This window comes from Haliotis rufescens, unplaced genomic scaffold (assembly GCF_023055435.1).
Source record: "Haliotis rufescens isolate VD_foot unplaced genomic scaffold, xgHalRufe1.0.p SCAF_6, whole genome shotgun sequence".
In the NCBI taxonomy this organism is placed as follows: domain Eukaryota; kingdom Metazoa; phylum Mollusca; class Gastropoda; order Lepetellida; family Haliotidae; genus Haliotis; species Haliotis rufescens.
In genome coordinates, this window is record NW_025964334.1 from 47,914,269 (window position 1) to 47,986,357 (window position 72,089).

Genomic DNA, 72,089 nt, shown 5'->3' on the forward strand with positions numbered 1-72,089 from the left:
CCAGAAACGCAATACGGATATTTCTCGCCATAAAAGCAAAAACAGCGGACAAAGAGGTGAAAAATGAAGAGGTTTAATGTGTTATAGAGCTTGTCGTAAAAAGGCGACTATGCTTGTCGAAAGGTGCTGTTCCTTGGCAATGATTTATGCAACCGAGTAGCGGGTTAAATGGGGTCCAGGCCAAAGAGGCTTCAATGTAGTTTGCCATGTTTAGGAGGGAGTTATACCCTTTATACCCAGTCGACTGGGAGACTGAATGAGTTTCGGTCGAACGAGATTTCAGTGTAATATTCCATATCCACGTGTTATAACGTCTTTTCTGCCTCAGATAATGAACGTGTTGTCTTGCAGCACCACATATGACACCTCTCGGTAACTTTCCCTTCTAAATCATATTTTGTTTTCCAATAAACCACGGAATTAACAAAGGTAGCACAGGTATCCGCTTCCGATATATTGTTAACAATTAAATACCCATGTTTCTAATCGATAAATATTAAACCAATTATATACCCATGTTTCTAATCGATAAATATTAAACCATTTGTCATTTAACAAGGTACATTTGCTTCGTTCATGTTCAATTGAAGAGGAAGTAAGCTCTGATAAATTAGCAGTCTCACCATTGGTCAGGTGAAGTATCGTTTTATGGGTCAGCGAGCGAGTATTGTTTTATGCCGTTTGGGCAATTATCCCAGCAATATTCAACATTACATGGTGAAATTTACATGTAACCTAGCTCTGCATCAATACACTGTTTATGTCCTAATTCAACCTTGACAACAGTAATTGCAAACACAGTTAATGATGCGGTATTTGTCAAGTGCAATGTTTTGAGTGGGTTGTCGATCTCAATTAAGGAAATACCGATAATATCCTTTTAGCAAAGTATGGTTATGTATTTGCTCAAAAACGTGAAATACACTCTCTCTCAGTTGATTTTTATAGTGTTTTCTGCCCAACATGTATTGCGACACATACTTTGGATATTGTGGTAACTGCAACTCGACATTTTGCAAGCTATGAGTGTACATGTGATCATTTCGACAATGTTAAAAAAAGACGTACTTTTCTATGAATATTACCTTTCGCAATATATGTCAAATCAGCTGTTTCAATTAGAGGTAGTAAATGTGATTGAAACCGCATATTGACAAATCAGAAGCGAATAATTTCTAGATTATTGGCAGAACAAATAAATGTCATATCATCGTAATCAAGACAGTGTGCATTCAGGATCTTACGTTTATACATCCATGGAAGGCAAAAAGAAATATCGTAGTCAATTCTTAAAAATTCACACAAGACACCTTAAACTATATTTTATCATAATGTCAACGCGCATGTTTATATAATTAGAATAATTAGCTCTTGGGGGAATAAAGGACAAAATCGGCTTCGCTTCCCGGGACGTTTTATGCACAACATATAAACAATAAACAGCAAATACACAATGAGCGGAATACCTGCTCTGACAACACAAACACAGCGATGAGCGGGCCTTCCAGCTCAGGCATACATGAGGTGAGTGGAGCTCCAGCTCAACCTCAGGACGTTTCCTACGAGCGGCACATCCTGCTCGAGGTTATCCTTACACCAAAGCTCGGAATACCAAGCTGACTAACATTGTATTGATAACACATATATAGTAATGGACAGACAAAGAGACAATGACGTTGCTCTGGACATGGGACATATGGGCGTGATGAACCGACACAGCTCAGGGGATAATTAACGGGGAGTGATATGGTAGCCCATGTTGGTTGACAGTCAATACAAAGAAATGTTGGTGAGGATTAACAACGGAGATGAGGTTCTTATAAATATTGCAATTCAGTTATGGAGACATATACATGTTATGACTACAGGGTAATTTACCTTCGGAATCAAATGTTCTTTCGACAATGGTTGTCCCAAATTAGTTGCTATGACAATAACACTAATGTCATTAACCGTGTACCCTTTTAAAATGTAATACTGAATACTTACTGCAGTAGTACCGTGAATGAGTCTCATCAACCAGGGTGTCTGAGTTATAGATCTGCTTGTCGATCAGTTTACAGGCACGGGTCTCGGTGTTGTAGAAGAAGGAAGTACAACCATTGGTTGTCCTACACAATGATGCACAATGTCTTTCTGACCACGCTGACGAACATCCAAATGTGGTGTGTTCCTGAGCTGTCTTCCCGTCAAGATCCCATCGTCGCATGTATCGTTCATGCTGTATATAATCTTCCTCGCAAATACTGTTTCTGAAAAGTGTGAACACGAGTAACCACAAGAACATCATCTTCTCAGCCGCTGCGCATAATATGGAAATCAGTGGCTGGGCGAATTGGCGCATTGATCTGCTTCGATGTAAGTGAAGAGCTTAGCAACTATAAATAGAGTGAAATCCATCACCAACTACATGAACATTTGAACTGCACAATTAACATAATACGAGACTCGTATATCTTCCCTTGATATATTCTGCAACTGCCAGGATCAATCAGTATGTTAGAATTTCTGATTTTTAAGATTGGTAGATAATTACATGTAAACAATCTCGCAAAAAACATACGGTTTCGACTCTTTTCAGATAAATGAAAGACTGACGATAATTCTATTATAAAGAAGAGGTTGACATCCCAAAACTGGAGTCACATAAAGTTATGTTCACTTCCTGGTAAAACCGAAAGAAGGATGACCCAAAGTTTCAGACAAAAACTTTCAGAAAAAATCCCTGAAGTTAAAGGTTATTGTATTAAGAATAAAATCCATTGCATTACTGACTAACTGACTTTGTACTTATCTTGTATTTTACGAATGACAAATTCTCGATACCATTCATCTCAAATGGCTAGGTCCTGCTTACTTAACGACTTGGCTTTATGACCGTAAAAAATTCATTATTAGCTAACTGCAGTCTGCAAAGCATACATTGTACATTTTATATGCCAGAAGAATAAGGAATTAATTTAAATAATGTCTCACTTCTGGGGATGTGATTGTTTTAGGGTAGTTAGTTTGTAAAGATTCAAGACAATGTAAATACCCATTTATAGTATCGTTTACCATTGTCTGATATATTATTATATGCCTTAACTTGGTACTGGATCGGTATGACGTAGTTGTCTCTTTACTTTATTATCAAGTCGATATCGGGAAATGCAATGCGAAAGTATCGCGGAATCGCACCTCAATGCATCCCAGCATGTTGTAACTTGCTATATGGCAGTGTAGTTTGTTGTTCCACGGTGATTGTAAAACGTATTACATTGTTTCTGTTGAGATTCAGTAGATGTTCATTGTATTGTATTTGGACAAAGATCAGTTGTCGGGAATGTGTAACGTTTTAATGTGAGCAGTGGTAATAAGGTAATTATACTTAGATGCTCGAATTATATGTAAACTTCTGGAATAACATGGATGGATGTCCATCGTTATAGAAACGTGTGATATTCTGTGTTGTTCTCGTGACACTGGACTGGTCAAACACTGTGTAGAAAGTGCGGTAAGCTGATTAGACTATATAAGTGAAGCAGGCGCGTCCCTGTCTCATCTCACATTTCATCTGACATTACACCAAGACCAACTTTCGTGTGTCGATCACTTTTCACCCTGGTGTTCAGCCAAGGCCTATTTCAGAAGCTTGACCACTGTTGCGATGAGGGGATTATTATTCTTGTCATTGTCATTTCCACTTTTCTCACATGTTATAGTGCCATTGAATATTGCACTACCTCTCTACTGCCATTGTAATTGCTGTGCAGTAATTTGTATTGATTTTGCAAACCTAGTTAATTTAGTAATTCAGTTGTTGAGTGTATACCACTTGTTGGCTTTTTGTTGGTTTCTCACTAAATTCGGGGCGGTCGGGTAGCCTAGTGGTTAAAGCGTTCGCTCGTCACGCCGAAGACCCGGGTTCGATTCCCGACATGGGTACAATGTGTGAAGCCCATTTCTGGTGTCCCCCGCCGTGATAGTGCTGGACTATTGCTAAAAGCGGCGTAAAACCATAACACTCACTCAGTCTTAATGCCATCTGGCCCTGCAGCTTCACCCTGCTTCAGATCTTTTTCGAATGATTCGATCTCTTCCTGTGTAATATCATCATTAAGTGAGTGAGTGAGTCTTTTTCAAGAATGTTTTTTCTATCTCCACTAGTGCGTTATGTGCTGCATTTGTCAAAGCATCAACAGCTAAATCAACATTCAAAGACAATAAATGAATAAACTCATCCATGTGAAGTGCAGACAATGACTCAGAAACATTATGTTTAAAGGCATCACATATTTCATTTCTCCCTGTTTATCAAGGAATAAATATTTAAATACATTTCATTAACATTATCGACCTGTCTTTCACATCCATGGACGGTAAGTATGATAGGAAAGTAAACTGATTCACAGCGAGTATGTATGCTAAAGTCGGAAATGGTGTCAAATAAACTAGTTGTGCATAGTACATAATCAAACAAACTAGCGCCACCCTCCTGAAACAATCAAATGATCCGTCCTTATCCCCAGCAAATCGTCCATTGGCAATATGGACAGCAAACGTACCAGATCCCTCCCGTATTCCTTACACGCATCATCTCTGGTACTGTGGGGGACACCCAACAACGTCCATATCCATACGCAAGTCGGAATACAATTTTTTTTATTAATAACAGTGGATGGAACATACACCCCTGTCGGACTCTGCTGGAAGTCTGAAATGCATCGGTTTGAACATTTCCGATACGAACAAACATTTGATATATATTTACTTTGAACATTGTGCCATGTATTCCTTTCTGTCAAAGTAAGTTTTGGTTTGGTTTGGTTTGTTGTTTTACGCCGCACTCAGCAATATTCCAGCTATATGACGGCGGTTGTAACATAATCGGGTCTGGACCAGGCAATCCAGTGATTGATATCATGAGCATCGATCCACGCAATTGGGATCGATGACCTGCATCAACCAAGACAGCGAGCCTAACCACCCAATCCCGTTGGTCGCCTTTTACGACAAGTATAGTCGCCATTTATGGCAAGCATTGGTTGCTGAAGACCTATTCGACCCCGAAATCTTCACGGGTCAGGTCTTCAGAAGGTATAATAATTTAGTCATATCAACAGATTCAAAAGCTTTCCGGAATTCATTAATGCAGCACAAAAACCATGAATTAACTTTCGAAGATATTTTTGCGCTAAAGACTTTAATTTCAAACAAAGATATTATCGCTAGTCGAATGATTGTGTCTGTAACTAGCTTGGGCTTCTGTTATAACTTCGTTACTTCCAACCAGTTACATTTAACAGTGAAATGACACTGTATTTTTAGGAGCAGACGTGTCCCCCTCTTAAAAAAAACGGCAATATAATGCCAACATTCCATGAATTGGGGGAAATTCCAGTATCCAAAATAGAATTAAACAATAGATGTATATGTGATGGAAAATGCAAAGCATTCTTATAAAACTCCGCTGGCAACACAGCTAGTACTGGGGCTGTACCCGGTTCTCATGATTTCCCTGTCTCACTTCATCTTCCGATATAAAATCCGAAAGCATATCCGCATTATTGCAATACACAGGATTAGACTCATATTAAAAAAAGACAACCTGTGGGTCAATACATGTGTTAGCAGCAATGAATAATCGTGCTTTCTTCTCACGTTATGCTGACGCACCGTGATATAAACGGATAACTATTCAAAGCGGCGGTAAACACAAATCACTCACTCACTCTACAGCAATATATAACTTGCCGGCTCAGACATTCACATCCCGAACCATTCGTGACCATTCGTGACCATTCGTGACCATTCGTTTCATCCCGGCACAAGCCGCTGTATGGTAAACAGTATTTCGATAAAAAAACAACTAAATAAAATAGAATTCTTAGAATAACTTTTTCATGCTGCTGGCGTTCGGAAAGACAAGAAGTGCGTCTTGACATTGGCTGTTTGGTGTTGGCTCTGAACTTTCGTCCCTCGGAATTGGGACTCCCACTGGCGTATTTCGAACACGTCACGGGAAGACGGAGAGCGATGTTAGTGTTGTAAAGCCGTCTGGATGATTAAAATCATACTCACCAAATTCACACACACCAATGAAGTTATTTTTAGATGTCACAAATGCATTCGTAACTATTCATCATAATTGTGACATTCAAATATATTTTTTAACTATTTCAATTTTTATTTCTTGAGAGATTTTAAGTCGTACCTGTGCTATCTCTTTCTCATAAGCAGGGGGCACGGATGACCCAGTCGTCTGAGGCGCCACAATTCGCCAGGAATCTATAATCGAGGGTTCGAATCTCGGTGCGTCGTGATTATGTTTCTGGGTTTGTCAGCTCCTTAACCGTATTCGTGGGCATCACTGAAGTGATAAAGGTGTGAGACCTGCATCACTTCGGGATTTTCTCCCATATTAAGCTAACACGCCGTGATATAACTGTAATATGGTTCAATTCGGCGTTAAAACACAAATGAATCACTCGTTAAAAGAATATATTTTTTTGGATATCAAAATGCAGCTAAAGGATTAAAAAATGTGTCAGAGTTCCGCCTAAGTGCAGTAGCGTGGTGGGATGGTGTGGTAGCACACTGGTCATAACACCAATATTTATCACACAAAACACGGTGGTAGACTCATGCCTGTTCGATGTGCGCCAGTCGTGATGTGCAGGAAGTTGTTTTGATGTTTTTTCTTACATTCAGCCATTTTGATTACAAGTGGACCAGCCACCTTGCGATAAATATACGACGTGTTAGCTCAGCCGAAGTAGGACATTCCACGAAGGGTTTCACGAACTGAGTCGACACTAAACAGTGCTGCATAAACGGTAACTACAATTTATACTCCTATTGTAACGAGTCCCCTTTCTTAATGTTATTACGATGCGTATGTTTCAAACGTTTCTGAAATAAAACCGTCACGGTTCATGAGATTTTCACTTTGCTATGAACTCCTGAGCTGATTAAGCAGTGACGCAGATCATCAAAGAAACCCAGCGACCATGTAGACTCCAGGATATGTGAACACTGTTTGATCGTTACCTCTATATTTGTATGGTTTCTTTTATAAAGAAGCTTTGCTCAAATGGGTGAAATGGAAGGAAATAGAAACTTTAAATCATATTTGTTGTGAAATAGTTATACTCGATCAGGGTCACGGGTGGCCCAGTCGCCTTAGGCGCCGCGATTCGCTGTGCAGAGTTGAGTCCCTTGGGCACGCCAAAAAAAACTATGATTGTGGGTTCGAATCCCGGTTCGCCCCCATTATGTTTCTATGTTATGTTTCTATGTTATGTTTACGTAAAAAGGCTATGCTCGATTGTACCTCCAAAGTCGCTAAATTAGATTTTCAACATTGATTTTTTTGTCGAAACATGACATCAAATGAATCGCTTATTATGTCGCTAAATGCAGACACCAAATGCTGGAACAGCTGTAATACTGACCACATGGAGGAAAGGAGGACTATTGAAATGCTTTAGACATCCTCCTGTCACTCTGGATCTTTATGCATAGATCTAAACAGACGATAAAGCTGGAGGGAATTGAGACGATAAGGCTGAAGAGAATTGAGAATTCTCAGTCAGTCCTCAATGATCAGTCTTGAAAGCATGTGCCCTTAAACTTACATAACTCTGTTTCTCATTGTGTGAAGCCCATTTCTGGTGTCCCCCGCTGTGATATTGCTGGGATATTGCTGGAATAAAAAAAATTAAATGTCTCGTTGTCGCATTGTCGCCTCATCACAAATGTGTATAAAAGGCGTAAAGTTCAGTTACTGTTACAATTAGGAAGCGGTAACCAAGTTATATCTGTTGTAGAAGTTCAAACTGATACATGTACATGTACGTCTTGAATTGAACACAAGTCCGTCCGCGAGTCCATAACGTTTTATTGTGAGCTCTTGTCTGTAAGTGCTTAGTGTTTAACGCTCAGATTCAAACACGTAGTACCTCATCTACAATCTACATGCCTCTAGTGCAGTGGTCGTCCGGAAGATTTTACGGCATTGCCTAAAAGTCGGGCCGGGCCGGGCCAAGACGGGCCAAAGTGTTACTGGCTAATTACTTCATTATCGGCGATCATACCTACATATAATTGATGCAACATACACACATGACATTAATTAACAATCACCAAACAAAAAAGTGCACCATAAATAAGTAATTCGGAGTAAATCGCTTGAAAACCAGAAAGGGGATCGTGTGTAAGCGTCGCTGATCTTGGTAACATGTAAAAGAGCAATCGTTAAACGAAATAAGATTTGAAACGTATCAAATACTTCTAGCTATCGTGATACAACGTTCCATCTGTGCGCATAGTGTTTATATTTATAGGAACGTTCTATATATAAGTAAATACCACTTTGTAATGTAACTGATCGTCGTATTTAAAGCAGACACGTTGGTTAAAGTAGACCTCTTCTCCCTATACTCGCAACCGTCACACAGGTGTTCGGTCCGACTTGGCCCTGGCTGTCAAAATCAACTTTAAACTCACATATGTATCATCAAATGGATTCACATCTATAAACTAGTATAATATCTACCTAAATACCACTTTATAGTGTCTCAGATCGCTGTACTTAAAGAAAACAAGGGGCTCAAAGTGAAGCCCTTTTCCCACTACATTCTCAACATAGTCTCTATCAGAAGTGTTTGGCTTGTGTTGGGTCCGACTTGGCACGGGCTGTCAAAATCAACTTAAACCTCACAGACGTATCTTCAAATGTGTTTACATCTATAGATTAGTGTTATATCTACCAATATACCACTTTATAATGTCACGGTACATCGTATTTAAAGAAAACAAGGTGCTCAAAGTCAAGCATTTTCACTGTATTTTCTTAAGAAAATCTATGTCAGAAGTGTTCGGTCCGAATTGGCCCGGGCTGTCAAAATCAACTTAAACCTTACAGATCTATCTTTAAATGTGTTTACACCTATAGACTAGTATTATATCTACCTAAATACCACTTTATAGTGTCTCAGATCGATGTACTTAAAGAAAACAAGGGGCTCAAAGTGAAGCCCTTTTCCCTTTACATTCTCAACATATTCTCTATCAGAAGTGTTTGGCTTGTGTTGGGTCCGACTTGGCCCGTGCGATCAAAATCAACTTAAACTTCACAGATGTATCATCAAGTGAAGCATTTTTACTGTATTTTCTTAAGAAATTCTGTGTCAGAAGTGTTCGCGTATTTTTGTGCTTAAGTCACTTGGACATTGTTTAGCTTCATAAACTGTTCATAAGAACCATGTCAGACAGCTTTGACATCATTGATGACTTAGTCTTATGAGATGTGTAAACCTTAGGGAAAATGAGCTCAAGTAATTACAGAAACAGAGGGTCTAAAATTGCCACAGTGTTGGGCCCGAAAGTCTATTTAGGATTTAAATTGTGATTAAGGAAGTAGAGGGTACAGAGAGAACGATAACAAATCTTAACAAAACCTACCTGCCAAACAAGTGCTAGTTCGTTCGTATCCGTAATCCGTCACAAACTGTGATGAACGCATAGTGTGTTCGATGAAGGAAATACAGCCCTTCGGATCTTTGTTTACTGAATACACCTTGATTTATGTTCAGTGATATAATTTATTAAGATATTGAAGCTACATGGCCGCCCATAGTTTCGAGGAAATGTCCTGGCTACACTTCAAGGTTTCGTGCTCAACTAATATATATGAATGTATATGATGTCTCATCTTGATGTACTTTAATAATGCAATTCGACAAAGAAGATGGACAGATGCCTCGACAGCATTTTTGGCAGTCAACTACAAGTACAGGTAAACATGGCTTTTAATGCTCATGTTTGTCAGGTTGTCCTTACCTCGCCGTCACATCTGTACACAAAGCAAGTGCATATTCTAAACTAGGCTACATTTGCATTTCTTTAGCCGTTTACAGATGCCTCCACAACATTTTTCACACATGAATGACTTCAACCTTGGCTCTCAACTAGTACAGGTAAACATGGCTATTAATGCTCATGTGTGTCAGGTTGCCCCAACCTCGCCGTCACATCTGTACACAAAACAAGTGCATAGTCTAAACTAGGCTACAAATGCATTTCTTCAGCCGTTTCAATAATGCAGCGCGCTGTCACAGCATGCTGTGTTAGTCTGTACAGCACAATGTATTTTATTAGTAATTGGTAGATCCTTCATATTTTTGCCATTCATTTCACATATACCTCAGTAGAATTGAGGTAGGGGAAGGACTTCTGGTCAGTTATCACGGTATTCAGATATCCAGAAACTCGTTTATCCGGACAACATTTTAGAAAATTGTCCGGATAAGCGAGGTTCGACTGTATAGCGCGTGATACATGACAAAACAGATGTGTTAGGACCTGATTTGCACTTGCTGAAGGGATACCAATGGACCCTGATCATAATACATTGGTTGATTATTATTATTATTATTATTATTATTATTATTATTATTATTATTATTATTATTATTAAACATATTGTATTGCCCCAAAAGACCAAGGGATTGGGCACAATTGCAGCACTTATTACCACCTTCTCCCTATATACAGTTATACATAATATTGCCTAATGAAAATTAACAATTTACAGTTGAAGCATCACATTGTGGAAACATAGTGCGCAATATAAATTTATATACAGTGCTGATATGAAGGATATGTACAATGTGCTGGAAAGTGAAGACAGTGTGCATCTCATACATATGCTAATATTATATATGTTAGTGTTGTATATAGATTTAACAATATTAATGATTTACAGTTTGGAAACAATAATATGCTAGCTACTGAATCTGTTAGTCGTTTCTATAAATTTGTGTACAGACAAGCATATTTTGGTATTCAGGAAAACATCTAAGCTTGGATCACAAAAAGAATACAAATTTGTATACGAGTTTTTTGTCCTCCAAGATTATCGATAGCTGTCAGTAATGTCTCCCTAATATCATCATATAAGGTACATTCGAAAAAGAAATGGAATGAATTTTCACAAGGAGCTCCGCATTTACAGGAAATAGTATCAGATAATTAACACGAAACAGGTTGGAATTTAGTGTGCTACAATTGTGTCTCAATCTAGTGTGCAATATGTTTGTAGATCTCTCACCGCAATTATAGTGCATAGGTGGTGATGTAGGCTGCTCAGATGCGACAGCTTGAAAATAAGATATTGACGGACTATCCCTGATTCCTGATGATAGATTATTCCATTGGCCTAATGTATCTATAATATAAGACCTTTTAAACGTAGATGTCCGTGCAAATGGAACTACAAAATCATGGCGGTTTCTGAGATTATAACTGACCTTCTGTGACACAGCTGGTGGTATAAGATCAGTTATATATCAAGGACATGGCTTATTTATTATTGTATACATAGTTTGTTGACGTTTCTTCTATACGCTTATATATATGTATCCACGTCACACACACCTAGAACAAGTACACTTATTTGAATATTACTAATATTACATGAATGTTACTGAGCAGTCAGTTAGAGTTTATATCTTTGCGCTTAATCAGCAACATTAAGCCTTTCACGTATATTACAACTTTGTAAGTTAACTTTCCTTTCCAGAAATACCATAGCCTGGTGACAGAGATGAACTTCTACCCCAAGCGATGTGTCATTGACTAAAATCTGCTTTGTTAATTTGATTTCAAGTGATAGCCTTCACCTGGAAGGAATTAATATTTGTATTATTTCAATTTTTCTTTTCATATATATCCCTCTGAATTTTGGGTTTTGAAATAGCATGTCGCAGAAATAACTCCTGTTGGACCCTTAGACTTGCAAGAATACTCTAATCATTGGCCGAAACATGCCCCATTTGTGCTTCTTGCTTTGTCAGACCAAACCCATACTGTTGAATTTCTCAAAAGCTTTAAAAGGGTTAGAGCTATTTTTTTAAGTATAAATGGGTTGATTGGTGAATACCACAGAAGTAGCAAATGGAGTTATGTCCGATGGAATTCTCTGTTTTGACTTGTGCTAATGCTTTCCGTGTTTTTCGGGTTTAACAACTAACTTGCCTTTGCGTGTGTTTGTTCCACCGTTGGTGCAGGATACGCTCACATCTATGCAAACACCTGTTATCCTCACTGTTTGATAGTAGTTTATACTCGTAAGCATGTATAAGTTGTATGTCACCTTAATATATCACTTGTGCTATCCCTCTTTTGGGGGTGTACTACAAACATAAATCAAAGTTTCTTTTCAGCTATCATGAATATCATAAAATACTTAGCAAGTCTATGCTTATCATTCCCTCTACTCCTACCAAAGGCTCTAATTGTGGCTAACTGTTACATATTCTTCACGAATACTGTAAATCATGAAACGTGTAACCAAACTAATGCGAGTTTAGACCGCTGGCTTGACTAACATCTAGTTTCTGAAATGAACATATATTTTACAAAAATAAAAACAATTGTTTGATTATATTGATAAAATATATAACTGCAGTAATCTAGTATTGCCAAATATGATTGACTTGCATCGGCTGTATTGGATATATTTGTTTCAGGAACTGTATGACAGGCCTAAAATGCGTCACGAAAGTAATGCGATTAACTTTGCTTTTACCTGTAAAAGCTAACCAGCAAACGAAAATACGGCGCCGTTGTTTACAATGAAGGCATGTCTAAACAAACATCCTTTTTTATATACTTAAGTAGAAGTATCACGATGGACAGTGCATACAACTGTTTGGCAAACAATATCAAGCAATATTTTAGATTCAGAATCAACATACCATGACATAACAGAAACATATATATTAAATTGTATATATTCATATTTGCCGCTATTCACGATAAATTTATTTTACCGTCACTGTTCAAAACTACTCTGAACTACTTGTATGTATAGATCATCTCATTTGTAAACAGTAGGCGGACGTATTATATATCTAACAGTTACAAAAGTCTGCTGAAATCTTCTATTTCTTTATTATGTAAAACACTCCAAATATAGTTGTCATAATGAACATAGTTTTAAAGTATATTTGTCACATGCAATAATACTGTCTGGTATTATTAGTAATATTTTCAATATCAACCACATATTGTGAGAATCCAGTAAAAAGGAACTGAGTAAAGCAGTGGTAAAATCTATCAATATATACAAATTTGTATATTTTTGGATATACCATATATACAAAATTGTATATTTTTGGACATACCATATATACAAATTGTATATTTTGTATATATTGGAATTTTCCCTTGTGATACTTTCACTGGCCACTGACAAAGATTAGCAGTATTAGAATAAGAAACTAAATTAAATCCAGTATGACGTGATGATGTGTAAGCATACAGAAAACTAAGAGAGCCCAACTTACTTCAGTTTCTGTACCGTACTAGCGTTTACCTCCTTTTGCATCCTGCGTATCATTCAACCTGTCGGATCGACTTGTCCCGGGTGGTTAATAATCTTAAACATCACGACTGTAAAACAAAGTTGCTTACTTACTTACTTACTTTGGAGATTTAACGTGCGCTTTCCGACTGATGCGTATTTCGCACACGGGCCCGGCCAGGCCATTTAATGTGTTTCCGAAAGGTGCGAAAGTGGTGTGTGCAACCCAAGAGGGGGCTTTAGGGGCTGCTTATATGAAAAAAGTTGCTAGATATATAGAGAACTTTAATTTATGGCGTCTTTTAACCATCACGACAATAATACTGAGTGGTCCAAATCAGGTTCAACAGAAGTGTGTTTTCGCATAACAAGCTGCTCGGAGATGCAGCACGTATTCTCGCGGTATGGCAGATTACAACTGCCTCAGATAATACTGTATTCCTAAACACACTCATAGATAATAGAAGCATTAAGCAGGGTTGAGGGAGAGGTTTATCCTGAAATGCAAAGTGTCTCACCTTACCTTCTCCATGTGTTACCCTGTGAGTATGATCCTTGAAAAAGACCATGACGGATTAGGTAAAAGCAAGGGATTTTCCGACCAACCTCAATCTAAATAAGGTTCCTACTCTAGATGAAATACTAAACCCTCAAAATAAACTAGAAAACTTCAAGGCCCTAGGCGTATTCCTAATCAAAACAGACCTAATTAAGCGCATCTAAAAACTAATTAATCTTCCAATCCAAAATCCAATAAACATACAAACACCCACCTCACCCGGCTCCCTTAGTTCCCTCCTCCACCCACCTCGGCATTTATTCCAAATTTCAAAATTTCAAAAAATCAATATAAGCAGTCCCTAAAAGCCCCCTCTTGGGATGCACACACCACTTTCACCCTTCTCGGAATACACTAAATTGTCCGGCCAGGCCCGTGTGCGAAATACGCTGCAGTCGGAGAGCGCACGTTAAATCTTCTATATCAGTCAGTCAGTCAGACCAAGCACATACCATGAAAAAAGGCTTCACTTTAAAGAGTAAAATGAAAACGCCGATAAAGCAGCAAAACCATCCCTCAAAATCCCAGAAATAAGCTTAAACTTACCCATCTCAAAATCAGAAATTAAAAGTGTAAACAAGCAAAATATCACAAAAAATGGCATAACCTATATCTAAACTCAAATAGCCAAATCAAAAAAGTGCTCAGCAAACCACTAACCAAACCAAAAATTCTCCATCCATAAAAAAAAATCGACAGAGTAATCACTAAACGGCAAACAGGACACGCCAACCTAAATAACCACCTTAATTTTTTTTTTAAAACACTAAAGGTAACTGCCCACACTGCAAACACTAGAAACCCCAGAACACGTTATTTTCACGTTACAGTAGAAAAATTCACTTTGAGACCCTTGTTTTCTTTCAATACGATGTACCGTGACATTATAAAGTGGTATATAGGTAGATATAACACTAATCTATAGATGCGAATCCATTTGATGATACATCTGTGAGGTTTAAGTTAATTTTGAGAGCCCGGGCCAAGTCGGACCGAACACTTCTGACATAGATTTTCTTAAGAAAATGCAGTAGAAATGCTTCACTTTGAGCCCATTGTTTTCTTTCAATACGATGTACCGTGTCATTATAAAGTGGTATATAGGTAGATATAACACTAATCTATAGATGTAAATCCATTTGAAGATACATATGTGTGTTTAAAGTTGATATTGACCGCCCGGGCCAAGTAGGACACAACACAAGCCAAACACTTCTGATAGAGACTATGTTGAGAATGTAGAGGGAAAAGGGCTTCACTTTTGAGCGCCGTGTTTGCTACTGCAATATGAGACACTAAAGTGTTATATAGGTAGATATGACATTATAATTAGTCTATAGATGTAAAGTATGAGTTGTATTTTTAGAAGCGCTTTGACAGTTATTAACACGTGTCGTGTCAGTCCTATGACATTCGCGAATATCCACTTGCAGAAAACATCCTGTGTTGGTTTAACATCAATTAGTAAAGGTTAATTAGGTATGCCAAACACGTTAATTAATGAAAGAAGAGTAGTCAAAACACTGTCATTTCGAATTCCTGCCCAGGACATCACACCCCTGCGCGCTAAGGTCGGTGAGAAACCTTCTCATCAAAGTAAAGACACAGTCAAGACACTGACTTTTCGGTATGAACTCTCGGTATGTAGCTATAATTATCAGTTCATTACATTGCTGAAGATACATTTTGATTCAAACACAATTAAATGAGCAAAACTATCCGTTTCTGGACATTTGAGATCTGCCTAGATATGCACGTTTCGTTTTATTATTCTGCAATCCATTTTAAGTATTACCCGCTGGCTCGGCCCGGCCCGACTTTTCTTGGCCCGACTTTTAGGCAGTCCCAGATTTTACACTTGACACCGTGTGAGACAACTGACGAGTGCTCGCCTGATCCGTGACCTCGTAACAAAATGGCATTCCATTAACAGACTCAGTGCTGGTCCTTATGCAGAGAGGGCTGGGGATAGCTTATCTTGGAGACATATAACGGAGATCATATTACCAAGCAAAAACATATGTGTAACAAAGTATGTAGTATCAACTCACTCACTCTGTTTCCAATATTCAGCAGAAATATATATTAACCAGCTGTGAGGAGAGATATCAGATTTTTATAAGCATTCAAATAGAGATGATAAAGGACCATGCTATACTAGATGATATAACCAAAATCCAGGAGCTCCGACCGGGGGCAAACTGGCCTTGTTATTGTGTGGTATGAGCTGTGACGTAGACCCAAGAGAATAAAGTAAAAAATGAGACCAACTAAAGTCTACAATGATTTGGAAAGTCTCGATTTCCACAGCTCTAGTCTGAAATTGAGAATTGTTCTCTGCTTCTTTATGATTTTTTAATTTTTTATTTTGTAGACATGTATATACCAACCAGGAAAGAAATTGATGGAATATTAATATCACATGTCACCACTGATCCAGTTAAATCCATCTCACTATAATATATCAGTATTTGATATTACGAAGGGAATGATCATGTACATTGTAGTAATGTACATACTAGTCAACTTGATTAAAATTTGTATTATAGTGCAGCGCGGCATCAACGATTACTATATGATATCCTCACTTGTCGTACAATGGAGGACAATTCGACATTCTTATTCGAGCTATATATAGCTTCAATAGGGACAGTACCGGTGTCAGTAAAATTTTCGTAGTTAAAAATATGTATTCTACAAAATATAATCTAAAGGAGATAAGAACAATGTTTTTATTAATGCTTACTTTCATGGATAGAATTGAGGCAATCTAGGCTTGTCAAATCGTTCTAGACTTGAGCTGGACTGATTTTAAATTTATTCTCTATGGTCTGGAAGACATACAAGGGCGTCAGTATCGCGTGGAGAACTGACGTGTAGGGAGAATCCCGCTGGGTCAGTGAAGTCGGATATGATGTGGAGTTTCGGGTTTGGGCTGTTTGCAGAATAGAACAAGGGCCCACGAACAAGGGCACAATGTAGAGATTAAAGCATTACCACCTCACACAAGTCTGTTTATATAAGATATGTTATTGTGATTTGAAATCTGTTTTTGAACAATTGCGAGTTATTGTATATTCTGTATTCTTTCGTCATGGTAGAATATAAATTTTCTATGTTGTTTTTTTTGGACTATCCACAAACAATGAGAGCATGAGAAACATCTATCTGGAGATATACAATACTACTACTGAAGGGCATATAGGAAAAATGGGACTAATCGACTAATATTTCTTTTTTAAACACTGCCCGTTACAGGCATTCTAATCATTATATTATACTTTATATAGTTTAAAAGTTTAGAAATATTGCATTTCAAATAATGGCAAATTGTGTATCTTCCTCCATTTTGAATACATTATAGTTTCTGCAATAAAACCTTAACATCAGATAGTGATATAAATGAATATGAACCGTACTGTGATAAATGATTTATTAATTTCGTATTATGAATTAAATAAACTGAAATATGATAGTACAAACACATTATTTTGATCTGATCGTGTGAGTAGGTAACCAGAGATCGAGGCAACTCAATAACGTAACCATTTGTGAAAAATCTAATATTCAAAGTGTAGGGGTTTAAACATGTGCATTGAATGACAGACAAGAAAGCAACGCAATGATTAAACTATGGATCAAAATATTTTGTAAATGAAACTAAATATAAAGAAAATAAAAGTTTAATTTCTCATTCTTGGAAGGTGTTTCATAATAGTTTTGGTTTGATTGTTTGTTGTTAAATGCCGCACTCAGCAATATACCAGCTATATGACGGCGGTTTGTAAATAATCCAGTCTGGGCCAGACAATCCAGTTACTGACATCAAGAGCATCTATCTACGCAACTGGGATAGATGATCTGCATCAACCAAGTCAGCGAGCCTGCCAACCCGATTATGTTAGTCGCCTTCGAACAAACATGGGTTGTTGAAGGCCTTTTCTAACCCGCATCTTCACGGTATTTTTTTAATAATAAGGTATCAAGAAATTCTGTATATGTCCATAATAAGTGTGTAAAAGTAGATGGATAATATGTTCTTACACGGCAATTAGATGGATTAGACTGCAAATGGTTCAATGATGAGTTCTGTTACAAGTCCATATTTCAGGACATGTATTTGGTATTCATGATAACTCAAACACTACACAATGGCGAGAAAACGGTACTAGCATCACAGATACCAATAATACATTTTTGAACATGAGATACATATAATTAATAAATGTAAAGTTAAAACATGTATCTAAATAGTAAATTAGAAGGATTATAAATATACACTTCAGACATTTTACGTTTCTTTTTTCGTTTGGAGAGAGAAGTAGTGACAGTAGTGACTGGTATCTGATGGATGAAAACAGCTGTCGAGTCGCTGTCTCAGATGGCTCAAATTTCATAGCTCTGAAGATCACGGCGGCGATACAGAGCGTGAATTAGTTTGTCTCACAGTCCCTGGACCAGATTAGTTTCCCTTCCGCCCAGGCCTCACTGTGATGCTTTAGCCCCTAATGAAACAAGCCTAGATGTTAAACAGGTTCAGGCTGAAATTACAATCCCACCGGGTCTCCTTTTAAATTTTAATACAGTATCTCGTTTTAATCGAAATACTATATTTTCAGAGACTAAGCGTTAGTCTACCGTGAAGTACAACTATCAAAAAGATCCTATGCATTTCTATGTCTTCAGACAGACTCTTCATGTTCCTATCGATGTATATGAAAAAGCCAAATTAATTAAATATTACAGCACTGGTGGATAGGTTATATGTGCATGTCAGCGTCGATCCTACAATATCCTTTTGAGCAAAATACATATATACTGATGGATAAACGTAGTAATACTACGCAAATATACGTCCAGATGTATACATCAGTTTCATCTCGTGATCTTTATTCCTTTATTTCTACAGGAGATCATGGGTTGTAACATCACACCAAGTCCCCAACCCCATGTCTGCATGTATCAATACTCATACCTGCCACATCCTCAACCACTGTACTTACTTACACAATCATCTAACTACATTTTCGCCAACCCTCGTTTCACAACGCTTGCACGCACGCACGCACGCACACACGCACGCACACACGCACGCACGCACGCACACACCGCATCTATCTTTCCCAACCATATTCCTACATCCATCTCATTGTGTCAACGTCAGTCATCATGGATCCATGCGCATGCTTATATACATTATCCATCCTCCCTCCCTTCCCCAAAATCCATCGATATACAACTATATCCGCCCTCTGGTGTCGGTATTCGTGCTTACATACATACACCCTCCTACCATTACCCTACATCCATCGCACTATAACTATAACTATAACCGCCTTCATGCATCCGCACTCATGTTCGCATTGCATTGCATGCATCGAATTACACGTTTGAAATATCGTAAATATTTTACAATATGTACATATTAAATATCAGCAACCGAGATCATTATAACACAATAGATTTCAGCCGTCAAAAGAGCACAGAAAGGGCAGCCTGGAATTTTACAACAGCATCAGAATGCACTAAGAAGTTTAACTGGTCAGGAGGAGAGAGTTGCGGAAAATTACGATAAACTACAGTTACAGGCGAGTATCTAAAGTGTGAATATAGATCACAGCTTGCTATAATGTGTACTTCATCCCTGCAGATTTAGCAATTTCTTTAGCTATAAAAGTTATGTCTAAATGCTCATGTAGACAAAGACCCAAATCTTCATAGGCACGACCATATTATATTCTACGCAAATATCTCCACATATAAAAACAAAGCTAGATTGAGTCTTTGAAGGGCATTAAGAAGTGATACACATAAGGAAGAAAATGTATGGATGTCGACGTCTTTATTATGAGGAACACAACGTTTCGGAGTATATACTTATTCCCTCATTAGATGAATTAATGCTATTGGTAGAGAACATATATATGTACCTGTAAGAACAACAAAAGTAAAAAGATAGCAAAGGAGGAAACGAAAGAAGGGAAGCCGACGGATAATTGGCGCTAATTACCCCGGCCTTCCGTTTGCCCATTGTCCATTGCCCATTACCAATCATTCATAAGTTGAGTTTTGGCTTTAATTTGTCCATTGATAATCAACCATCCACGTCTATTATCTCAACCCTAAAAAGTACGAGAATTTGTACTTTACTGAGAAAGTGTTATCGAAATATAACAATTGTTATAGTTGACCACTTTCTTAATCTTTGTGTGTTCAAAGCTTTCGGCCGTGGGAGCCGTACCCTTTTTCACTTGTCAGAGGGGTACGCAAAGTAATTGATCTGGACTAACAGTTGTCCGACTTTTATTTTTGGTGGAAGCCTCGGTGGCTGGGCTAGATCGCTGACTTTGTGTGCTGGCGACTGGGTGCCTCACTCACAGTGTGGGTCCAAATCCCTGACGGGACTCAACCCAAAACAGTACGAGAATCTGTACTTTACTAAGTAGGTGTTATCTCAATTATAACATTTGTTGTCAAGAAAGCACAATATTCGGCGTATTTGGATGGGTAATAATATCACAGTCATTTACCGATATGGATGACGACTTGGAGGAGTTTCGTAACGCACATCTACTCAATTCAGGGATTGGTAACTCAAAATGTATGTGTATGTGTACGTGCGTGCGTGTGTGTGTGTCCGTGTCCGTGTCCGTGCCAGTGTGTGTCCGTGTCTGTGTGTGTCTGTGTGAATGTGGGCCTGTTCGACCTTGAGCGGGATGGTAGTTTCAGTTGGATAAGCATGTTGCATGTAACTATGATCTTCTTAGGATAGAGAATGCTCCTCTTTAATTTCAGTGGAGCTACTTGTTTCTTTCAAAACTATTCAGTTTTAGAGACTAAGCATTAGTCTCAATAGATATCACCAGTTTGTAATTTGAAACTAATCTGTTTACAGCAACAGGACACTCCTTAAGTATCATGAACAAATCAGAAAGTGGAATCCCGTCAGTTAGGCGAACAAATCTTAAAACTATTAATAAACATTAAAATAAGCAATATCGGAAATATATATATATGCATATAATATCTGGCAATATGCATCAAGTTCACCTTCTACAAAAATAAGTTTTAAAAGCCGGTTGATATTCATTTGCGTATTTGACGATTATATAACTTGCGAAAGTATAAATCCTTTTCCTATACTCAGACTTTCCTGAGCCTTGCGCTTTCCTAATTATTTTGACTAAAATTATTACCGTTATCATTGTATAAGTTAATGGGAAAAGCGCGCTGATACATTACGTGCCATAAATTTAAGCGACATTGTACGATTCCGAACTTCCACCAGACTGTGTTTATGAATTATTGTCAAATAGTGGTGACATTAAATCCAGGGAACAATAAGCGAAATCGCGCATGCACAGAACGGAAAATTTGAACAAGGCATTCAACAATCCGCATGGGCAGAAATATTGATTTCAGTACTTCCGCTAAGCGCTTCGAGTATAGCGTCAAACTCGGGCCTGGATTCTAACACGAGAGAACTGACCAATGAAATCTGAGAAGTAGAAATACCGACAGACGCTGTTGCTTGATTGACAATGTCAATCAAAAAGGGAAGAGCTTGATGATGTCGTTCTCTCCAAGTAAATTCCGATGTCAAATAACGACGTTATTTGGACGGAAAAACGATGGTTTGAAAGCCTCCAAATAACTTTGTTTTTCCGTCCAATGACCTTATACGGAAAAAACGACGTTTTCGTGTTTGCAGTGTAACGAGTCTATGCATGGTCCAATCAAAATCGCGCAACGAAATCGAAATCCGGTTCGTAAACTGTCGTGCAGATTGCAGGATTAGCAAAGCATTTGCACCGCCAACTCGTTCTCAACAGAAATTTTACAAACCTTTTCATGCTTTTAATCAAGGTGTTCACGTGACTTGTTTGCACTTCGCAATGTAAGTCCCGTTTTATCACAATATAGACCTTGATTATCGATCAGATCGTCTTGACTGGGCGCGCCATTTTGTTTGAAACAAATGCAAGTGATGGAATCTAATTGGTCCACAGGAGAGGCTAATTAGGGACATAACTTGTAATAACCACTGGTGGCGCTACGATTGAGCCCAGGACTTCCAGCCTAGTTCGGCAAGGGTGGAAACTGGACTTTAAAGTCAGTTAACTCTCTTGCCTCGGGAAGATGCTTAAATATGGAAAGTGTTTTCTCGCCTATTGACATCAACCAAGTCGATTTGACCGCTAGTCTACCTTTTGTCCCAGAGACATATCACTGGCTTGGTACAAATGTTAGACGAATAAAATAGAAACTGTTTCGGCCAAGACAGTGGAACTGCTTCCCCAAGCCACCTACCCCAACCAATCCAACCCCTGTAGCTGAAAAATATCTGATCTCCAGACAAAATCCAAGGCCCTCCCCAGATTATCAAATGGTTGGTCCCCGATTATCAACACTGAATTCGAATTGATGCCTTGAAATATTTTTAGCCAGAGTTACTTCCTTTAGTACATGTGTTTGTGCATACATAGTTACAGTCCTTGATCCGTGTTGTTTTACTTTATGCATAGTGTCTCCAGTGGGGACACATTTTCTCAGAACCTACAAAGTTACATGAATGGAATTTTGCAAGCTCATCTAAGAGATACTTATCAAGACAGTTCGAAAATTAGTGCCACAGAAGGGCCCTTTTGTGTGTATTAATTTCACATTTGATTTTTTTTTTCTGATGACGTAAAGCGACCCTAGCGCCTTATAGGATCATTTTACGTCTTTTTCCTACAGTTTACCTTAACTTCCATATTATTTACAGCTATATGAACAAACAAAATTCTAATGTGCCCAAAGGCGGGGGGTAGTGATAACGCTCTTTTCTTGTTCAAATATGGACCTGCCTCCTACCAATTGGGATCACAACTTTAAAATCATTATGGATGTTGTCAAAGAAAATCCCAAAATGAGGCAACAGAGAAGAAGAACCTGTTAAATGTCTTTAAAATTGGGTTTGGTCAGAGCGTGATGTTGTAATTGGTAGAATGCACAAACTGACAAAGCGTCAGCAGTATTGGAATAAATCAGTTCTGTCCCAGCTGTCATCCAAGTCTAGGTGTCCTACAAGAAAAGTTTGCAGTTGTTCCCAGAGTTTAGGCTACCCATGATGTGATCCGATTGATTTCCCAGTGGGCTACACGAAATTAGTACACCGTCTCGGAGCGGGCTACATGGAAAATAGTTGCCTACTCCTTAACCAATCAGAAGCTTATATTTTAATGTAAGGCAACATAATATCCATTATGAAAGAAGCAAAACACAATATGGTTTCGTTTCCCCATGTGAATGATACATGTAGGAGAAACCATCGTAGCAGGAACTGTATTAAAATGCATGTAATGAAATTTACAAGTGCAGCTTATACAAAGAGTGAGTGATTTTTATATAGTTTTACCAAGGTTCCGCCCGTCCGTCCGTCCGTCTGTCGCGTGTCCGTCCGAAAACTTTGTCCGCGCGATTTCTCTTAAACTATTCAGTGGATTCATCTCAAACTTAGTACATATTATCTGTGTAATATGGAGGGGTGCAGTCAAAAGAAAAAAAATGTATTCCATTTTTTTATGAATTTTTCAAACCCTAACCCTATCCTAGCTATTTAATTTGAAACTACTGACACACTAGGCGGGTCGGGGGTATTAGTGAGTTTAGTAGTGGATACTTGCTACCACGGGAGATGTACGCTGTATGTTTTAATATCTCTTGTGCTGAGATATCTTTCAACATTTTGCTTGCCCTTTTTCCTGATCAGCAACTTGAGAAGTACAAATGTTCACATCTAACCCAAGAGATTCTAGTTTAGGCTCCATTTGACAATGTCAATAAATAACCGTCTAAATATCAAACTATTTTGCTGTGGCAAATATCAGTTAGTGTAAGTTGAGAATGGATCATGTTCACTAATGATCAATTAACATTCTATCCAAGAAAAGCCCGACTTAACGCTTTAATTCATGACAGTATACAACTGTTACCACCAGAGATGTATTAAATATCTGTTGAAATTGTTATCAATGTCTAATTACAGATATCCAAATAAAAATGACAGCAAGTTAATTGTTCCCCCTGAAAACACACGGGCACGAATGGTACAAGTCACAACAGGGAATTGCATCGGACATCATTCTTGTCACTGTTGCGTCAAAGTTCTAAATGCCCACCCCATGTCTACCATAAAACGTTTTGAGAGCTTTACTGAGGACTTGTAACCTTGGTTACATTTCTGGGCAGTTTGTGAAGCCCTTTGAAATCATGGTAGAAAGGTTGTGAAATGTAAACACAAAAGGCAGGAGCTGCTGGAATATCGCTCGAAATGAAGGGAAAATGAATTGGAAAGTTGAAGTTATCCCTCTTGTCATACAGTCCTGTGTTTTGTCACTCTGAATCTTTATGCATGAATCTTAAAATGAAAGAGATGAGGCGTTCTCACTAGTCTCCTTTTTCTAGTTCAGCAGGGTTAATCAGTGAAGTAAATGAGTAGAAGGGAATTGGTTGTTTGATGGTTATTGAAGTATAACTGACTCCGAGCCGACCAGTCCTTTTTTTAGCCTCTTAATGCCGAGCGCCAGACAGGGTAACAACAAGTACTATCTTTTAACGTCTTATAGTATGACGCGGCCGGGGATCGAACCCCGGACCTTCCGCTCTCCGGGCGGACGCTCTACCACTAGACCACGGAGGTTATTGAACGATATCAGACCATCTATATACCTGAAGCAATGTTATCTTCAGATCAGTGCAATCGTGTAACGTGGGTTTTAAATGTCAAAAGATTATTGTTCTCTTAAGGTTATGACTTTGTATGCATCAAACAAAAAGTAGGGGAAAATATTTTACTTTTTAAATGACTTTGTACAAGAGATTATAATCAACAAAAGTGATATTCAAAAGTTGTGAAAGAGGTAAACTATGTCTTATCAAGAATATAAATCACTTCTAGCAGTTGTGTAATATTTATACACTTTCACGGTTCGTGAATACAGGCGACTTTTATGTTAATTAAGAATTGGTGAACTGACACTTATGATACATGTTGGAAGACGACCTGGTGCTGCTCGTTGTAATCGACTCCGTAAATTGTGTATTAAGGAATAATTGAAGATAATGAGTACCACTTTATATTGGTTTGCCCATGTTTGACTGCCTTAAGATCAAAATATATTTTATGAACTATACAAAGTTTGTGAGAGGCGCTCTTGTATTTAGAAATGTCCATGTACAAGATAAGGCATCCATCTCTCATAGTAACATCAATCATGCTGAATTTATGGACATGGGACTTTGGCGTTTATACCTTATAAGGATATTGAGTATATGCACATAAAATATAAAGATATATCGATTCCAATTCGACTTAATCATTTTTACTTGTTTTCAGACAAAAATGGCAGTATTTGGATCATGGTTTGGACGTGAAGTAGATCAGGATCATGTTGACTCCATCAACGGCTTCTGGACAGTCCTTCTATTGGCCGTGTGTTCTGTCGGATCATTCGCCTTACGTTACATCACTACACCCATTAGTTGTTGGTGCCCAGCTCAATTCACAAGCTCTATGATCTCGTACACACAGGAATCATGTTTTCTGAAGGTCATGTATCATAACGAATCAATATCTGATAATTATGATGATGAAACAAAACCTCCCTCTGTCCCCTCCTTCCACCTCTGGATACCCCTCATACTCTTCTTCCAAGCCCTCGCCTTCAAAGTACCAAACATCATCTGGAACAGCTGCAAGCACTTGCTCACTCTTAATATGGAGGAAACTGTCGAGTCCCTGAAAAGTGTACAACTGACCAGTCCGGAGAATCGCCAGGCCAGTTTCAGTGATGCAGCCCGATTATTTGGAAGTCTACTGAGAAGAAACCGATTCTTTCTGGCTCTGTTGTACCTATTTGTGAAGCTCCTCTCGTGTATCAATCTCATGGTGCAGTTTATGTTCCTGACGACTTACTTTAGACCATACCTAGCAATCAGGGTTGGGTCATATGCTGATTTTGATACTGACTCCATCATAAAACCATTTCTAGTAAAAGACATTTATTGCCATTTTCAAATTCACTTCATGCAGAATACCCAGAGATTTACAGTTCCGTGTACTCTGCAAATCACCGAAATCTATGAGAAGATGTTCATATTCCTGTGGTACTGGGTCTTCCTTCTGGCTATCATCTCAATCCTAAATCTTGTCCTGTGGGCAGGATTTCTCTTCCTACCGTTCCTAAGAGATGGCAGGATAGCTGCCCACGTCAACGCTTCCAAAGGAGCTCGCCCTAACGAACCCGCTGTTACACAATTCATCGGCAGTTTCCTCGGAATCGATGGGGTGTTTATCTTGTCCATGATCTCCCGGAATTCCAGCGAATTAGTTGCAGCAGATCTTACCCAACATTTGTACCAGGTGTTTCAGGAGAAGGAACGGGAATTGCAAAACCAGCGCAACCTCTACACAGGAGAAACGGAAGGTGGCGCTGTTGTAACCGGAGCAACAGGAACCATAGCAGCTTTACCAATGAGGACGCTACCACCTTGTGCTGAAAACCCGGAGAAAGCGCCTACTATGTGAGAGTAGTACTTATGTATCATGCATTGAACTCGAAACAATCGTGCATTAGTGAATATCTAATTCGTGTTTCGGTATTTCTCGTGGCTATTCAACATAGTTGGTGACCTAGATTTTTTTTTTACTCCAAGAATTCACATGATTACCGCGTCATGTTATATATGCATCTCCTTATACAGATATGTATATGTGTCCTTATATTCACTATTTATTAGTTTAGATGCTGAATTACAAGTACCAGACTCTGGTGTGCAGTTTGCCGTTACCTCTTTGTTTCGACGTTGTGTTTTATATTTCTGCTCCTTACCAATGTTTTGTTTGCATGGCCTGACAGGCTCAAACTGATATGAAGACAATCAGGTAGCTTGCAAATTGGAGCGATTTCGCTTTTACCATCTGACATTTACTGGTCGGTGCTCATTTTGCACAGGCCTTAATTACATCTAGAATTGCTTTGACGACCTTCTCAATAACCTTGAACCCCATTCACCTCACTTAACCTAGCCAATTCCAAGCCAGGCCCTGAAACTTGTCTCGTACGTGAACAGTCATTTTTTAAGTTTATTCCTGTAACTTCAGCTCCGCTTTCCATGTATATTTTTATCCAATGTCAGTAACGTATTGAATAATAAACACATACATGTAAATACAAACCATGTTATGACAGTTCTTAGTGGAAAAGGCAGACCTAGTTGGTTCGTTAGTCGTTAATTTATGTGGATGGCGCTGTGTTGTGCACAAGCTTGTTGTGCAGTGTTTGACTTCACAGAACTGACGAGAAAAACACTGATGCATCGAAGTTGTACGTTATGAAGACAATCTTGAAGAAAACCTGTTGTAAGCATGTGTGTCCATATGCTGCGTGCGAAACGCCAAAGTAGGCACACAATCGTATCACGTGATCATGCATGTAGGGTAATGTGTGGTATCGCCTGGTCCTTCTTATGCAGACTTCAGCGTTGGTATGCAAATCAAGTGCCACCAAATAGGACGACTCACTCTCAAGCAATATGTCAAGCATTAAAACTGCAATTTTTGTAATTTAATGTTATAAATTGAATGTGATAAAAAATGTTTTTCACTGTGGATTCAAAACGACAACAATTATATGAATGGATCACTGAAAATCAGTGATGAAACCAAAATTTCGCGAAATTACATCTATTTATATGAAATGTAAGAAGAGGTTACCACACATACAATTGTAATTGTTGTATATAGTACTTTTGCTCTGTTGGAAATGTATTTGCTCAGGGCCCCACTCCATATTCAAACTAATACTGGTGTCTCATTGCTGGAGATATTGCCGAGTGTAAGTCTTTAAACATGTATCATTTGTCTCAGCAATGGGCTAAGGGGAACAACTATGTCATTCTTCCAGGTTCGAGCAACTTAGCGACACCTTATTCCCAAATGCGTTTACCTCATTGGCTTAGTCAGCCATACAAAGATACTGACTTTACGCGTAGTACTAGATCTTGTAGATATTGAAGCTTGTGGAATCAAAATATAAACTACCTCCGTGGTTGTTGTACACGTTGTTAGTTAACCACTCTATATCATAAGGTGTATCAATTTAACTTTCCTTATAGCTAAAATGGATAGAATTATCATAAAAACGCACGCACGTTATCAGAAATAAGCGGGCCACTGTAACTTGATAATGCCCTCATATTGCTTGACGACGGGCCATTATCAAGCCCGTTGTTCGGTGACGTCATAGGGTAGAGAAAATGACGTCACGTATTATAGTGACGTCATCTAGTTTGTTCCATGACGTTTCTATATTTGTAAAATGTGGTCAGTGACATTCGTGTTGATTGCAGTAAATGTTTCAAAACCGATATTGTTGTTTCTTTTTATTTGATAACAAATTCCATCCATTTTAGCTATAATAACGGTAACGCTCTTTTTCAGGGCATTATCATTTGCAGAAGCCCTCGGTCTTTTCAACTTCCCTCCTTCGTCGGGCAGATAATGGAAGACTCGGGCTTCTGCAATTGATAATGCCCTGAAAAATAGCGTTACCCTTATAATAGTCTTTGTAATGGAATCTGTCCCAGATGTATGGGCGACAACATGTCTTGTTGAAATAGTGATTTGCAGGGCGCTTCAATTGTCCTGCAACAGACAGACAGACAGTTTATTCAGTATTTTAGGCATCAAGGCCCATAGTACAATGCAGGTTGTATATTAACATTGTCACGTGATGTGCATGATCAGATTTTAAATCAAGTTACACATTCCTCAGTTTAAAGACATGTTTTAAGAATACAGAAACAGCATGGATCATATCAGGATTTACAGAGTTTAGAAGATTTATCATTAACTGACGGTCTTTAAAAGTACCTTGCAACATGGGGAGAAATTTATACCTTAAATGGGAATACGTTTCACATATGAGTAAGACATGGTATTCATCCTCTACTTCTCCGGATTAAGAGTTTGTACGAATAGAGTTCACAATATCACCGTCTTTGGACCTGCGACATATATTTACATTAAAATTATGCAATGAAATTCAAGTTTACAATAAGCTCTCATTCAACTTTTATCATTTAAACAAGTTTAATATCTTCCAGTTCGTAACAATGATTTTACTTTGCTGTAATTGCTGAGATAAAGTGATTCAGAAATACTTTGACGCCACTGTTGACAAAATATATCCTTCAGTCTTTGCTCAAATGAATATTAGAATAACTGTGGATCTCCCACATCTTGAGAAATCCATACACATGGAAAGCCACTAACAAATAATAGATTCTCACATCTGAAACCCAATTTTCTTTTCCATTATATCACCAAGTACCTTTAACATTTTGTAACACTGATATGGGTATCTATCAGGCATCATTCTAAGTAACTTAATCCAATACTTAATTACCCTTAATTGGCTGGCTACAAAAATATTATTACGGCCTGTTTCACCAAGGATTGCCTTATTTGAGGCAAACTTACCGACACATAGAAAACATCTGAAATATCAAGTGTGAACTTTTTTAATTGCAGCATAATATTTAGCACTCCATATTTCAGAACCATACAAAAGTATAGGCATAATTTTGCCTTAAGAAATAGTACATGCTGTGAAAAAAGATACACGGCTATTTTCCCTTAATATATATTATAAAGAGGCATAATTGCTTTCGACGCCTGAGCAGGTAATTGCTTACACGCCATAGACCATGACAATCTAGAGAACATAAGACCTAAATATTTATAGTAAGTGACTACATTCAAGGCAGACGAACCAAGAAACCACTTTTCATGTTTTGCAACAATACCACCTTTTCTAAAAACTACAACATTGGTTATTATTAGATATACTTCAAGGCTCCATTTTGAACAGTAACTCTGTAAAAGATTTAACTGTTTTTGCAAGCCATTTACAGAAAAGGAAGATATTACAACATCATCAGCAAAGAGAAGGAGCACAATGTAAATTATTTCTTATGTTACAAATATCCCATGTAGACAACGATTTTGCAACTCTATAGCAAGTTCATTTATGAAAAATATAAACAACAACAGACTTAAAACACAACCGTTTCGTACACCGGAAGATGTTATAAAGCAGTCCGTATTGATCTTTATACATGTGATGACTGATGCATACATGTTTTTTAAAAGTACAGACATTTTACCATGACATCCCTTATTAATAAGTAAATACATCAATTTTTTCCTATTAACATAGTCAAAAGCATTTTTTAAAGTCAATAAATACACAATAAAAACGACCTCTGGTTCTGCACAAATATTTAGAACAAAGAGCTTGTAAAACAAACAAGTTATCAACAGAAGAGTAGTTTGGTCGGAACCTTGCTTTGAGACTCGGACAGTAAATCATTTACTTCCATCGATATTCTCAAACGTTTTTCTATGATTGACGTGAAGATTTTTCCCATAACATTTAGTAGTGAAATGCCCCTATAATTATATGGTTCACAAACTGACTCAGATTTATATAATGAAATAATCATACTTATATTCCAAGATTCGAGAAACGCACCCATGTCTAAAATCTTATTGAACAATAGCTTCAAGTATATTGCAAAGAGATTCGATGGTAGTTTAAAGAATTCAGGGGGTATCCCATCTTCACCTGCGGACTTGCCCGTATTCAGGTTATTGATAGCATCCGTGACCTCTCTTTCAGTGATCTCACCTGACAGGAGCTCATCCGAAAAGGGTAAAAATCATTACAGTTATCACATGTATGAGAGAGCAGAAACTCCTCCACAACACAATCAAACTCATTCTTATCAGTTTCTTGTACGAGATTGAGAAGATCTCTAAAGTAAGTCAGCCAGTCACTTGGAGATATGTAGCTTCTCAGTGTTCATCGCTGTATGGCCTTTTTCACTGTCTTCCAAAACTGTTTACAACCACAGTGTTTAGCAGCAGTATTGATTTCTTCATTTAAATGTAGGTCATAGTTAAGTTTCACTTGGTTGCAACATTTCTTAAAACCATCTTTGGCTGATATGTACTGCTTTAAGTTTGAGTCACACTTGCAACCTCTAAATTTATTCAAAAGTCTGTATTTCTCAGACTTCAGAAACTCGCACTCCTTATTAAACCACGGAGGCTGATATCTTTGTCTACCTGAAGATCCTATAGAAACAGCACCAGCTGACTTTGCACAGTAGAGTATGATATCTCTGAGCTTACATACTGCAGCATTTACATTTTGATCTACGAACAATATATATTTTTCAAACATCACTTTACAAATATCTTCGCTGAGATACTTAACATAAGATGAAAACTGTTCTGAAGATAATTTATATTTATGAACATGGGATAAATTAACAGAAGTAGTACTTTACTCCACCAGTAACAATATCCTTGACGGTGACTTTACTTTTATTGGTGTAAATGGTACCAGTGTAATTGACTATATTATAGCCTCTTCTCCATTATTTGACAATGTTGCAGATTTTGGTGTAGAATCTCGTTCAGATTCAGTTCACCTTCCAGTTACTATGACATTAAGAGTACCTGAAACACACCAACCCTCAAAACAAAGGAATGATCAGGTTACTTAACCTTTTAAGTTTGTCTGGGATAATGACAAATCACAAAATTTTAGAGATCAACTCTTTTCTGACCAAGCTCAAGATTTACTTGATAAATCAGTAAATACAGCATTGTCCAATATTGATGTAAGTATTAACTACTTAGTGGATGCCTTGAAATTAGCGGTCTCAGACATGCAAAAAAGGTTAGAAATCCAAAGCTTAATCAATTGTGTAAATGGTATGATGCAGAATGTGAGGGTCCTAAAAAGAAAAGATGTAGGGCACTCAATAAAATCAGGAGATATAAAGATATGGACTCACTTACAGAATATCATAACATAAGAAACAAATATATAGCTATGTGCAAAGAAAAGAAACAAGAATATTTACATGATAAGCAACAATCCTTAGAAAATAACATTCATGACTCTAAACTATTTTGGTCAGAACTGTAAAGTCTAAGCAAACATCAAAAGGCAAATAATATCAACATTAAGGAATGGTACATCTACTTTAAAGAATTATTTACTTTCACAGATACTTATCAGAGCCCTGAAAATCAGTTCCAGGAGTCACAAGATAATACTCAGACTCAAACAGATACTCAGTTTGCAAATGATATACTGGATTCCCCTATTACCAGAGAAGAGACTTTAGAGAGTATACACCATCTTAAAGGCAACAAATCACCAGGAATGGATCAGATTATTCCCGAGTTTTTTAAACATTCCTCAGATATCATTGTACCTTACCTTGAACTTATATTTAATGTTATATTAGAAAATGGAACATTTCCAGATGCATGGTCAATAGGGATAATTGTGCCAATACATAAACAAGGTGATCTAAATAATATAAACAATTACAGAGGTATTTCACTGCTAAGTATTTTTGGTAAACTATTCACAAACATAATAAATAAAAGGTAAGTGTTTTGGGCAGATACCCTCAACAAAATCAATGAAGAACAAGCTGGATTTAGAGAGGGCTATTCAACTATTGACAACATTTTTATCCTTCAAGTTTTTGTTAACAAATACCTCAGTGTCAAGGGTGGGAAACTTTATGTGCTCTTCGTTGACTTTGCCAAGGCATTTGACTCAGTGCAGATACATAAGCTATGGAACCTTTTAAGATCACATGGCCTCAGCTTTAAGGTGAACAAACTATTGGGTAGTATTTACGAGAATATTAAGGTGTGTGTGCGAAACAATAATGAGATTTCAGAAACATTTATTAGTCAGTTAGGAGTAAGACAAGGATGCATCTTAAGCCCATTTCTCTTTACTTTTTTCATAAATGAACTGGCTGTACAAATAAATACCAACTGTAATTATGGTGTTCAGCTCCATCCAGATATTACACAGATATTATTACTTTTATTTGCAGATGATATTGCTCTCTTTTCATCAACAATCAAAGGACTGCATTGTCAAATTAATGAACTTGAAAGTTACTGCAATAAATGGAAGCTAACAGTTAACATGAGTAAAACAAAAGTTTTGGTATTTAAGAATGGAGGTCATTCAGCAAGTAAAGAATATTGGTCCTTTAAAGGACAAAAAATAGAAACTACAGGTTTTTATAAATATCTTGGTGTTTACTTCAGTAGAAACTGGTCATGGCATAAACAATTGTATCAAGCTGCTTTACAAGCAAGAAAGGTCTTTGTAAGTATCCATAAGAGTTTGAAAGTTTTAGAAACCATTTCTCATCAATCTTTTTTTTAAATATTTGATATAAAGATACACCCATTTTGTTGTATGGGGCAGAAGTCTGGGGTTTACAGCACTTTGATGCCATAGAAAAGATTCATTTATATGTTTGCAAAAAGTATTTAGGTGTTAAAATAAACTGTTCCAGCTTGGTGGTGTATGGAGAATGTCGAAAATTTCCTCTCTATGTATATTTAAATATAAAAGTTATTAAATACTGGCTGAGACTTATTGTCATGCCCTCATATAGATTGCCAAAACAGTGTTATAATATGACGATAGTTTACGATAATAATGGGAAAAGAAACTGGGTTACAGTTGTTAGAGAATTACTTTTCAGTTGTGGCTTTGGTGATATTTGGCAAAACCAAAATGTGTATTCCAAATCAATGTTTATACTTTCATTAACCCAGAGACTAAAGGATATTTATTTACAATCTTGGACTGCATCATTGACTCTAACAAACAAGTGCTTTTATTACAAAATGTTTAAATCAGAAATAATTATGGAAGATTATTTATCAAAAGTTAATGTTAAAAAATTTCGAACGGCTCTTTCACGTTCTAGATGTTCTTCTCACGACCTTTTAATAGAAACAGGGCGCTATGTAAACATTCCCCGTGAAGAAAGAATCTGTAATCTATGTAGTTTAAACTCAGTAGAAGATAATTTCATTTCTTACTTGTATGTCCAGTGTATTTACACCTTAGAGAAAAATACCTGCATGCTTATTATTACAGGTACCCTAATATTATTCAATTTGTTACACTGCTGTCAAACACAAAAAGAAGTATCTTACAAAATGTTTCCATGTACATATAATATGCCTCTTTATACCGACAGAACCTTATGAAAGAATAATCTTAGCTGCTTGGTATTAGGAAACTATTGTGTATATACATTAAGTACATATTTATAGATGTTTGCCATCTGAATAAACTACAAACAAAAGAGTTAGAAATGGTATTAAACTACTAGGCTGTCATATGATAATTTGGGATGTGATATTACAAATGGTTTAGTATAGTTATATGTATATGAAATGATATGATGTGACATGACATGATGTGATATGATATGATAAGTGTTGTGGTGTGATATGATACATGAGGGGATATGATGCAATATGTTATGTGTATTATAGAAATTGTGTAAATACTGATTTTTAGTGTACATATTATATGGCTTGCGGTCTTCCAGTGATGAATAAATATTGATTGATTGATATGAAATAAATTGGCATGGAATGACATGGCATTATATGGTATGATATGATAAGATATGATGGGACAAGCTATGAAATTGCTAATGTGATGTGTGATATGACATGTTGAAATGTGATATAATATAGGTGTGATATATGGTACGATGGTATGTATGGTATGTTATGATAATGTTATATGAAATAATACTATATAGTATGATCTTATAATAATGATACAATATGATATGATGTTATAGAATATGTTGTATGATATAACAAGTTGTGATATGGTAATATAGAAATTATGAAATTACAGGGTATGGTATTGTACTGTATGTGTTAAATTATGTGACTGCGTTGAGATGCGAGGTGGAATTACGTGAGGTGATCTGGTGAGATATGTACATAAATTGTATAAAATTGTATATTCTTCAAATTGTACTATAGGCCTGTGACCTCTTCACTATGTGAAATAAAGATTAGATTAGAATATCCTTGAAACTGCATACTAAGGGTAAATGATAAGACTCTGTGCCTGGTGAAACGGACATATCTAATACATTTGGAATCCAGCTATCCAGTACAGATCTCCCATTTACAATATGAACACCAAATAGCTTACAGAGGTCTAATAGACTTCTACCAAGATTATTAACATTTGCATCAAGAGAATTTCTAGTGCAACTAAAATAATCTTACTTGTAATCTTCATCATTGGGTAAGTATTCAATACCATCATCTGAAATATAATCTAATTCACACCCGGTTCTAGCGTTAAAATCGCCAGAGAGGATAAATGTACATGTTTCTCCATAGTCATACATAATGTGCATCAGTTGTTGTTCCAAGTGATCAATGCCGTTTGCTTCACTGTTACTGTACATCCGTGAGCGTTCACGGGGGATATAAACAAACACCAAGAAAATGGCAAAGGGAGACAACTTATCCTTATTTCTGAAAAGAAGGTTAGTGTTCCAGTGGCTGTAAACTCTTTCAAACAGATGTGTCAGCGTCTTTCTCATACAGAAAATCTACCTCGACTGGAAAACCGCTTTGGGTTACAAAAAAGGTATACAATTTACAGAATAGTTTGTCTAAAACGGTTTTAGCATCAATGCACATATGGTTGACTCTTTGCTGGACCTAAGTCCATGAATGTTCCATGTACACACATTAATAACAGTGCTTACATTATTATTATTATTATTATTATTATTATTATTATTATTCACAATGTTCGTGTTATAAGTGTTTGGAGAACTGGCACTGGGTGCTGTATTTGACAAACAAATAACATCGTATATTCCGGTGTGCGGATGATGCGGATCTGTAGCAATGATGCTGCTGACGTTGTTTACACTGCCAGTAGTAGTAAGTAAGGCATTGGGGCCTCTGCCACATCCCTACTTGGACCTATGTTGATAAGACGTACTGTCCCTCGGTTCAGATGTTCCAGCTGATTTATAACTCCAGTTCCGACGTTTCCCAACCTCCTGTATATCTGAAGCCTCCTCATCTATACAGTGACGTCAGTTTTCAATTTATCATAGCTGAGATAAGATATATTGTTTTCCTCGCGTGTCTTTATCATCAAGGGAGTCAATCGAGAACGTGTCTTTCACACTCTCTCAGTGAAATATTCAGTGACACCAGTCTTTATTACCTCTCAGATATTTCCGAGCATCATCGAGAACCTGACATTTATCTTTGAAAAAAGAAAACTGGCCTCTGTCCGGATTTAGAGCGTAATCTGTGGACTCTTTCTATACTCACTGGCTCGACGGATTCGAAGTGAAGTGAAGTACGCATACAATCTCTCACACAACCTTCACTGTCGGCCCATGTTTCGCCTCGCCTATCGGGAAGACCATGGAAATTGAGATTACAGCGTCGAGACTGGGCCTCCATGTTATCAGTTTTATTTTCCAAATCACGCACTTTAGATTTTAGAGTTTCATTTTCCTCCTCTAAATCTTTTAGCCTGCGACTGTAGTCAGAAGTAAATGTCCTGTAATGTTATAATGTAATGCTTTTTACTCAAAATCCGTTTATTATAATTCATGTGCAATTTTAGAGTATTATTCTGGAGTATATTTCCATGTAAAACCCTTGAAATTTCAAGTAGAGTTTCTGTTAAACTCTGTTTCTGTACATGCTGTTTGAAGTATAGTTATTATTCTTGTACTGTAAATAATGAATAATATATTTTAATGAGAGGATTTATGGTTCTCACGTTTATTGAAAGTTAATATTAACCATTCTGTTGATCAATAATTATTGTAAAAGGGGTTCATGTTATCTGGACTAGTGTTGACATAAATGACAGTGAGAACTAAGTAGGTAAATAGAAACTTTATTGTTTCTGTGCCAATAATAGTCAATGCGTTGTATCTTATATCAGTTGCACCATGGAAAACAACGAATGTTTATCTCCTCAATAATCAATGGAATGTGCATTAAAAATCACCCTAATTTGTTTCAACATGTAAATGCAGAGAATTCTTTCATGAAAATGCAAGTGGTATTAATTTCGAACAATTATGGCGATTACTAACATATTAATCAGATAAGTGGACATATGCATCGGGAGATCAAACTCTTATATCAAATATGTTCTGGGCCCAATAATAACAATTTGAACCTGAAAGAGTGCGTTAAGCTTACTTTTCCACTGTGATTAGGTTTTGGTACTGTACATGGACGTGTTGTTACGCTGTGGGTGATCTTACTCTGGGAGTAGTAACTTCAACATTTTAAGTTTAGATTTTGTTCCATTTTGGGTTTATTATCGAAGCCACAGGAGACGTACGCGCAGTAGGATATTTTTTTAAACTCCAGTTAATGAGATTTTGTTTCCAAATTTTAATTGGTTGCCTCGTCGTTTTTGAATGGTCAATTGACATAGCTGTAAACTTGAGGTTTAGCTGTTAACATCTAACCCCAGTAATTCTATTTTAGACTTCCGTTCACTTAAAAAGAATTATTTCAAGAATGTCACTCTAAACAACCGTCAAAATATCGAGTTCTTTATCCAAAACATTCTATGTGACGTCGTAGCTTGGCTTATTTGCTTATTCTATCCATATCACTTGTCAAATGTGGCGTCGTAAAGGAAGATCACTTCTAATCATTGGTGGTATTCATTAAAAGTGGAAGTCTTGATCAATTTACATTATGTGCAAGAAAAGTCAGTTCATCCCACTTAATGATATAAATAGGCAATGATCTTAAAAAAGATTTCCCCAAAATATGTTGAAGCATTGGGTAGGAAAATGTAGTAGGAGCGTATCTAATTTAACTGAACAAGATTTTTTTGTTTTTCGGTTTCTAATTCTAGACATAATTGGGAGTATTACCCATATGGACTCAAATATACAGTGTAATATCTTTCATTTGACAACGGGACTATTTTTTTCGCATCCTATTGATTCACAAAGCTACGTCATCCATTCACATGTTTTACGTGCTACAATCTCACTGATTCGAAATTTTCAAGACAAGAAACATAGTTTCATATCAACAACATGATTTCACATTAATTTTTTTCATTTAATTCACATGATTTTCGTTTCAGAGTAAAAACCACAAGTACGTCTGCGTTTGTAAACAAACATGGCTCTGGCAATTTTATACCTGTCAAAGTAAATGATCTCGTTAAAGCAGACGGAGATCTGACTGACATGAAGAGATATTCGTATAATTCAACCTCTGAACACATTAAATGTCTTTGTTGTCAAAACTGCATATGGCCAGATTGAAGTTCCAAGATTCAGATTGCGATGTTGCCAGAAACTAACTGTTTCTAGTACGCCAAGATCACCACCAAGTCCGGGTTTGCGTCTGTGTTAGAGGACTTGCTGTTTGGGGAATTTTCCGACCACCCGAATCCAAAAAACGGACTTAGTTCAGACATTTTTGCCTTTGAGAACGATGATGTCATCGATATCTGCCTGTGAAAATGAAACCACAATGAAAAAGACTAAACTTGAAAAGTTGACATGAACTTAGTTCACAAATTTATACAGGTAAGAAAACACGAGATATAGCTCACACTTTCAACGATGGCATCAAAACAAAAACAAATTAATTTTGCAACAACTTGTAGACTTTCCAAAAGACAATATAAAGATCTATTATTTCGTAGAATTGTGTAACATTGTGTGAAGAAATAAGAACGTTGTGACACTTTATTATACAATGTATACGTTTTTCAAACCGAGCGCCATGCAGGGACCATGAGGGTAAATGACACAGGAAAGGTGGCACTAAACATTATTCTTTGCAAATTTATCATTTCGGCATGCAAATCAGCATGGTTCAGAATTCGAAATGCGACTTTGAAGGAGATCAAGGGTAGCATATATTGTTACCTTAGCGATATGATTACCAACATCTGCTCGCGAAATCGATGCACTTTACTGAACTGGGAGAGGATTAAAATTCAAAATACAAGGAAAAGAAAATTCAACCCAGCCAGCTGATTCTGTGTCCGATATTGGACTTAATGAACTCCATGAATGCGGGCAGCTTGTCACCAAGTCTCCAGATACTGTGTTAGTCTATCAACAGCTATTCGACCATTAGCCCGTGAATCACATCAAAACATCAACTAACTCCCGTCATCTAGTCGGCTTTGTCCACTCCACAAGCGTGCTTGACAAGACTTCCTATAATCCCAGATACATATGTTTCAAATCAGTCACACTTGCTTCAAATCATACACGATGTTCATTAAACTTGTCCGGATTTAACTGTAACGCCAGTACTGTTGTCATTCCTGGTTTCGGCTGTTTCATATCTACTTTACCTACTCTTCATAAAATTTCTCTAACAAGCAAGACTACTGTACATTCCGTCTATGTTGTTATTATAGGTTTTGGCATATTTGACATTTATCATAACAAAGCAAAATCAAACGAGACACCATCCGGAACATCAGCAAGCACTCACTCAGCAAGCAATCACCGAAATCAATGAGAAGATGTTCATATTCCTGTGGCACTGGGTCTACCTTTTGGCTATCCTCACTTAATCTTGTCCTTTAGGCAGAATTTCTCTTCCTACCATTCCTAAGAGGTGGCGGAATCGCTGCCCACGTCAACGAGGATCTTGCACCGACGAACACGTCATAACACGTTTCATCAGCAGTTTCCTAAGAATCGATGGGATGCTTGTTTTGTCCATGATCTCACGGAATTCCAGTGACATTTGTCCCAGGGGTTTCAGGAGAAGGAAGAGAAACTTCACAATCTCTACACAGGAGAACCGGAAGGTAGCACTGTCATAATTGAACCAGCAGGGACAGAAACAGTTGGAACAATGAGTGATCTACCCACTGGTGCGGACAATCTTGCAAATGCGCCGATTATGTTAAAAAAAGTAATGGTGTGCAATGCATGTGTTTACTTGGAAAGATACTGCAGTAACTTTCTATGTAAACAAATGCATTCCACACCAGTACTTTTTACGTTATATATATACATTTGTAAATTATCACATTTCACAACATGCAAGTCTTTAAATTCTTTTATTTGTCAAAACACAGATATTCTTGCAATATTTCTGTCAGCACAGATGACATTCCTACTTTTTCAAATATAGATTATTCCTAAATAATCTCTAATGTGTAATTTGTTTATACCATGTTATGTCCTTGTCGGGATTCGTCATTTTCGCTATCAGAGTACAAACGTGGAACACAGAGCACATTTACGTTTCAAATATGCTTTCAAAGTTTTGTTTCATGCCCCAACAGGCTAACACTGCTTACATGGCGAAAGTAGCTGCCAAGTCATAATCGTTCTGCCCTTTCTTTCGACTGGTCACTGATATTAAGGCCTTCCAATACATGACAAGCGCCTTCTTCTAAGAGCACACTGAAGAATATCGTGGATGATAGTTGATAGCAGTACTCCAGTCGGTCGTGAACAGTTATTTTATAGTATGTTCTTGCAAGGTTTTATCCTAAAACTTCACCACCACGTGCTTGTATATTGCTCTTCGAATGCCATCAACCTTCTGAAGCGTCCAACATAGTCCATACAGAACAGACTGTTTCGATTATTGCTGGTGTTGACAATGTATTAAATGTTTTAATCCCCATCAACTCTTTATAGCGAGACTTTGATGATAGGCATATGTATTGCCTTGTTTAGTATGTGGCCTTATGAAACTGATTGTGAACATGCCGGGACCACTCAAACCATTTGGATTCTTTGCCTAGGTAGTGTTTGTAAGTGTAACATATGAATGCAAATGTTGGTTTGTTATTAGTATCTAATTAATAGCACAAGAATAAGTCTTTGTTTCATTTAAGATTTAAAAGGTTTTTGTTATAACATTAAAATCCTTTGATCGGGGATGCTAATCTCAGATTCGTCCACATTATGATCGGTTGTTTGCTGGAACAATAACTCTGCTCGTGAGTGTGAAGCAGAAATGTTTTATGACTATGGAAATAGTTTTGTCGCTTCTAATTGCACCAGAGTTGTAAGCTTCAATGACCTGCACCACCTTAATCTTTCCTCCTACGTTATGCTGACAGATTAATACAACTGACATACTATTCAAAGCAGGCAAAACTCTGTCTGGAACAGTGTAATGTTTCACCAACAATATTAAATACTGTCAAATATATACAGATATTGCAGTGTCCCATTGAACTTGTGACTGAAAAGCACAGAAAACCTTCTAGATTGTGCGGATACTATGCTCGGTGTATGCTAAGGGACATTAGTGAGTGAGTGAGTGAGTTGGGTTTTACGCCACTTTTGGAAATATTCCAGGAATATTGCAGTCGGGGATACCAAAAATGGGCTTTACACATTGTACACATGTTGTACAACCCAGGCCTTCGGCGTTACGAGCGAAAGCTTTAACGACTAGGCTATCCCACCGTCCCCATTGCTCTATAATGGTTATCGCGACATTTGGCAAGCTTCATCAGGGACCGGATTAAGGTAAGGTAAGTTTAAATTGGGTTAAGCGTCCAATTTCATTCACATATTGACGTGATTGCACGTGTGTGTGTTGCCGCTTGTACTAGTCCGAACTTAAGCCGGTTTGTTTTATAATGCTAGTCCACTGAGATACCAAGGACACCACATCTAGACACGTTATACTGACTACAAGCGGGTCAGTCCTTGTTTTATCCTCTTAATGCTGAGCGCCAGGCTTGGTCGCAACAAATACCATCTTTAAACAGTTTTTTGGTATGAACGAACGCCGACCTTCTGCTCAGTCAGAAGTGTGGGAAACGTTTTGATGTGTTGCGAAAAGAAACATTGTTCAACTCCGCAGCCCAGTCAGCCTCCCTTCGGTATACAAACCAACCAAACTGGAAATAGGACTTGCCCCAAGGCGAGGCTAAGAACCCATCCAAGTATATCTTGGACGTACCAACTCAAGTCCACACTGTGATCTGTGTTGGTAAACATTACCACGTGTTTCTCTGTCGCTGTTAGAAGTGTCTTCTCCATCAGACCTTGTGTTCCATGTGTCATCGCGGCTGCGAGGCGTCCTACTTGTGTATTCATCCTGTCTGTGTTGATCGTGTTGTGGAATCCTGTCTCTGTCTGCTCTGTACAGCCTTTCCCCCGAACTCTAAGATTGCCACCCTCATGATCAGAGTCTGCTAACACGCGCATATTAGCCTCAAACGTGCGTTGTATTGACTTGTCTCCGATGATATACACATCCTTATAATTTTCAGGATTTTTCTCTTTTCCTCTTGTGACCGACACCTTGCAATAATTATTCCAGGATGCCGACTGTGACGAGATACCTTCCTCTCTGCACTTTCAACCTGTATATGTCCCAGCCTTAGACCATCTCGGAGAAATCCATTCACATTTGACAGCACGTTTTCAGAGTTAGATTCATCCACATTTCTTATGACAATAGATAAACGCGTGTCTTCTGATTCAGCCACACTTACATAGGAGCGTTTTAGTTCAGTGACATCAGATTTGATGTTGTCTGTATCACGTGAGAGCTCATCTCTCATTCGGGTCATATCTTTGTTTACATTGTCAATTCTCTCGTTAAAGTCTATTCGGACATCCTGAACTTACGATTCTAGCATTACTTTCATGGTGCCCAATAATCTTACCTCCATGGATTCTAGTCTTTTATCAAACCGCTAAGAAGGGCCTGGATAGCGAGCCACACATCTGTCACCGTTTTCATCTCACACCTCAGTGACGAAGTGCGCTGATTCTCACAATTACTACTTCTTTCATTAGCGTATTGTTCTGATTTCTCACCTCTCTGTTTCTTAGCGTTAGCCTCAGTATCTTTCTTGTCTTCATCCTGTACTAGAGGACGTTTCCGATCCGTCGAAGTATGTTCAACAGTCTCCGACATGGAGGTCGCCATTACAGCATTCACAAAATCTTGTGAAGTTGACAGCTCCATAGACTGATCCGGTCGTAGCACAAAATATAAGTCAATCAGGTCCTAATTGGACACGAATGGTATCTGTGACCTATATATCACACTTTCACATCAAAATAAAGACTCAGTTAGTAGTTAGTCTCTTAGAAATTGAAATTTTTTAGAGCGAGCAAAAAATGTCGACCTGTCGCCTGTGTGACCTTTACCTTCTAAAATTATGAATTTATTTCACAGTATGTCGTCTGAGATGAGAGATATGTTTAAGACAAAATGAAAAGATCGCAAATCTCGAAGTGAGTTTGGAAGGCAGAATATCACAGAGACTGGAAAAGATTATTGATGAAAAGTTCAAATCTACAGTCGAATCCGAACTGAGCAAAGTAAGAACCGAGTTTCAGACCGAAATTGATAAACTTTCATCTAACATATCCATGATGCAGTGGTCGTATGCCGACGTTGTGAAAAGGGCGGGAACATCTGACGATGTGCGTGAGTGTAATATTGAGGAAAAAAAGAACCTTCGTGAAGACGACTGGGAGCAGAGAGACAGTTCTACCACCAAAGGCAAATTTATTGGCCTTATTAGAGATGAACTTCGTCTAAAGGATGTGTTTGTGACTCAGGCTTCGAGGAAAGATAGGCGCGGAAAGTATCCAGGATTTTTTTATGGCAAGTCTACAGCCCAGCGAACAACGAGCACAGATAATGAAGAATAAGTTCAAACTGAAAGACAGTAAGCAATTCAATAAAGTATATATTGAATTTGACATTCCCAGTGATAAAAGGAAGTTCGACGCAAATATGAGAACAATTTTTTGGGAAATGGGGAAAGACAAACTTTTCACAGTTAAAAGCGGGAGAATTGTGAAAATCAATCAGGAAAAGAAAAGAGAGACTAGAGGTGTGCCCGACTAGGTTTTTGGAAAGTGGGAGGTTTCTCCACGAAAGTGAATGACAATTCTACCATGAATTTGGAATTTACTCGATTCTGATTGGTCAATCAGAGGCTATTAAATCACAATAAACCCCCTCTGATTGAAACAGCTGGTTTCACGGCCGCATCCCCGCGGAAGCTAATATTCATAGAATAGTACTATTTCCAGTCATTGTCGGTAGGCATATTTAAATAATTATATCTACAATTACAGGTTACATAATGCACAGATGCGGTTACTACAATATTCAAAGGATGTGTGGCAATAGATTTCGTGCAGAAAAACACGACAGAAATCAACAAAGGGAATGTATTTACGTTTTAGAGACAACAGAGAGCTTGGAATTTTGGCGCTTTTCTATATACAAGTGTGACGTCATATCGTTTGCGTCACAATGAGCGATATGACGTCATAATGGTGACGTGCGATGTAGAGCGAAAGCATTGCAAAGCTTGCTTTGTTTTCTTTAGGGATGCCCACCTCATGTTAACTTACCAAGTTGCCGTGCTTATATGCTTTAAATGCCTGTCATATGTTCGAGTGAAGTACTATGGTGTAAACAAACTGCTTGAGTATATACAGCACCATATTTGTTCGGTGATTCTGTAATTCTACAGGTAACCTAGCTCTACATTGAAAACACAGTATGTTTTTTTCCTAATTCTGATTTTAGACTTATTGTTATTACCAATCTGTGTTTTGATATTTTTGCAATTTGTGAAACATTTCTAAGTTATGATGATGTGTTACCCTGTCCAAATGAGTATTTGTGGTATGGCAGAAATAGGTCAGATAGACATGTGAATGCTAAAAGGGGATCTGGAGGGATAGGATTTTTTATAAAGAAGGACTTCTGAATGTATTTGATGTTTCTGTTCTCGATCAGTCCATAGACGATAATCTTTGGCTGAAGTTTTCGTCTCTGACTAGTGAATGCACCTTCTGTACGTGCATGTGTATGTGTATGTTACTTGCCCCCTGAGAGGTCAACGCGCCCCGTGGATTCTGAGCAGCTTTTCAAGACTTTGCACGAGCAAGTGTGTCAATATCAAAATATGGGTCGTCTCTACCTGTGTGGTGATTTCAATGCACGATGCGGAAACAATAGCGATTTTATCGCGGGGGCTGATCACGTAACTGCGAGAACTGTGTTAGATGAAACGGAAAACGTTCACGGTGACCTGTTAATTAACTTTACGACTGATAATAACATGAATATGTTAAATGGAAGAGTTGGAATGCAAGACTACACGCATGTGTCTCATCGGGGGGAGATCGGTGGTGGATTATGTGATCGTTCCTCAAGGACTGACTTTCTGCGATAATTTTAATGTTCATTTAACTTCAACATTAAGTCGCGAATTTCAACTCCAAGCCTGCGGGAAGATCCCCGATCACAGTGTACTTGAGTGGTCAATCATGATGGACTCTGACACGCCGGACAGTGAACAAGCCCTTGGCGAAGTGAGACAGAAGCGAAAGCGCTATGTATCAACTCATTGTTTCCATGCTAGATTTATATATTACATTGTTTGCTCTTTTATATGCCGATGACACTGTCCTTCTCGCTTCCTCAAAAACGAATCTCCAAAAAGCTATCAAGCATTTTTAATCATTTTGCAAAATTTTGAAATTAACTATCAATATTGATAAAAGTAAAATTCTAATATTTGGTGGTAATAAAAATGATATGAGTAAAGATATTTATCTCAATGGTGTTCCTTTAGAATATGTCACTGAATACAAATATCTTGGTGTTATATTTTATTTTTAAAAGTGTTTTTTTAAAGCATCCATTGCTAATCTATGTCAACAGGCTACAAAACCCATGTATTTCGTACTACGTAAAAGCCGAAACCTTAATTTATCAATTCAATGCCAATTATATCTTTTTGACACAATGGTAAAACCAATCTTATTATATGGTTGTGAATTATGGGGTTTTGTTAATCTAAAACAAATTGAAAATGTACATATTTGTTTCATGAGAAAATTATTACCTGTTAAAAAGAGTACCCCTTTATGCATGCTTTACGGTGAACTAGGTAGAGTTCCGTTTTCTGTTGATGTTAAAACCCGTATGTTAACCTTTTGGTCGAAATTACTTACAGATAAATCCAGCAAAATATCTTCAATCATTTACTCTATTGTATATAACATCCATAATACGGGTGTTTATATAACTATGACTGGATTTCATGTATTCAAAATGTTCTAAACAATATTGTTTTAAGTTATGTATGGTTGTCACAGTCTCCTGTTTCATCTTCCTGGCTCAAGGCAACAACTCACTCTATTTTAACTGATCATGCTAAACAAACCTGGAGCTCTGAGGTGGAAAATTAAAAAAATAGTGTAGTCTATTCTCTCTTGAAACCACAATTTGAATTAGAAAATTATCTGACGTCCCTACCCCTAAATAAAGCTATCCCTCTACTTTTATTTCGTACTTCATGCCACCACTTACCAATTGAAGGAAGATGGAATGGGATACCTATTTGTGAAAGAAAATGTAAAATGTGTTTTATTGATGATATTGGAGATAAATTTCACTATATTTTTAAATGTCCATATTTTACTAAAGAAATAATTTTGTATATCCCACCTACATATTCTAAAAGACCTAATATGATTAAATTTCAAAGACTTTTCACTTGTAAAGAGATATATGTATTAAAAAACCTTAGTAAATTCTGTAAATATGTAATGCAAATTGTAAAATCTTCTGGCTGACCACATATCCGCTATTATAATGTGTATTTTACTGTCATTTTGTACCTCATATGCCGAGGATCTCGGCCTGAGCGTAATAAAGTTCTATTCTGTTCTGAAACCTTTTTTAATGAAGACGACACGCCTGCACGCATTGATGCGACAGTAGACATGACTGATCAAGCCTTATCTGTGAATGATATTGACCTCGGACCTTGTGAGTAATGAAATGGATGATAAACTTCCACTTAAGATAATAAACCTTGGTCCAAATAGTAACAAAGCCAAACGCTGTAAAACAAAACCGTTATGGAATGAAAACTTGGATGCCATATTTACGTCAGTGTGCGTTAAAGAAAAGATTTGGCTGAAGTTCAAGGGTTCTACACCACTGAAAGCAAAACTAAAACACGAATTTTGTGAACAACGTAAACGTTTAAACAAAGTTTTACGACAAGCAAAGCGACGATTTCAGCTTCAGAAGAAAGACAATTTGATTAGTATGTTATGTGATAATACATGTGACTTCTGGAAGGAACTGGAGAAAGTGGGCACAGCTAGTAATAGGAAGACTTTTAATCCAATGGAAGTGGTTAACAGCGACGGTAATATGTGCGCCGACAAAGACCAGGTCCTTGAGCGCTGGGGAAAAGATTATCAGCAACCTTACAGTAATAATGAAGATACAGCTGGTGTGTTTGATGATATGATGATAAACATCTCAGATGTGTAAAAGATAAGCTTGAAGAGCTTGCAACTCTAAATCAATCAGATTTTTTAAACAGCCCAATCACTAAGGGTGAAGTCCGTCTCGCCATTGATAGAGCGAAGCTTGGTAAGGCAGTCGGCTTAGACAACATACCATCAGCAGTCGTAAAAAATGAAGTGTGTGTCGAACTGTTGTACAGACTAATTTCCAACAGTTTTCAGAGTGGTAAAGTCCCAGTTATTTGGAATCGAGGAACGATCAAGCCTATACCTAAGTCTTCGAAGGGCAGTGACCCCCGTGACCCTCTTAGTTATCGACCTATTACTATTCTGTCCATCCCATCTAAAGCATATGCGGATGTTATAAACCACATACTATGTAAATATGTAGAAGTTAAAAACATCCTTGTCGATGAACAAAATGGTTTCAGGAAGGGTAGATCATGATTGGACCATGTCTATAGTTTACACAGTATTGCTAATAAGAGGAAAAGTAAAAGAATGTCAACACTTGCTTGTTTCATTGATTTTAGAAAAGCGTTTGACTCTGTAAATAGAGATCTCTTATGGTTTAAGCTGATTGAACACGGCATAACTAGCAATGTATTGTATGCAATCAGATCTCTATATGACAATGTCTTATGTTCTGTACAAGTTAATAATTATCAGACAAATATGTTTCAGGTTGATTTAGGAGTCAAACAAGGCTGTGTACTCTCACCTACGTTATTTGCTGTTTACATAAACGATTTGGCACTGGAGTTGAATAGATCCAATTGTTGGATTCAGATTGATGATATGAATGTCACCGTTCTTTTGTAAGCAGATGATATTGTTTTGTTAGCGCCAGATGCGGCAAACTTCAGCACTTGTTAGATATCTTATACAAGTGGATATTTAAGTAGAGGCTGTGTATAAATGGTAAAAGGTCTAATGTTATTCACTCAGACGGAGAAGTTTGTCGCAGTGTGAGCATGTATTCAGATGTAACGATGTTGTGATTGAATATACTGATTGTTACATATACCTAGGCCTGTAAATGAATGCATTTTGTGATATGCGCATGGGTATGAAGGAACTGGTTAATTCAGCATAACGTGCGCTAGGCTTTCTGTTGCATAAGTAAAATATGTGTGGAGATATGCATTACAATGTTTTTACTCGATTGTATGATAGCCTTGTTCAACCTGTTTTAACATATTGCTCTTGTATTTGGGGTGTAAATAAGTATTTGGAAATGTATACAATACAACACAGAGCATGCAGAGCTTTTCTTGGATTTTCTAGAAATACACCAAATCTTGCTGTTCGGGGTGATATGGGTTGGTTTGACCCTCAGTATCAGGTGTATATTGAAGCAGCAAGACTTTGGTGTAGGCTGGAAAGAATTCCAGATACCAGAATTGTATCAAAAATCCATTCGTGGTCCAAAAAGTACAATAAATCATTGGAAAATAAGTTTCTCAAGGTTTTAAATGGTTTTGATCTTGTACCACTGATTACCTCCTTCGACAAAACACCTGGGTGTATTGTACATAAAGTATCTGCACATCTCAAGGAGGTCGATTTTAATAACTGGTATCAGCGTATTCAATCAATGCCAAAACTTAGAACTTACAGGCTTTTTAAGATTTGTTTAACTGCTGAATGTTATGTTAATCTCCCACGTTACAAACGTAGTATTTTAGCTTCATTTAGATGTGGCACACTTAAACTAGCAATAGAAACGGGCAGATATTTTAACCCACCAATTCAATCCCCGCTGCAGAACGCATTTGTACATTATGTAATCTTAATTGTGTTGAAGATGAAACCCATTTTCTTTTACAGTGCCCATTTTATCATGATATTCGTACATCTGTTTTACCAAACTTTTTCAATAACCCTTCTTTTATAAATAATATTCTAGATTAGCAAATGCAGCGGCTTTTAAATAATAATGGTATTCTTAGCAATCTTGGTCAAATGTGTTTTAATATGTATTCTCGAAGAAAGCGTTTTGTCAACACATTTTAAGGAACTGTATGTAACCTTTTACATGAAATAGTATATATATATATATATGTGTGTGTGTGTGTGTGTGTGTGTGTGTGTGTGTGTATATATATATATATATATATATATATATATATATATATATTACAATTTTGAATATAGAATCATTGTATTGTATATACTAGTATAGTGTCTCCTCGGCCTGCCCAGGCCTTGCATAAACATTTTATGCGTGACAATCAAATCAATTCATTCTCGTGTATCTACTTTATGTTTCACCTTCGCGATCTAAAGTCCTAACATTTCAGGGCATAGACATCATCTTATACCCAACATATATGTTCTGGACACATTATCTTTCGGTTCCACAGCCTGAACTGTCTTAAAATTAACTTTATTTGCCTTCGAATGTTACGTCTAGTACACACGAACAGGACCGTTTAGCTTATATAAGGAATGTAGTATTCAGTGGATCTTTCAGTTTGCTGACTTACTGTTGGTAACATCCGTTTTCTTTCAGTAAATAAGGAGATAGTTAGTAACCCAAATTACGATATACAACGATTTTTTTTCACAGCTTTCACAAAATCATCGACACTGACACCGCATCAAACCCCGCGGTAGACTGGACACAGTTATGCGCGCACCGATTATATAATCCCTGGGGTGGCGGTTCGGCCAAGACGGGCCAAAGTGTTATTGGCTAATTACATCATTATCGGCGATCATTTTACATATAATTGATGAAACATGCACACATGCCATTAATGAACAATCACCAAACACAAAAGTGCCCCATAATTAAGTAATTCGGAGTAAATCGCTTGAAAAACAGAAAGTGGAGCTGTGTGTAAGCGTCCTGATCTAAGTAACATGTAAAAGAGCAATCGTTAAACGAAATAAGATTTGACACGTATCAAATACTTCTAGCGCTCAAATTTCCATCTGTCGGCATAGCGTTTATATGTATAGGATGATACTATATCTAAGTAAATACCACTTTATAATGTCACTGTTCATCGTATTTAAAGCAGACACGTTGGTTAAAGTGGACCTCTTCTCCTATACTCTCAACAGTCACAAAAGTGTTCGGTCCGACATGGCCCGGCTGTCAAAATCAACTTTAAACACACAGATGTATCTTCAAATGGATTCACATCTATAAACTAGTATAATATCAACCAAAATACCACTTTATAGTGTCTCAGATCGTGGTATTTAAAGAAAACAAGGGGCTCAAAGTGAAGCCCTTTTCCCTTTACATTCTCAACATAGTCTCTATCAGAAGTGTTTGGCTTGTGTTGGGTCCGACTTGCCCCGGGCGGTCAAAATCAACTTTAAACACACAGATGTATCTTCAAATGGATTCACATCTATAAACTAGTATAATATCAACCAAAATACCACTTTATAGTGTCTCAGATCGTGGTATTTAAAGAAAACAAGGGGCTCAAAGTGAAGCCCTTTTCCCTCTACATTCTCAACATAGTTTCTATCAGAAGTGTTTGGCATGTGTTGGGTCCGACTTGCCTCGGGCGGTCAAAATCAACTTTAAACTCACAGATGTATCTTCAAATGTGTTTACATCTATAGATTAGTATTAAATCTACTCAAATAGCACTTTATAATTTCACGGTACATCGCATTTAAAGAAAACGTGGGGCTCAAAGTGAAGCATTTTACTGTATTTTCTTAAGAAAATCTATGTCAGAAGTGTTCGGTCCGACTTGGCCCGGGCTGTCAAAATCAACTTTAAACACACAGATGTATCTTCAAATGTGTTTACATCTATAGATTAGTATTACATCTACCCAAATAGCACTTTATAGTGTCTCAGTTCGCTGTACTTAAAGACAACAAGGTGCTCAAAGTGAAGCCCTTTTCCCTCTACATTCTCAACATAGTCTCTACCAGAAGTGTTTGGATGGGTTGGGTCCGACTTGGCCCGGGCTGTCAAAATCAACTTTAAACACACAGATGTATCTTCAAATGTGTTTACATCTATAGATTAGTATTTAATCTACCTATATACCACTTTATAATGTCACAGTATATCGCATTTAAAGAAAACTGGTCCGTTAAAGTTAAGCACTTTTACTGTATTTTCTTAAGAAAATCTCTGTCAGAAGTGTTCGGTCCGACTTGTCCCGGGCTGTCAAAATCAACTAGTGAGTAATCACTGTGTTTGCCCATCCTTTCCTGTATCGAAGAGACCAAGCTAGGACAACTCCGGGCGTTCTATTTGGGTCAAGACGATTGATCCTTTTCCAAAGTCTGATAACTTCAATCTGTTGTAGGGTGAGGCATGAGTACCATCCCAGTTCGTCTCTCACAGCTAGGTTAGGGGTTTTCGCGCCAACTCCAAGGAAAAATCTGCAAGCACGGTGGTGAACATTATTTATGCATCTAAACTCCCTTGTTCCCCACACTCCAGCTTCATACGTGAGGATCGGTACGACTAAAATGTTGTAGAGTGTATTATAAACCTCAAACGCCTTGCCACCAGTTTGTTTGAATTTACTGATTATAACTGATAGAGCTCTGTTAGCTGACTTAGCTGGTTCTGTCGTAGCGAAATTCATGTCCAAGTTTTCTTCGAACCACAGACCAAGGTACTTGTATGCCTTTGTATAGTGCACATCCTGCCCCGAGATTGAGAAACTTAAGTCAGATTTGTCTTTCCCTTTGCATCTGAAATGGACAACATTAGTCTTGTTGATGTTTACTTGTAGTCTCCATCTGGAACACCAGGCGCTGACTGTGTCCAACATACGCTGTAAACTTCTTTCATCTCGAGCAATAAGTGCAATATCATCTGCATATAAGAGTAAACTCAACATACTGCCATTGACCTTGATTCCACACTGCAGGTTATTGATTTCAATTTCTAAATCGTTTACAAAAACGGAGAACATAGACGGCGATATGATACAGCCTTGACGGACTCCATTGGACACATCAAACGGGTCAGTAAGGTAATCATTTACTCCAACTGGACTCGTTGTATTCTCATACATGGATACCACTGCGTCGTAGAATCTTCCAGACACTCCAAGCTTCTGCAATTTGTACCATAGACAGTTTCTGTTCACCCTATCAAATGCCTTCATCGAATCTATGAAACAAACAAAAGTTGATTGTTTACTCTGGTTTCTACCGTGAATTAACGAGAATAAAGTGTATATGTGTTCTTGTCTGCTCCTATCTTTACTGAAACCTCTACTAAAACGTAATTGCTTTCTAACCAGTTACTGAACCTGTTATTCAATATATCAGCATATATCTTGCATGGAATAGAAAGTAGTGATATTCCTCGATAACCATATGGATCTTTAGGGTCAGCATTGGCTTTCTTCAATGGGTGAATGATTGCTCTCTTTCATGTCTCTGGACAGATGTTATTCTCAAAGCAATGTGTAAACATTCTAAACAAGATGTCTTTACAGGACGCATTTTTGAGTGCTTCAGCTGGGATCAAATCTACTCCTACCGATTTCCCACACTTTGCCCTGGTAAGTGATTGCTCGACTTCAGCTAGAGTAATTGGGCAATTCAAGCTTGTTATGTCAACGTTATAATCAGGTTCGATATTACCATTATACAGCTGTTGACATATGTGTTGAATATGTTGATCATCAAAGTTTCCATCTGCAGCATATATATCTTCAAAGGTTTCCTGCCATGTCTCAAGCACTAGCCTCTTATCTGTTACTGTGCCATTGTCAATTCAATTCTTTATTGTATGAAAGGCCACAGGCCCATATACAACGGAGTTACATAACATATTTTATATAATACAAAGTCAAGGTTACAATTCACTTCGTAACAAAAAAGCATTATGTATGTACAAAGCCAGTTGATGTTGTGTTATAAGATCCTTGCAAGACAGTAATGAAGAGAATCTTTTAGCATTAAAATGAGATAGAGACCACTGCGGTAAGTACTTGTCTCTTAGATGTTCGTATGTAGGGCAAATAAACATGAAATGGTATTCATCTTCGACAACAATGTCACAAAATGGGCATAATCGTATCGATTTCTCAATAGATGAAAATCTCCCTGTGTTAATTTTTAGATCATTCAGGCCAAGTCTAAAACGAATAAGGGTGTTACGAGAATTCCTGTACCGTAAATTTGATAAATAGGATTCTGGTTCAAGCAATGACTTGAAATGGCGATAAGTATCATATCTTGAACTTTCATAAATATCTGAATGCCATTTCTGATGAAACATGTCAATGGCACGCATGCGAAAGTACTTAATGAAAGCATTTGCATTACCAATTGTCTGGGACAGCCAAATGAAACCAAAGCCATATGTAAAAAGCAATGTACGAATACAAGAAGCCAATGTGTTCTTTCCAAGATTGTCGAGGTGTACGAGCATGTTGTAGGCTTTCTTGGGTAAACGGTGTTCAGGCATTATTATTATTTTACACCAATACTTCAAACAACGAGTGTAAGATCCAATGTACAATGGGAATCTCCCGCTTTCTCCATAAACCATACTACTTGGTGTTGACATACCAACATTCAAAAACTTTTTACAAGCGAGGAGATGAACCTTTTCAATTGTATAGAACTCTTTACAACCCCATATCTCAGACCCGTATAGTAAAATAGGTTGTATTTGAGAATCAAATAATTTAAAATACATTTTTGGTGAAATAACTCCGAGCTTAGACATAACAAAGTGGACTTGTAACAGAGCTTTCTTTGCTCTGTTTGTGAGATTAATTACTGACTTATTCAGATTCAGTGTATGGGTAAACAATATGCCAAGGTATTTGTATTCATGCACAACATTAATACATGTACCTTTAAAAAAACATTTCTATCTTGTGGCCACTCGACCACCTCTACGAAATATAACAATATTTGTTTTACCAAGATTAACACTAAGTTTCCATTTATCTGAATATTCCGAAAGTATGTTAAGCTGCTTCTGTAGACCAATAATAGTACTAGACATCAAAATCACATCATCTGCAAAAAGTAGCATGAAAAGTTCTATTATATCAGGGGAGAGCTGGACGCCATGTCTACCAGACTGTATGATATCAACGTATAACTCATTTATAAAAAATGAGAAAAGTATAGGACTTAAAACACATCCTTGACGTAAACCTATCGGACAATCAAAAAAGTCACTCTTAATATCACCACAGCGAACACATGATTTTACATTTGCATACATTGATTTAATAATGACAAGCATTTTGCCTCCTAAACCCTTATTTTTCAAACACCTCCACAAATAAGCTCTATTTACAGAATCAAATGCCTTTTTAAAATCAACAAAGGCCACATACAACTTACGTTTCCTGTACGATAAATATTTCTCAATGACTGCACACAAAGTAAATATGTGGTCAAAAGTCGAATAGTCCTTTCTAAATCCCGCTTGTGTTTCAGGGATCAAATCTCTCATATTTGACCACTGTGTTAATCTATTATTGATGATAGATGTAAATGCTTTACTAAGGATACTCGTGAGAGATATACCCCGATAATTGTCAGGATTGTTTACGTTTCCATTCTTGAATAACGGAATAATAATAGATTTTGACCAGATAGAAGGAAAAATACCTGTATAAAAAATCCGATTAAAACATTTAACCAGAAAAGGCATAGTATCAGGTAGTGAGTACTTGAGCATTTCAGATATAACACAATCAATCCCAGCAGATTTACCCGTTTTAAGGTGAGATATAGCATTAAATATTTCCGTTTCCGTGATAGGCGATTCCAACAGAAGCATGTCAACATCACTAAGAATTTCACTGACGCCATCATCATCACGTTCAAAGCACTCATTGTCTACCAAATATATCGAATCATCTTTTGAGAAAAACTTCTTGAAATGATGTAACCATTCTATTTGGGATATAGATCCTTTGGGGGTAGGATGTCTCTGAAGAGAACGTATAGTATTCCAAAATAATTTCGGACTGTGCAAAGTGCTGTTTAGTCGGACTAGCCGTGACAATTTAAGATCATATTTGAACTTTCTACAAAAGTTTTTTTACACATTTCTCAGTTTATAGTAGCGTTGTCGGTTGTATTCACTGCGACAACACCTATGCCTTCTGAGAGCCTTTCTGGATTCAGATCTTGCTGCCCTACATGCTATATTCAACTTTGGTTTATCGTGTTTATTTTCACCATATTTGATCTGTTTCCTCATACAGGACGACGAGTCTAGAACATACTGTACCAAATATGTAATCCCCTCCTCTACATTAGCTTCAATTTTATCCATCAAGGGATTTTCATGAATATGCAAGGACCATCTAAGTGTTGTGATAAAAATGCTTTTCTTCGATTCGTTCCATGAAAATGTACTGTTCATAGAGACATCATTCTCACAGTCTAAACTATGTATGGCACGATTGATATAAGGAAACCTGCAGGATAACTCAAGAGGGAAATGGTCTGAATCTGATCGATCACCAACATTTAACATATCTACATACTGGAAAAAATCAGCAGATGCAATAAAATAATCAACAACACTAGAACCAGTATCTCCTACAAAAGTAAACTCGCCTGCACTATCACCATAAACTCTCCCATTTAGTATAAACATACGAAGTACAAAGCATAGATTCAATAAAATGCGTCCGAATCTATTGATAGTACCATCGTGCGATACACGTTGTTCAACAGGGGCATTGTCGACATCAATGTATACATCATCATGTCCAAAGTCATCACTTTCCTCAGAAATGGGATTATTTTCGCTGCCTGTGCGGGCATTAAAATCACCACAGAGTAGCACATGTGAAGAAGTGAAATCAGACCAATGCTCCAATATAAAAGCTTCCACTTTATCAATAAGGCAACCTGAATCAGTTCTCCCTTTGTAAAATGTTGAACCTGCCGGAGGGACATATGTACACAACAACATTAAATCACATTTCAAATTAAACACAGATTTTGGAAATTTTAAACATATGAAATTTTCTATGTCGGTGCTAAAGTGAATGCACATGTTCACAACATCTTGCCTAACGCAGAGACACACACCACCAGAACATCTACCTGACAATGATATTTTAACTGCTGGGGCAAAGTACATTTGGTAACCAGGTAACCAGTTTAAGTCTGGGAAATCTGATATAAATGTCTCCAAGAGACACACAATATCAAATGATTGGAGGTAGGCAATAAAGTCACAATCATCAAACATTTTACGAAGGCCACAAATGTTCCAGGACAACAATGACAAATGTTTATCGTTACCGGTGTTATTTCCATTCTGTGTCGAATACTGGCCCTAGCCGGATTGTTATCTCTTATGGTAGCCACCACGCTTTGAGGTTCTCCTCAATTGTCGTTTGGAGCTCTCAGATTTGTGTGTGTCATGGTTATGTTCATCATTTCGTGGTTTAGTTAACAGCTTACCATTTTTAAAATATCCAATCAGTCCTCTATCTTTCACGGCTTTAAGTTGTTCGCGTTGGCGGATAGTTAAGTCACTTGAGACTCCATAACCGATATTCTTGAGTGTTGGTCGAGCTTTCAATACTTCAATCTTGTCATCAGACAGCCGTAATTTAGCAATTAGCGGTCTTGGTTAAGAGGTATCCTCACGTTGGGCGCCGAGTCGATGTGCACGGATGACGTCATCACTAACCCATGTCTTGGTCTGAACATTGCTGTTCAAGATGTCTAGTACCTTGACCTTGCAATCAGTGTGCGTCTCCCCTGTTTCCTCTGTCACGTTATAGATAATCCTCGTACATTATGCTCTGGTTGTGTTGTACAGTTTCCATGTCACTCTGGAGTTTGGTCATCTTTGATTCAATGTTATGAAATCTGGTGCTCAGATCTCGAACCTCATTTGATAGTGTGGTTATCTGACTTCCGAGATCACATTTCACGTACTGGATTTCCTTCAATGGTATCTTTGACTTCTGCTAAGGTAAGTGGTCCGGGATTCATTTCGATGTCGTTTGCACACAAGATTCTATGTGTTATTACCTCAGCGGGCAGTGGATTACCACCTAAAAGGCAAGCGACTGGAGCACGTGAAGATTGAGATGGCCAAGCTGGCCATTCAGTTTTGAATGATGTGACGTCACTGGTGAAAACAAGGTCACAAACATGCTCTTTTGGTAAATATGAATACATATCAACATTTTCACATGCGTTCAAAACAGCATAGCTTAAACCAATATGCAAGATAAACACAGATGCACATATAACGATTCTGAAATGTGTATCAGACCCAACGACAGTCGGTGAATACTCGCCATGTTTGTCAAGTGTTACTTGCCGGGTGCCTTTTGGTTGAGTGAAAAGTCCAATTCTTGCTCTATAGACGTCGATCGACACCATTTCTTGTCTTACTTCGGTCCCTGGTATTTTGTCAAACGCTTATTTCAACTTCAATTCTGTCAATTTCGGCCATAATACGACATAAGGGGAATTTCAATTTAAGGTGAAATTGTCCTTCACCACTTCCAATGGTATTAGACTTGACCTCTCATTACTGACACCAATCTTTCCTATGACCTTCCAGAACTCTTTACTATTGGTATGTTCATACTTTTCCAGTAGTTTCTTTTGACTTGCTAATTGATATTGTCTCTTGTACCTACGTAGAGTTCGATCAAATGTTTTCCTAGCACTAACGAAAACATGTCTAAGTTCACGTTTACGAAAACAGTGGACTTACATTTGGACCAGTTCTTCTCAGCAGTGTTAGAGACTTCCCACAACTGTTGCAACTCTTCATTCCAGTAGGGCTTGTACAGAGATTTCTTTGGTCTCCTCGGTTGTCCTGACGATGATCCTACCGACCTCTCCATTTCGTCGTGCAGGAGTGTCACAAACTCTTGATAAGCATCAATATTCTCAGGAGTCTGTAGCATATTCTCTATTTTATGAATAGTTGCATTAATCCTATTGAATGAGTCATCGTTAGTTAAGAAATCTGATCCTATGTTATCTTGACGAAACGTTTTACCACTTTTTAAGACAGGGCCTTGATCAACCTTATCTGGGGCGCCAGAGTGCGGGAGAGCAATTGCCCATTTCAAAAAAGGAATGATCAGGGATAGTGTCCGGCATGTTTGTACCGTCTACCATGCCTGACATCCTAACAACGTTAAAATCTAAATAGCTACTAAGATTTTATTGAGCAGTAACAACATTATCAACAACTGAAGCACCATTCTTCACATATGTAAAATCCTGGTGGCCAACGCGACCATTGAGTACACATAAATTACTTCCAGTAAGAAAGTTTAAGAATAGATCACCATAACTGTTGTTTATAAAATCGATTACCTCCCTTTCTGGTACATCATCTACACCCGCAATCAGATCTTGTTCGTCCCCTTATCGCGAGTTAAAGTCCCTGCATATACAGATCAGACCTTCATTCTGGTACATGTACAGCTTCTCACTAAGGGTAGTAAAGAATTGTTTACCATCGTTGATTCTGCTGGAACAGACTGGAGGTAAGTAACATACACAAATCACAATATTAAAATCACTAAATTTACTTCTTAGTTTAAACCAAATTATATCATCATCTTCATCATCTAAAACGTTTACATAAAATCTGGATAAAAGTTCATTTCTAAAAAAGGCACCCACTCCACCAGAACCTCTCCTGGCTTTCCTATGCAAATTCTTCCGATTTCTGCCGATCCATGTATACCCGTCTACAGTCAGCTTCTCATCATTCCTAAGGAAAGTCTCACATACAACGACTACATCGAGATCACATTCGCATTTCTGCAAATAAATATTGGCCATTGACGAACACCGTAGTGTCTGTGGTCTGTGGGCATCGGACCCAGTCCTGCTACATTGGAGCCCCCAGTGAGGACATGGCCTAAACAGAGATGTGAGAACGAGCCTGCTGTCATCACCCATTGAGGATCCTTTCCTCAACTGTAACTGGAATCATGACGTCATCCTTGGGAATACCGTGATGTGAGATATGTTTGTTTTCATATGTGTTATATATGTTGCCATCTGCAGATACAGAGACCCTAAGCGCAGTTTGAACTATGTCTATATAGTATTGATGTCATCACAAGCCTTTGTAACCAGATGTTCTGTGAATGCTTACTGGTATACATATTTTATGTACATTTAAGGTGCATCATTGTTGAATTTAAGTCGACTTTGAACATGTTCGGAATCATTGTACCTTTTACTGAATATACCCGGGTTGTGCCTGCGTGCACTGTATTCCAAGGCCAATTTTTATGTGTCATATGCATGTGTTGCAAATTTTTAGACTTAGAATGAGCGCTCATACACTGCAGTAGTGAACCATATCAGTTTAGCTGTTTTTTAGTGGTTGAAAAACCTCAGCTCTTATGATTGTGTGCGTCACAGTGAGAAGTCACAATATACATGAATGCTTGAATGTCTCTGTGATAAATCAAATAAAGTGCAATTAAACATTAGTTCAAAGAGACCAGCATTGAATTTAGTTTAACATCATAAATAGGCGTTGTGTTGTTTAATTGCTTAAATATTGCTGTTGGGACATTTATGTTCGCATAGTTGTATAGTTGCTTAAGTACGCAATGATCATGGTTTATTTTCCTGGCGTTTAAGTCTATAGTTTCATGGCTCATGTTTGATTGGGTCTCGTTTTGATGTTTTGATATCAAGGCTTATATGCTATTGTAGGTCTCGTCTTAGACTACAGTTGCATACCCCGAGGGCGTTCCCTTACCCTTTGGCCCAATACATGACCATCATCAGCACTGAAGCACAACTAACACTTTGGCCATGCACTTGCCCACTGTTTTGTTTTTAGCTAATTTGTTTCTATTTTTTCATTAGGTCATTAGCTTAGCAACCTCATTACCTATCCTACTTCTGGGGCGGCCGGGTAGCCTTGTGGTTAAAGCGTTCGCTCGTCACGCCAAAGACCCGGGTTCGATTCCCGACATGGGTACAATGTGTGAAGCCCATTTCTGGTGTCCCCCGCCATGATATTGCTGGAATATTGCTAAAAGCGGCGTAAAACCATACTCACTCACTCACTCACTATCCTACTTCTCTTGAGTTTATGTCCTATCTTCGTGCCATTCACTATGAGTGAACCACCTCCAGAGGAGGTAAAGAACCTCATTGGAGCTTTCAAGGCATTTAACGCCTGGCCTAAAGCTGATAGCCCAGAGGACCTAGTACAGTGGATGAAGAGCTATACTCAGACACAGGTCAAGGTTGAAGATGAGCCTCAAGGTGCATCTTTTCTAGGACATTTGGAGAATCAATCTCCTACTTCAAGTTGTCCTACACCAGTTACCTTGACACAAGCCCCAAGGTTACCATCCTTCTCAGGTGAACAGAAGGGCGAGACATCTTTTGACGTCTGGAAGTATCAAGTCCAATGTTTGTTACAGAACAAATCATTATCTCTGCAGGCTGTCGCCAATACGGTACAGCACTCTTTGCGTAGGAAGGCAGCCACTATTGCCATGTGCCTTGGTCCCGAAGCAGACTTACAGCAGCTCATCTCCAAGTTGGAAAGCATTTTCGGTAGTGTTGACAGGAACCAGTCATTGTTAGCTTGTTTTTATGGCGTACGCCAGGGAGAGACAGAAGAAGTCGCAATATGGGATTGTAGGTTGGAGCACCTACTGAACCAGGCGGCAACACAGGGATCCATTCCACAGGAAAACAGAGGAGAGATGTTGAGGACCCAGCTGTGGTCAGGATCCAAGCCAGATCTTCGAGATCTCACAGCACATATATTTGACCAGGGTACCAGTTACGCAGATCTTCTACGAGCCCTTCGAAGAGCAGAGGTTGACCTGCAGCAGAGAGGAGCCAGAACAGGGAAGAAGAGTGTAACTCCCAATATGGCCGCTGTAGCAGCCCAGGATCCAGAGATGAAGGAGATTAAGGGGATCTTGAAACAGTTATCAACTGAAGTTGCTGAGCGCCAATGTAGCGGCCATAAAATTTCCGAGTCCCGTGATGGGATTCGAACCACGGACCTTCTGATCAGAGGTCGGACGCCTTGTCCACATGACCAAAGAGGTTAACCCCGTCAGCAAGCTGACAAGGTAAGGGATATCATCTGTGGGACGACTCCGCGCCCTGCTACATATGTATAATAAACAATCAGTATTTGATAATTATGACTACGAAACAAAAAAAACCTCTGTCCCCTCCTTCCACCTCTGGATACCGTCATACTCTTCCTCCAAGCCCTTGCTTTCAAAGTACCAAACATCATCTGGAACAGCAGCAAGCACTTGTTAACTGTAAATATGGACGAAACTTTTGAATCTCTGAAAAGTGTACAACTGACCAATCAGGAGAATCGCCAGGCCATTTTCAGTGATGCAGCCCGAGTATTTGGAAGTCTTCTGAGAAGAAATCGATTTGTTCTAGCTCTTTTGTATCTACCTGTGAAGATCCTCTCATGTGTCAATCTCTTAGCACAGTTTATGTTCCTGAGGATATACTTAAGACAATACCTGGCAATCAGGGTAGAGTCCTATGCTGGTTTGGATATGGACTCCATCATAAAACCATTGCTTGTAAAAGATATTTACTGAGATTTTTAAATTGTCAGGATGAACACCCATAGATTTACAGTTCCGTGTACTCTACCAATCACCAAAATCTACGATAAGATGTTCATATTCCTATGGTACTGGGTCTTCCTTCTGGCTGTCATCACAATCCTTAATCTTGTCCTGTGGGCAGGATTTCTCTTCCTACCGTTCCTAAGAGATGGCAGGATAGCTGCCCACATCAACGCTGCCAAAGGATCTCGCCCTGACGAACCTGCTGTAACACGTTTCATCAGCAGTTTCCTCGGAATCGATGGGGTGCTTGTCTTGTCCATGATCTCCCGGAATTCAAGCGAATTAGTTGCAGCAAATCTCACCCAACATTTGTACCAGGTGTTTCAGGAGAAAGAAGAGAAATTTCAAATTCAATGAGACCTCTACGCTGGAGAACCTGGGGGTGACGCTTTCGAAACTGAAAAAACAGGAACTTTAGTGGCTTTACCAATGTGTGATCTACCCTTGGTGCCTAAAGGTGTTGTATTAGTGGATGATATTATATCTCATGGCTATATGTGATCTTCCTGTTAGTTATATGTGATAACATAGACATTTTCGTAATATCACTGTCAGTCCTTGTGTAAAAAGAGCATTTCAGAATGCCTCAATGGAACTTTGGATTAATTAAAAATAGGTACATGGCCGACAAAGCCTTTGTTCCACTGACAGATTACTTCATTTACTTTTTCAGAACTTAATTAGTTTTCCATTGAAGAATCCTAAGCTAACTACAATACGATAATCCCTTACCTTCAAATATGAATGATCTCGCAATCTCTCATGTGCACTTTGTAAATTTATGCATCAAGTTATGTTGGTGTCACGATTAATCAGTTTAGTTGTCACAGTACAAACGTGGAACTATTGGCGGATCTGAGCTAATGTATATTTCATATTGATAACAACTCACATGATGACCGCGTCTTGCTATATGCCCTCACATTCATATGTATATAACTTTAGATATTGAATTACAAGTTATATTTCTGCTCCTTACCAATGTTTTGTTTGCATGGCCTGACAGGCTAATACTGAAATTAGGGGAATCGTGTAGCTTGCAAATTGGAGCCATTTCGCTTTTATTACCTGACATCTACTGATCGGTGCTGGTTTTGCACAGGCCTTTATGACTAAGTCTTCTTCTAGAAGTGCTTTGACGATTTATTGTATATCTGTTTTGATACACGTCGTCGGAGAGGAAATTGGAGAATACCCTGAATATTCGAACCTCTCTCTTCCAGCTTGCTGCTATTTTTTCTCCTTACGTCCTGACAACCTTTTTTCATATAAATACATCAGGAAACTTGTCTCGTACGTGACAAGTCATTTTGTAGTTTGAGCCTGTCACTTCAGCTCCGCTTTCCATGTACGTTTTTTATCAAATGTTCGTAACTTATTGAATAATAAACACATACATGTAAATACAAGCCATGTTGTGAAAGTTATCAGTGAGAAAGGCAGACCGTGTTGGTTCGTTAGTCGTTAATTAATGAAGTGGATGGCGCTGTGTTGTGCACAAGCTGCTTGTACAGTGTTAGACTTCACAGAACTTACGAGAAAACCTTGATGCATCGAAGTTTGTTTGTTGAAAAGACAATCTTGACGAAAATCTGTTGTAATCAAGTGTATCCATATGCTGTGACTGTGCTGCCTGGTAATGTGTTTTCTTACACACCTGTGGGTTAGAAACCCATTTGAGATAACTGGTATCAAACATATGTGTGAGATCGAATTTCAGACCCGTGATTGGCTACTCCATTATGATGACCTGAGGTCAGATTACGACTGACTACTTTCCTGATTGTAATTCACTGATACGCGTACGTTGCCCGTGCTTCAGTCGAATGTTCACCTACGTCTGTGTTGAACGTTATGGATTCTAAGAGCGTAAACCCACTGGATGCCACATCGAATAAAAAATACGCAAACAAAACCGCTGAAATGTAAGTTTCGCCATATTGGATAGTGTTTACAAAATCACGTTTCAGGTACCGATTATGATTAAGAGTCATTGTAACTGTACTTGTTGAAACGTAAACAAAGCAACATTCAGATTTTACACCGTGCAGCATTTTCTCCTATTAGAGATATCAATTCGTCTAATATTGCATACATTGGCTCACGCGTTTGAGACAATTCATGGGAAGAGTAACATATCACAAATTATGGAATTAAAAATATATATATTACAATGATCAAGTAAATTCAACAGAAATCGTAAAAGTTTACTTCATGACTGACGGAAAATCACGCACAAGGACAACGGTAGTTATCTGCATTTCTGACTTATTCTCTTGGTTACACTTGAAAACATAAAACAAATAACAGTACGCAGATTGTGAGAATGTTTCTGATTACAAACATGAAACATTTATGTACACACGATCCCTCAAGCAACAGAAAATCCTCCTCTGGAAATCCCGCGTTCTGTCATCAGTGAATCCGCCATTGTGTAAAGGTCGGTCACCTGTAGTGATGTCATACGGAAGTAAACATTGTTGTACATATTTGGTCATTTCTTTCAGGCGAAAACTTTGAACTCGGCATCCAGTGTGTTCTTCGATTTTTATCAAGTGTGCATTATCACCATCGCTTTGATAATCTACAGATACGGCGGAAACGTTTTTGTGAAGGGTCACAATATTTATGCGTAGTAAGCAGTACGTCGGATGACGTCCCTCATGACGTAGTGTTATGTATTAATGCGCCACTGCGATCAAGAGAATAGACAAAATGCATCGATTCGAAGCTAAAAAGGTGCGATTTTAGGGTGTGTAAGAAACAGATTTCTGCACTCATGCCTGTCAGATACCATTTATGTTACAACTCGTTGTTTCAAAGCGTATCTAACGAGCGAACAACTCGTTATAAGATAAATGGTATCCGACAGACACTCGTGTAGAAATCTCTATGTATCATCGATCTCAGCGCTGGTTTACGAATCAAGTGCCGCCAAATAAAAAGTCTCCCTCTCGAGCAAAATGTCAAACATGAAAACTGCAATTTCAGGCACCTTCAACATAAGGTTGAGGCCTTCAATTGGAGGTCTTTTTTATGGATTTTCATGGACCGTTTGGGAGATTAGGACTTCATTACAAAAGAGGAATGAACACACCCGTTCACGTTTTAGAATCAAGCCAAAAGTTCACAATACTGATGCGTGGTTTTGGCAGATTTCTTCTTCATGTGACATACAGGCCTTATATTTTGAATTACTTGATACCAATACCAAGGTCTTTGATCACACAGTTAATGTACACCTGGCTATATACTACGGAAGAACGTTATTACGTTGCATATTACGTTGTTTCATTTCACAATTTATGTCTTATTTAGATGTGAACTGTTGGTAAAGACAACTTTAGAATTACTTTTCCGAGCATTATCGTTTGACAAATCAGATGGAGCACATGGTGGAAGATTTAAGAATCGAATATGACAACATGATATTATCTATAGATACAAAATATTTTTGTACAGTTAATCATCAAATTGAATTTATTTGAAGAATTTTTATTATTTTATTAAATGAACTCCTTGTGAGGTGCCGTTCTCTGGAGCACAATTCAATACCGAAAAGTCTGTTAGGATGTCGAAATAGCAATTTATTATGCCTTTAGTGATAAATTACCCTATTTATCTAAATATATGAGTGAGTGATTGAGTTGAGTATAACGCCGCTTTTAACATTATTCCAGTTATATCGAGGTGTGTCAGCTTAATGTGGGAGGAAAGCCCGAAGTGATGCAGGTCTCAGACGTTTAACACTTCGATGAAATCCATGAGCACGGGTATGGTGCTAACAAAGCTAGAAACTTAACCGGGATTCGAACCCACAATCATAGGTTTCTGGCGTGCCCAAGGAACGCAACTCTGCACAGCGCATCACGGGGCCTTAGACGACAGGGCCACCCGTGTCCCTTAAAGATATGAAATCCATATTCCAATTCAGTGATACTTGTGTCCAGAACTACTTTCAGTCTGCCTCATTGCCTTTCAGAGTAAGATCACTTCGAAAATAATTAAATACATGTAAATTTGTCTTTTCTTGTTAACTTACAAGCCTCATCTCTTGACTTGTCCAATTTCACATAATACCTCATTAACATTCTATGGTAAGAGTTATTTGAAGAGAACATACAAATATGCTCTAGTAACTATTACCACCGGGAGTGATTTCAATATGTGCTTACTATATGTGAGGTATGTGTATACACAAACTGTAAACGTTGTTGCTCATGACATCAAATACCTTTATTATATCGAAGGCTCATACATTAAGAGGCAAGTGGGTGAGACCCGAAATGTGCTGACTTTAGCTTACAACGTTCATTGACTAGGTAGAGAAGGTTTCACATATATTTCTCAATTTCACATTTGAAACCTCGTTTGGATCCAACGTTTGGTTTTGGTACTGTACTTGGAAATGTTAAGCTGTGGATATGTTTCTGATCTGATGAGAGATATTTTCCCATTTTATTTTATTGGTTGACATACCTATTAGCATACCTATTAGCTACTCAGATCTAAACCTCGCTATTCTATTTGAGACTAGCATTTCCTTAGAAACAAAATATATTTCAACAGTGGCACTCTAAACAATCGTCATTATATCGAAATCTGAGTTCCAAATCCAAAACGTTATTGTTTGGCAACACTATATCACTTGTCGAATGCAGCGTCCTTAAGGAAGCTCGGCTCTTAGAACTAATCATTGGTGGTATTCTCTTTATCTCTTATTCAATTTACTTCATGAACAGGAAAGATCAGATCGTCCCACTTAATACAATAATTAGGCAACGATTTTTTAAAATAATTAGGAATTCGAAGGTAGCGCTGTTATAATTGAACCAACAGGAACAGAAGTAGTTTGAACAAAATGAATGATATACTCCCTGGTGCGGAAACTCCGGAGAAGGGGCTGATCATGTTAAAAAGGTGCTGGTGTGCAATGCATTTTTTTACTTGCGAAGGTAGTACATTTGTAAATTACCACTAACTTGTTCTGTGGCATTTCTCATCTGGTTATTCAAAATGCCAATTCTGTTGTTTGTCAAAACACAGATATTCTTGTAATATTACTGTCACAACTACTGTCATAAACAATCTCTAATGTGTCATTTGTTAAGACCATGTTATGTCCATGCCGGGATTCATCATTTTTGGTGTCCAAGTATAAACTTGGACACACAGTACATGTATGTTTTAATTTTTTTTAAACGTTTCATGCCGCAACAGGCTCACACTGTATTACATGTCAAAAAGTAGGTGTCCTTTCATAAACGTTCTGTCCTTTTGGACGACTGGTCGCTGAAACACACCGTGAGGCGTTCAATTACATTACAAGGTCCTTCTGAACACTGAAAATATCATTGATGTTCGTCGACTAAGTACACGAGTCGGACGTGAAAAGTTATTATATAGTTTGTCCTTGCAAGGTATGATCCTATGACTTCACTTCCACCTTCTTTGTGTATTTCTTATCGAACGGCATGAACCTACTGAAGAGTACAGAATAATTCACAAAGAGTTTCGATTATTGCTGGTGTTGACAATTTATTAAATGTTTTAATTACCATCAACTCTTAATGGTGAGACTTTGATGCTCGACATATAGTAGCCTTATGAAACTGATTTGCCCGGACCACTCAAACCATTTGGATTGTTTGCCTAGGTGGTGTTTGTAAGTGTAACATATGAATGCAAATGTTGGTTTGTTATTAGTATTTAATTAATAGTTCAAGAATGAAAAACTTTCATTCATTTAAGATTTAAATGGAGATCGTTTTTTGTCATTACATTAAAATCCCAAGATCAGGGATGCTAATCTCACATTCGTCCACATAATGATCGGTTGTTTTCTAGAACAATACCTCTGCTCATGAGTATTTAGGGGAGATTTCTTATGGCTATGGAAATAGTTTTGTAGCTTTTATTATCACCAGAGTTGTAAGCGTCAATGACCCGCACTCCATGGGGATTCCTCTAACGTTAAACTGACAGTTTAATATAACTGAAATACTATTCAAAGCGGCGTTAAGTAGGCATAACCCTGTCTGGAATATCGTAGGAATTCACAGCCGAATAATTAACGTTTCGCAAACAAAATGTCCAATTCGTGTATCACAGCATTGGCAAATGGTCGTGATAAACAATAAAACACATACATGTTAATGATGGCCATGCTGTGTCAGTTGTCAGCAGAAATGGCAGACCTAGTTTATCTATAAATCACGTCAAGTCAATGGCGCTGTGACAAGTAGGTTTTGCAGTACTGGACATCACAGAGTGGGAAATATCACAAAATAGACAATGACTCCTTGAAGCACCAATACGTTGAGAAAGCAATCTCTGTTCCAAATGCAGAAGTACTGTTTAAAAGCTCAATCAAGTATATGCAGTGTTTCTTTGCAGTAGGTGTCGGGCTGGTACTTATATTGCAAGGTACAGGAGGGGGTGCGAAACAGAATGTGTACACCTTCTGGAAGTAGTGTGTGACAAATCCTTCCTACAATTTTCTCCTGATTTGCACTAACCATGACCAAAATGCCCGTGTTTATTTGTGCACTTTCAAATCAAATCACATATGTGTACGCCCAACAGTCACATTTATCTTTTTCCGATAGCCGTTTTGAGAAATTCCCGAAACTATTTCTCACATCAAACGTACAGATCAAATGCCAATAAAAACAACATATTTACATAATGTTGCAGCTTTCTTAACTGTAATCAGAGAGCACTTTCCTATTAAATAGAATACCAAATAAATTAATCACTAATTAGGGTTAATGCACAACACCCCACTTTAAAAGGCTACATGTATAGTATTTGGCTTATAGTGCATATCTCCATTTTTAGCTCACCTGTTCTGTGTCTCCAATTATTGTTCACAGAATTTTGATCCGAGTTTAAGCATGTCATTTTAGACACATTACCTTATGTTTCGATATGAAATTTTAAATGCAGCAAGTATGTGGTAATTGAAATAACATAAAATACAAACATGTTGAGATATTTATTTCACATTAAAACTTATCCCCGTTTTTCTAGTGTTTCTACATATTTGATATCCCCTCTGAAACTACAAGGCACATGGATCTGAAATTTTGCACGAATGATCAACGGTCTTCGGTTTAGTGCCACATTAAAGTACAGGAAATTCGTTTATAACCAACACTCTTACAACGAACTGTTTTGGGTGTCCCGTCCATTTGCTGTAGACATGCTGTACATATGCTTATAACGAACTGGGGGCGCGGGTGGCCCAGTTGTCCAAGGCGCCGTCTCAGACCTGCATCACTTCGGGCTTTCCTCACATATTAAGCTGACGTGCCGCGATATAACTGGAATACTGTTAAAAGCGGCGTTAAACCCAACTTACTCACTCACTTATAACGAACTACGGTTATAACGAATTATAATTAGTGGTCCCTTTGAGTTCGTTATAACTGTAGTTTACTGTTTAATCTGATTTTAAACATGGCCACCATGGCAGCAATATATAAACCGATTGATGGCAGTTTCTTTAACCTCCACTTAGTGTCCACTGAACACTAGTCTGCCACCTTGTTTCAATTAATCATGTGCATATATTTGGAATAAAAGCGATATCACACCTTCTATATTTATAAGAAATCTCTGCTAAAAGCAAAGTTGCTTGTACGATTAAGACTATATTATGAGCAATAAATGACTTTCAAATGGGCGATGATGTCAGGTGTTCTGTCACACAAATAGCGTTTTTCTGCATATGTTCATGTGAAATGCCATATTGTGAAGTTTAAACGTGTTATTGTTCCCGGATGGGAAAATCCCCTGTGAAATGAGGTTACTGCGAAACGACGGCACTGTTTGAACCATAATATGAATGTTCATCTGATCAGGGAAAACTGAAGGAAACCCTTTCCATAATCATCGGAAATATCTGCTCAATGGAGAGTACATTTATTCCGACTATATCATAAGCGTCTATGAACAGTAACATGTGTCTATGAACAATGTCAATAGTGATGATACCTGGTGTTCGCGAAAAGGTTAGTGTATCCTACCCCACCGGTGGAACCTATCACAAATACATGCAAATGCAAGTCAATTGTTCACCTGAAAAAGCTTTGGAACACATGTCTACCATGAAACGGTTTGAAAGCTTTACTGAGGCCTTGAATGTTATAACCTTGATCTAACAACCTTTGAGCGAGAGTTGTGTGACACACTTTGAAGTATTCGTACAAATAAATATTCGATTATACCTCAAAATAATTTGTGAAATGTGGTCAACAAAGGCTGGAGCTGCTGAAATATTGGCATAATCGGCATAAAGGGACATTTGACTATTGGAAAGTTGTAGTCAGACGTGTTAATACAGTTTCGTGGAAAGTGTTTTGTCACTCTCAATCTTTGTGCATAGATCCAAATATAATAAAAACCAGATGAAGCTGTCTTACTTACTTCCTTTATTTCCAGTTCTGGTGTGTAAATCATGATCAGTGGAAGAGAATAGGCTATTTGATGGTCATTGGATGATATCAGATTATCGATATACCTGGAACTTCTTGGCAAAATTTGCCAAACCAATCAGAAATTGGTGCCCATGGGGATGCCTACTTCTTGCCTACATGTCTCACTCAAAAATATGACATAGATGTTATCAACGAGGAAGTCCAACATTTCACATATTTTCACAGTAAACTTCAGATGTCATTTCACATTTGACAATGGAAAAAGGTAGGTTTTCACACATGGCTGCCAAGGAAACGAAACATAATATTGAACAGAAATGCGTCCAGCAGCGTGAGGAAAATCTGTTGATAGGATGCCCCACACAATGTTTTCTCATCCTACACCTTGTGTTAGAGAAGAAAATAATAAAACTTATTCATGCAGGCCCAAAATGTCAGAGGGCGGTTGGCTAGAGCTTGGGCCGCTTTGGCAAGTAAAATACAGATACTGCTGCGGACATCTGTGCAAAGAAAAGGAACGTCCAAAGAGGGGTCTCTTTCTTGTGACGTACTATTCTTCCTTTTCCAAGGACCTTCTGTACACCACTTTTTCCTTGGCTGAATCGTATTAAAACTATTTCTTCATCGGTCAGGTGAGCTACATTATTATGTAAAAGAATCACAGAGGACCAGGTTCACTTTACAGAAGGTGCTAGCTTTTCAAAGCATTCTTGTATGAAAGGTCAGTAATGGTAATTTGCAACAATTACCGTGACTTCTCATTTATCGTGACATTAATTGGATAAGTAGATGTACGGTCCGTAAAACACATGCCCTTTGTTGACATCACACATGTTCTGGCCACAATAAAAGCACGACAGAGTGATCACTGTCACCGTGTGCGAAATACGCATCAGACGGAAAGCGCACGTTAAATCTCCAAAGTAGGTAAGTAAGTATCACTGTTGTGATTATATTTAGTTCATTAGTTGGATGCGACGGTAAACTGTTTGCGCTGTTAACCCAGGATAGGAGTCACCAGGACAGGTTACTTCGCATGCGTGACTATATATCCAAATTAAGGATTCATTGATTTTGATCATACCTAAGTAAACATTTTCAGGTGAACGATAGACTTGCATTTGCCCTAGTTTTCATATCTCAAGCTTACATTTAACGTTGACCCGGGAAGAACTGGGTTACAAAAGGTCCTAAGCAACCCTTGCTTGCCGTAAGAGGCGACTAACGGGGTCGGTTGGTCAGGCTCGCTGCCTTGGTTGTGCATGTCATCGTATATCAATTTCGATTGATGCTCATAATGTTAATCACTGGATTGTCTGGTCCAGACTCGTTTATTTACAAACAGCCGTCATATAGCAAGGATAATGTACTTACTAACTCAACAGGCGTGTCAATGTCTTTTTATTCCTATTTTACTTCAATGGTTTAATAAAAGTTTGTATTTTGCTCCTATGATATGGTATGTTGAAGTGTGGGATTTTAAATTCTTCTTGTTAGCCTTAGAGTACTAGTATTTCTTTGCTTCTTCGAGGGGATGTATTGACTTTATGTTGAAATTCCCTGAACCATATTATCTTTTCCGGATAACTGAAAGCCTTATAATTATGATATTGGGTTATGGTGGTACTGACCTGTTCAAGGGAGGAGTTATCTGCCCCTGGATGGTGTAAGATGTGTTTCGCTCGTCCCCCTCACGATTGAAAACAAATCTGAAATAATCGGCTCACCAAGTGACCATCCATTGAAAATAGCAACATATTTGTGTGAAAGTCTGTCTAAAGATTTCTGATGGGTATTTTTATCTCGGATTTGAAAGTACTGAACGCCTAAGGTAATCCAATATGGCTGCCAAACCACGTCACCAATGACCAAAGGCAAAGAACAAAAAATGTCAAGGAACT

At 37.9% G+C, this 72,089-nt stretch overlaps 2 protein-coding genes across 2 annotated transcripts in view; both read left to right on the forward strand.

The window, feature by feature from the left end:
- Positions 1 to 6,598: 6,598 nt before the first annotated feature.
- LOC124146906 (innexin unc-9-like) lies at positions 6,599 to 28,322 on the forward strand. Its single transcript, XM_046517458.2, has 2 exons — positions 6,599 to 6,818; positions 25,291 to 28,322. The coding sequence occupies exon 2, from the start codon at positions 25,297 to 25,299 to the stop codon at positions 26,479 to 26,481; it is 1,185 nt and encodes a 394-aa protein (XP_046373414.2). The 5' UTR covers positions 6,599 to 6,818; positions 25,291 to 25,296; the 3' UTR covers positions 26,482 to 28,322.
- A 42,741-nt stretch (positions 28,323 to 71,063) lies between these two features.
- LOC124146905 overlaps positions 71,064 to 72,089 on the forward strand; it is a 9,296-nt gene continuing 8,270 nt past the window's right edge. The window contains exon 1 of the mRNA XM_046517457.2: positions 71,064 to 71,111. The gene's annotated coding sequence lies outside the window, so the exon portion shown is untranslated. The remainder of the gene's footprint in view (positions 71,112 to 72,089) is intronic.

Excerpts from the sequence above, each read along its gene's own strand:
- LOC124146906 (XM_046517458.2), top strand. The coding sequence starts at position 25,297 with ATGGCAGTATTTGGATCATGGTTTGGACGTGAAGTAGATCAGGATCAT.